The 72,089-nt window shown below is 41.3% G+C and overlaps 2 protein-coding genes across 5 annotated transcripts in view; one reads left to right on the top strand and one right to left on the bottom strand.

Annotated features, from left to right (window-relative positions):
- The window catches only part of acot8 (acyl-CoA thioesterase 8), a 12,988-nt gene extending 128 nt beyond the window's left edge, over nucleotides 1-12,860 (bottom strand). Inside the window, exons 1-8 of one of the 2 annotated variants that reach the window (XM_039611887.1) lie at nucleotides 12,789-12,860; nucleotides 10,229-10,363; nucleotides 7,891-8,114; nucleotides 6,777-6,913; nucleotides 6,311-6,536; nucleotides 1,971-2,128; nucleotides 1,625-1,816; nucleotides 1-156 (exon numbers count right to left, since the gene is read on the bottom strand). The exon at nucleotides 1-156 is cut by the window's left edge and continues 128 nt beyond it. In XM_039611887.1, the coding sequence (XP_039467821.1) occupies nucleotides 38-156; nucleotides 1,625-1,816; nucleotides 1,971-2,128; nucleotides 6,311-6,536; nucleotides 6,777-6,913; nucleotides 7,891-8,114; nucleotides 10,229-10,363; nucleotides 12,789-12,830 (1,233 nt within the window). In that variant the 5' untranslated portion in view covers nucleotides 12,831-12,860 and the 3' untranslated portion in view covers nucleotides 1-37. Of the gene's footprint in view, nucleotides 157-1,624; nucleotides 1,817-1,970; nucleotides 2,129-6,310; nucleotides 6,537-6,776; nucleotides 6,914-7,890; nucleotides 8,115-8,201; nucleotides 8,329-10,228; nucleotides 10,364-12,788 lie in introns of those variants that run through there. The other variant, XM_031748456.2, reaches the window with a different exon arrangement.
- A 21,039-nt stretch (nucleotides 12,861-33,899) lies between these two features.
- On the top strand, nucleotides 33,900-70,692 carry phactr3b (phosphatase and actin regulator 3b). Of its 3 annotated transcripts, none has more exons than XM_039611790.1 (13): nucleotides 33,900-34,184; nucleotides 39,280-39,438; nucleotides 39,573-39,644; nucleotides 39,784-39,924; nucleotides 40,738-41,031; nucleotides 41,105-41,312; nucleotides 42,572-42,762; nucleotides 43,860-44,013; nucleotides 67,361-67,416; nucleotides 68,524-68,585; nucleotides 68,733-68,873; nucleotides 69,625-69,701; nucleotides 70,111-70,692. In XM_039611790.1, exons 2-13 carry the CDS (start codon nucleotides 39,285-39,287, stop codon nucleotides 70,124-70,126), a joined length of 1,566 nt encoding a protein of 521 aa, XP_039467724.1. In that variant the 5' UTR covers nucleotides 33,900-34,184; nucleotides 39,280-39,284; the 3' UTR covers nucleotides 70,127-70,692. The 3 variants fall into 3 exon arrangements, with proteins under 3 accessions (XP_039467724.1, XP_039467725.1, XP_039467723.1); XM_039611791.1 differs by having other exon boundaries at nucleotides 39,570-39,644; nucleotides 40,801-41,031; XM_039611789.1 differs by having other exon boundaries at nucleotides 39,570-39,644.
- The last annotated feature ends 1,397 nt before the right edge of the window (nucleotides 70,693-72,089 follow it).

Genomic DNA, 72,089 nt, shown 5'->3' with positions numbered 1-72,089 from the left:
TAAATTAGGGTTTCAAAAGCAAACACATAAAGTATCTCTATAATTTGCTGGGCTCAGTGACTGGTTTCACTCTCAGGACACCCTCCTGGGAACACGAGGCAGCCAGCACCCCATCTCTTCTCCACATTCGGCCCTGCACCAGTCCCCTGCTGCTCCCTGTAGGGCACAAAACAGAAAGTCATTTCAGGAATGGACAAAAGGACAAGCAAAGCATAAATAAATACAAAGTCTTTGAAAGTTAGAACCAAATACACAACAATCATCATCACTGATGATGGTACCCATAAATACTACTGTTACATTAATACTACTTAAGATATGATAAGACTTTATTGATCCCACGACGGGGAAATTTTTACGTTACCTCAGCTCAGGTACAGATATCAGAAGGAAAATACAAAAAATACAAATAAAATAGAAACAAATATAAAATAAGTAAGATAATACACAATATACAACAGTACACAGTATGTGATTATGGATATGGTTGTGGAAATATGCAAGACATAAACTATATAGCTTAACATAACTATTCTACCACTACTATTCCTATGTAAGTAATAGATATCTATAAGTATAGATATCAGACATCAGAGAAACACTTTTTAAATTTTTTACACAGTATTAGTATTATCAATGGTATGCACAGTTATTAGTTTTGGTAGTTATCAACATAATTAGACTAAAAGACTTGAAACAAACACAGGCCCATGATGGATTATAAACACTGTAATGAGGATGGGAACAGATAACTCATGTGGCATAACAATAATCATGCACTGATGAACTGTGAGATTTAAAAAATGAAAGTCAACTTGGTGGAATCAGTTTGCAGTGCCTGCTTGTTTTAATAATAAGACTCATGTTAGTCTACTTTGCATTAGTTTTCACATCAGGAGGTGATATTATATACAGATAGAACTGTATGTGCATGTGTGTAGCAATCATTTGTTAAGCCTTTTTTGCTGCAGGTAATTTTTAATCAGCTGTTTCTGCTGTACTTAAATGTCTAAAATTACATACTAAATTAATGAAATCAAACTAAACTAAAAACAAGAGGGAAACAAACCCCAAAATCCTGAAACAAAATAGAACTGAAATAAATGCATGAAGTGATTTTGGTCCAAATGACCAGCACAACCAGTCTGAGTAGGTACTGGTGTATATGACTTTTAGACTGTACCTGACTGTGTATCTTGTGTTTTTATTGTTACATTCTATTGTTATATTGTTCTCAGCTTCTTAAATCTTACCTTTGAGATCTCTATATCTACATCTATATATCTAGATATATCTCTATCTATCTATAATAACCCATTACAACAAATTATAACAAAGAAAAGCTAAAAACAACATTTAATCTAATAAAGATGAAACACATACCATGTGTTCTCGGGGACAGAAAAACAAAGACTGCTTTTCAAACTACTAAAAGCTGCTAGTTTGAATAATGCAGGACATACACTTAGGTAAGCACTTTGTTTCAAAATAAAAACAAAGTGCTTACCTAAGAAAACAGTGAAGCTGGAAACATGACCGTTATTTTACGGTCATATTCTGATGTTAAAAACATATGCTTTACTGTGTTCTGCATTCGTTCTTGAGATGTGATCAACATACTGACCTGCCCATGGGCTCTCACACTCGTACAGCATCCACTCATCACTGCGGAACGTGCTGTGGAACCACATGGAGTGGTCGAGCGAGGCGGCGAACTTGGCCCTGTACTCTGGGTAAGGCAGCAGCGCTGTGCCCAGCAGAGCATAGTCTGACACATAAGCAGCAACGCAGCAGTGCAGCTTCATGTTACCTTCCCCTACGCAAACACACAACAAAAACAGCTTAGCATGTACCATACGTCTTACTCTGATCTCAAGCACGAGGCTCGATATCTTTGTTTATGGATCGATCTGGTATTACAAATGGCATTTTGGATATGTATGCAGGGCAGGATGACAATGATATTTTACCAATATGTCCTCGTGCTCGCCCCCAAAACAGCCTTCTTGGTTGCTCTGGACCCAGTCTGTAAAAGTGTGCTGGGTTGACTGGTTTTATCTCAATGGGGACTTCATTAGCCAGCAGTTTTTTCAGGCCTTTCTTTGCCTCCTCTGCCAGGTCAGGTTTACTGCAAAACAACCCAGAGACAGAGAGAAAACCCAGTTATATGTTTGTTTTATTTATTCTAACTGCAGTTCTTTAGTAACGCATAATAGCAGTGTTAGCAAAACTGTTGTTTTAAACAATAATAATAAGTTTTACATTTTATGATGTCTATGAACTTCTATGGAACGCCAGGACTGCCATAATGAATTACTTAAATACACCATTAAATAATTAATTAAATGTGGCAATAATTAATTAAAATTGGAATTAATTAATTAAATACATAGTTATGACACATGTAATTAATTAATTATTGCCACATTTAATTAATTATTTATGTATTTCACATTTTAATTAATTATTGACACATTTAATTAATTATTTAATGATATATTTATTTATTTCATTTTGGCAGTCCTGGCGCCTGGCTCTCACCATGAATTAATTTTATCTGTCAGCCTCACCCATCAAACCCAGGGGCGGGGTTAACGCTGCCCATGCAGCTTCTCTAACATTTGATTGGTTGCCGTGCAAAGTAAGTCAAAACAGGTCGATCCTAGATAATCGATTGCTTCTGTAGACTTGAGGCAGTCAGGTGTCCCAGAATGCATTTCAAATCACAGGCAGCAATGGTGGTGGTGTAGTTTTAAAATACCCGTTTTCTGTCACCAACTACACGCGAATGTCGCTACCGTAATCTTCACATGTCTGGTCAGGTTGTCAACATAGAACATGTTTGCAAAAGTGCTCAGATGTTTTCAGAGATTTCACTGCTCTGCTAACAGTCAGCATGCAGAGTGCACCGAGGGGTTACGTCAACCGGTTTGTTTACATATTCCACTTCCCGTGTTCCACATGTTGCATTCAAGATATTCTCATTTTCACCGAACGATCGTCTCTTTCCGCCTGGTCTTGTGTCTCTGTGCTTCTGTAACATAAAGAACGAGCTGACATTTTTCTCACGAAACCAGCGATCAGCTCAGCAGGCCCTCAGTTTACCTGCATGCGTCCTCCTCACCTGTCAGCTGTTTAACACCTGCTGCTAATTCAAGAAACACGCCCACGTTACCTGGTGATCGTCACAGTTTAACTGGGCAGTCGGTGCTCGATATAACGCAATGTCAGCGCATTTTTCTGCACAAGATAAGTAAAGTATAGTATTTTCCCGAGCACAGAGCTGCTGGAGCTATAGGCTGTTTATAGGCAAACCCACTTTATCGGGCGCTGATGTCCAATCACCGCACACAGCTTTGAAACCTCACCTGAGTTTTAGCTCTCAGTGGTTAAACGCTGGACTTAATTCACTCAGGTTTTGTCTGTCGGGTCACGTTTACTTCGCTGTTTTATTTACAACTGAGCAAATCGGTTTGGCTGAGTTCACAACTGCATAGTTTTACAGACCTTTAATGGTTCACTGGCACATGTGTTAGACTGAACTATTCGCTTTTCTTTATCTGGTGTGTTTTGGATTTAACAGTGAATTTTGAGATTAAACTGACTTTTAAAATGTTTTTATACAAAGAGGAAAGAGAAGGTGCATTTCCACCGAGAGGAGCAGAGTTTGCAACAGCATGTTCATCATGAAGACTGCAACCTGGACAGAAATATTATATCATCTGTTTTTTAATAGTTATTCAACTGTATTCTAAGCACCAGCTATCTGCTAGAATTTTTAGAGTTTACTTAACTAAAAATAAATGAGGTTAACAATATTTGTGTAATATTTGTGTGATTTCTCTCTCTCTCTCTCTCTCTCGCTCTCTCTCTCTCTTTTCTTTTTCGGTCATGTTATGTTTAACTGTAAAAGGTTTGTTACAAACTATGAAACACATCGTGCAGACTTCTGGATGTTAGAAGAAAACTAATACTGCTCATGAATGAGACTAAAGGCAGGAAGGTGTCCTTTAAAACTAAACATGTTAACAGGACCTCCCTATTTATATCATAGTGTATGATATAGCACGTGTATTTCAGTAATAGCCTACTGATTTCAGTGCAGTGGTGAACAGTCACACAGCTCACATGGGCGTTATCTGTGATACTCCTTAACTATAATTTATCCAAGTTAACTTCAGTTAACCATTCAGACAGTTCTTTTGCAATGAAAAACATAAACACCTATGCTGCGTACATTATAGCTGCTTATGCAGTAACCATGGTAACCACGGACTCTGGATCGACGGAGGTCAGACAACAATTTTACATGTATGATCTTAAAACAGGACATAGCCACTATCCGTCCTGGCCTCATATCAAATGTGACCGCAGACTGAGTCTATGTTTGACGTTTGCTTTATATCTAATCTTCCTCTCAAACATTTAAACAGCAGCGAGTCTGCAGCTGAGGGAATACAAACTCAAATTGTCGGAACAGGTTCGATCGTGGATTCATTTGGTAATTTATTAAATGTATAACTGTTATTCTAATCTGCTGCTGAGTCTCTTACACTGATGAAAATGCAGATAACACAGATCACGAACACCTGTTCAACCAATCACTTTCATTCCACTTTGATCTGCGACAAACTGACGGTTCATCTCTGTTACAGTGTTGCGTTAGACTGCTATATTTTTGTGTTCTTTATGCTGTAGATTTCCACGTCTCTGGAATAGTTGGCAGTAATAAGGATGATTTTCTGTAAAATCATATTGATATGACCCGTGACATATTCGTAGATGACAGTTTGATAGTCAGCTGTGAAACTCTGGGTTAACTCAGAGAGCTGAAGATATCGTGGAGAGATGCTGACCTCGCTCCGTGGTGTACAGGGCCGTTTACCCTCATGATTAATATTCACGATAAAAATATTAGCCGAACATCATTAAGTCTGTATGTGTTTCATAGTGTCGAACAACCTTTGTACAGTTAAAGTCAGCAGTTACTACATGACGGAAACACCAACGTTTTCTCTTTTATACGTTTATACACAGGTCACGCTGATTACTGAACAAAAACCCAAAGATCAGTTGTTAATCGAATTTATTTGCTCTCTCTCCTCCTTAAACATGTTTTTAATGTTAGTTATAATTCAGAATTGGCGACTGAAACACGAGGACATATCGAACATCAGGAAATAACACCCCGATAAATATAACCTCAGTAAAAGAAGTCAGTGTCAGCGGGGGTTATTACAGCAGTGTACCGGGGCCTGCGCTTTGTCGGCGGTAACAACAGCTCGATTGCTTGCGAGGCAAGCGGGTCTATCCCACGCTTTGCCGTGAGACTGGGCAGACATCTCCGAAATCATCGAAGCACTTTTGCAAAGAGGCTGTATCTTGACAAACCGACCAGACATATGAAGATTAAACCACTACATTCTCGGCTAAAAAAATATTAAAACTGTATTTGGTGACACACAAACAGGGTTTTTCAAAGTTCAGTTCTGCCGGTTGTTGTGGGCTATAAACAATGGCCACCAGGCCAAAGCAATGGTTTTGAGTCGATCAGCGTTAACCCCACCCTCTGAGTTTGATGGGTGAAGCTGACAGATAAAATTAATTCATGGTGAGAGCCAGGCGCCAGGACTGCCAAAATGAAATAAATAAATATATCATTAAATAATTAATTAAATGTGTCAATAATTAATTAAAATGTGAAATACATAAATAATTAATTAAATGTGTCAATAATTAATTAATTAAATGTGTCAATAATTAATTAAAATGTGAAATACATAAATAATTAATTAAATGTGTCAATAATTAATTAATTACATGTGTCATAACTATTTATTTAATTAATTAATTCCAATTTTAATAAATTATTGCCACATTTAATTAATTATTTAATGGTGTATTTAAGTAATTCATTATGGCAGTCCTGGCGTTCCATAAACTTCAAGATTTTTGACTTAAAAAATAAAATGCTAGTGTGGTCTCTGAATCTGGCCTGATTAATGATCCTAATCCTGAAGTTTGCATGATAAATAAAGTGAACTTTTATATGATTATAACTAGAGTGAATACAAAAAAAACAGTACAGGGTACCAGACTTACAAAACTAGACAGATGGATAATGACAAATTTAGCAGACTTTATAGCGTACAGAGTGACTTTAGAGGCCATTCTGCCTCAGGAAGCCTCTAAGGTGCCTAAAATTTACAGAAAACGGTGACTTGGAATGTTATGTTATATAACTTTAAGCACAATGTGGATTAGACGAAGGCATAGTCTAATCCACAATAATAAATAAAGTCAATGCTACCTGAGATAATGGTGAATAAGTTCCTCCACGGTGAGGAGGTCTTCAGGCGGAGGGACCACTGGCATGGGGAACTGGTGCTGCAGGGGGCTGGGCTGCAGTGTTTGGAAGGAGGCTTGGCAGATTAGTATGGGCTGTCCATGCTGGATGGCTTTCACAGAGCGCACGGTGAAGCTGCGGCCGTCTCGTGTGCGGTCCACCTGGTAAAGCACCGGAACCTTCGGATCACCTGGAAAACACCGAGAACAGTAAAGTGCTATCATAATTGACTGAAAATGAAAACAGGTGCACATTTGCTTGTACAGGAAAAGAAGAGGAGATGAAGCTATTTAAGCCAATCTGTATGTTGTCTCTCTCTCTCCATCTCCACTCACTTCCAAATGGATTCTTTGTAATGTTATTCTTTTTACCGGAGCTTCTACTGCTTTCAAATTTCAAATCATCACCGAGGAAGTTCAGCTCATCTTACCTGCTCGCACAAAGTAGCAGTGCAGAGAGTGGGCATACAGGCTGTCGCTGACAGACTTGGCTGCAGCCACCAGGGCCTGGCCAACTATCTGACCTCCAAACAGACGCTGAGTGCGGGGCACCCAGTGGTGGGTCCCCCTGTGGGAACAGAGGATATGCTGCTGAAAGGTAATCAGGGAAATGCTTATAAAAGGTGAACTGAACTTATCACAGAAAGTAAAGGAAATTTGTGTTTGGTGGATTATTTTATTTGTATAAGATTGGAAAGCCTGTTTATTTCCCCTTAAATGGTGCCACATTTGTATCTCTCATCTTTCACCTCCGTTGATGACAAGCCTTGTTTTTCCAGTGAGGGAGATGCCGCCCCACACCATCACACCGCCTCCACCAAAAGCCGATACCCTATTGGTGCAGCAATCAGTGTAGTGTTCTCTGCAGCTTCTCTACACTTTGACCCTATGATCCCATTGCTGTCGCAGAATATGAACTCATTGCTGAACATAACTTTCCTCCCAACACGTTCTCATCCCAATGCCTGCAATGCCACATACCGACGCAATGTGCCAAATCGTCGGTATGTTACGAGGCATGAGAGCCATATATTCCATATTACAGCGAGCGCATCCCCTGTTATATGGAATTTGGCCTTAAATTTGGACTGGGTACTAGCTCAATACAGCTAATGCGGCAGCTTGGTTTTGTGGAAAACAGGCTTGAAGTTGCCCTGTGGGACAGGCCCTATCCATAATTTGCATAAAGTCCATAATTTCGTTGTACATGTACAATGACAACAAAGGGCTATTCCACTGATTCCTGATCAGTCAAACGTGGCATGCTTAGAGCAGAGACCTGCTGACCGCTGTAGGAGGGTCCACGCTCACAGGTGCTGCTTGCTAATCAGGAGCCAATCGGGTTCCTGGTTGTCAACACCCGTGGTACCAGAAGCTCAATAAGAGTCAGCAGCAGAATAAGGTGTCCGGCACTGACAGAGACGGTTTGGGAGGTCGCTGCCTACAATGACGTGTTTTTAAGTATTACCTTCCTGTTGTTTACCGAGCGGGCATCAATGGTTTTCAAACCTGCACATCAAACAGCGAGCTGCAGTGGAAACTTACCGGTACAGGTCGACATCCAGCTTCTCCAGGTTTAAAACGCTGGTGACGAGGACGCTTTTCAGGTCCTGCTGATACTGAGAGTTACGGCTCTGCGAAACTTCATCTTGTTCTGATTTCAGTGCCTCCTTAGCTTCCAAAATATTGTTTTTAGCGATTAAACCGCTACTTTCATGACTTCCGCCGAGTTCTTTCTCCGCCATGTTTGTTTGGAAACGTCTTCTACACTGTAAAAGGAAAAAATGGTGAAATGTTCATAACTGCCACCTAGCGTTGGGACAAAATACAGACATTTACTACTACCATTAAAGTACCAAAGTAAAGTTTCTCAACACTTCAATTAGATCCATTTATTTTGCACTTTTGCAAACACACGGATCAGGTATAACATTATGAACGCCTGACTAATATTGTGTTGGTTCCCTTTTTGCTGTCAAAACAGCCCTGACTCATCGAGGCATGGACTCCTCTAGACCCTTGAAGGTGTGCTGTGGTATCAACACTAAGGTGTCAGCAACAGATCCTTTAAGTCCTGAAAGGTGCGAGGAGGGGCCTCCATGGGCTTGCTTGTCCAGCACATCCCACAGATGTTCGATCAGATTGAAATCTGGGGAATTTGGAAGCCAAGTCAACATGTCAAACTCATTGTTGTGCTCCTCAAACATTTCCTGAACTGTTTTTGCTTTGTGGCAGGGAGCATTATCCTGCTCAAAGAGACCACAGCCACCAGGTAATAGTCTTTTCTACACATAAACATGTTCACTAAAATCTTGACAATGTAAATATGTTTTCAAAATATGTTTTAATTGCTAGTTGTCTTTTGGTTCTGCTTATACATATCAGTAAAACGTTGAGGTTGAGATGGAGATAAAACCTAGACCTTTAATCAGCTGATTTCTATGGGGCAAGGTTTAGTGAGTGTCTATTTAAAGATAATGTGATTGACCGAGCAGCGAGGGAAACTCAGGCACAGGTTAAAGTCCAAAAAAAAGTTGTTCTTTTTTTAAATTTAACCTAACAACATAGTTGGTTAAACCATACAAAAAATCAAAATCTTGGGGCCATAAAAGAGGTCAAAATGACAGAACTCTACTCAAAGTTAACAACAAACAATACTGATAACTCAAACAAACTGACCTAACTAAACGAGACAAAAAACACAAAGAGGGGTAAGACACACAAAACCGAAACCGAAAACTGAAACTAACATAATGAACTCCAGCTTGTTTTGTGATATTAATGAACTAGTGTTTTGACTGAAGTCTTAATCTTGATACTTTGTGCATAAGTAAAAACACATGTGCATGTGTTTCCAGTGTATTTTGCTAATGCCATGTGAAAAAGTTACAAAGTAATAATATATGATAAACAACTGTGTGTTGTAGTAGTCCTGTTTACAAGTCTGATTTAAACAAATGTAATACTTTGTGTTTTTGATGATGTGCCAATATGAAATCTGAAAAGGTAAAAAGTAATAAAGTCTAAGTACATTTGAAGTGGAACCAAAAGACTGCAGTCATGAAACTGCATTTCAAGCATGACAGCTTTTCCTCATTTTTCTAACCTTTGTAATTTTTGCTGATACAGCTCAAGTCAAAAACAAGAGGCCAGCTCATGGTTTTACATCAGAATGCACATGAAGGTGCAGGATCAGGGGAGTTAAGTACCAGAGTAAAAAAACTAAAGACTGTGTGTATGGAAAAACATGACACACAGACTGACTCACAGCCACTGATAATGAATGGGCAAGCAATAAAGTGGACTTGTAAGGAAGAGTTTACCATTGGACGTGGAACAGTTCAACTGTTGAACAACAAAGTTTAAAAAACTGAGAGTTTGGTTGAAACTGGTGAAAATATCCTGATCAGATACACTTAGATACATGCATAGAAAACATACTACTGCTCAAAGGGTTGGCTCATTCTCTGTAATAGAAAACTGCCATATGCTTTAGTATACTGTTACATTAGGTTTGGGTGAAATTTGGCAGATGGACAGCCTCTCTACTTTAAAGATCAGATTCAAAACTTTACTTTTTGATAAAGCATATTGCTGGGGCTGAATCAGGTGACCCTGAGGTAGCCCTTTGTTATGATGCCATAGGATATGACTGCTGAGCAACTTCCCATGATACACTGAGCACTTGTCTTTTACTCCCAATCTGTTGATACACAACCAGTCCTACATGTTATTACTTGACTGGTGCTATAAAAATGAAAATGAATTGAATGAAACTGAATTGAACTGAAATTTAATATAACTCCTAAACAAACTTGAAGTCATTTCACACAATTTGGACATCCAGCGCAATAAAATATACTAAAATCAACCTAAAACTGACCTGGTTATTTAGAGACATCACCAGCAGCTTCTTCTTGAGGTCCTTCTCACCTCTAAAAATCACCAGAGAAGTCTCTGTTCCACATCCAGCAGACCAGCAGCTGTTACATTTAATATTTAATTTAATCATTCTAACCTGTTTAAAAATAAATGAACAAACAAAAAAGATTATTGCTTCATTTTACAATTCAGCCTTTATTTATGTAAGTCCTTAAAGCACACATATGAATTACTCTAGTCATGATATTAGCAGCCAGAGAACCTGGACTTTCATCTGGAGAAAGATTCTACTTAACAAAATGATCATATTTTTTATACAATGTCGACTTTATTGCTTTATGCTGTAAAATTCAGAGTATCTGCTTTATAATAACGAATGGCTTTTTGTTCAAAGATCAAATGTAGTTTTTTTACATTATGAAGATACCTGCATTGTGCAGTCTGGTGTGAAGTAAAAAAATAATACTTCGGTGAATATCTGAATAAGTGCATTTTTCATTTTTACATTAAAGAAGTTCCTCTATAATAACCTCTATATCCTAACCATACAGGTCATAAATGTCTTTGTTACCACAAAATGATATGATGTTCTCCAGAATTCGAATGATTAAAAATGCTGTGTGTTTTCTGAGAGAAGAAATTAAGTAGACAACACCACAGTCAGTAAGAACTTCAGTGCAAATTCACTCAATTTATCATTACTAACTAACTCCCTGCATTACAGAGAGTGAAAGTCAGGATATTGACAGCACAGACATTGATTGTTCTCTCTAAAGTTAGATTTCACACACTCTGGTATACCTCTGCTGTGCCATGCAGCTTGCAGTCTCCTGTCTCTTTCACCCTTGTAATGTCCTCGGGATTCCCATACACTTGTTTGCCATACACCTGCGGTCATTTTTGACCCAAGGACAACACAAGGGTTCAAATTGCACCTTCTGCAAAAGATGTAGTCCACCTGTGTATACCTTCCTCCACTCTTACATGCCACCCTGTGTTCTTCCCTCTTTTTCAAGTACTGTGGTGTACAGAATTGTGGTCGCATCATGCCTCATTCCTGCCACAGTCTTCTTGACATCCAGGTTTTGGAGCGCACACACAGACAAGATTCAACATCAATACTTCAATTTATAGCTTTAAATTTATGATCTAGAGTGACACCTCTTCTGATGTACAACACTATTCACATAGTGTTCCTTCGAGATTACTCCTACTCCAATTCTGTTCTTATCTAAACCGGGAGAACAGTTTGATCCCACCTCCAGGCCTCTTGGCCTTGCTTACCTTTCACCTGATCTCCTACATCTACCTTCCTTCTCTCCATCATATCAGCCAGCTCTCTCCCTTTTCTGGTCATAGTCCCTACATTCAAAGTCCCTACTCAGACCTCAACACTCCTGCTTTTCCTTCTCTCTTACTGCCTCTGTAAAATGGTAAATGGTAAATGGCCTGTATTTGTATAGCGCTTTACTTAGTGCTTAAGGACCCCAAAGCGCTTTACACTACATTCAGTCATCCACCCATTCACACACACATTAACACACTGGTGATGGCAAGCGACATTGTAACCACAGCTGCCCTGGGGCGCACTGACAGAGGCGAGGCTGCCGGACACTGGCGCCACCGGGCCCTCTGACCACCACCAGTACATGCGTAACCCCTTTCCTCTTCCTTTGGCTTCAGCCAACACGGACACCCTGTTGACCAACAGCACCAGAGGCAGTCATTGTTAACCTGGTCCCCAACTGATCCAGTATGGAAGTCACATGCTTGATGCTGGATGGTTGATTTGGCCAAGATTTTAAACCAAATTCTCTTCCTGACGCAAGCCTCCTCATTTGTCCAGGTTTGTAACCAACATCAAGATCTCTCAACTCACTCATTTGAATTTTGTTAAGACTTAAAGTTAAGGGGCACGGGAACACTGTCCTCTAAATGAGATCTATACTAATTTGAACTCGACCTCTGAACCATGTTTGTAGTCAACAGTTTGTGCTATCTGCAGGATTTTCTTTTTGCAGTTTTCTGAGAAACAATGTCACAAAACTGCCTCAGGACTGTTGTGTGGCTAGGCTGATGTCACGGTAATTATGTCCATATTTTCTATATATGGTCTGTAGGCAGAGCTGAGCACACAGCCCTGAGGGACTCCAGTGTTCAGTGTGGTGGTGTTGGCGATACTGTTACCGATCCAGACTGTCTGAGGTCTCGCCGTCAAAAAGTCCAGGATCAGTTGCAGAGGGAGGTGTTCAGGCCCAGCAGGCTCAGTTTTCCAACTTCGGACGTTTTTAGTTTGTTTTTTGTCTGTTTTGGAGCTGACGCAGTGTCTATGGGGGTTGGGGATTTGGGGGGGGGTTAATAAATTTGGCAAAATTTCTAGAAATGAGAGCTGCTCCATCCAAAGTGGGATTGATGCCGTCTCTCCTAACAAGAGCAGGTTTCCTCCAGAAAGTTTCCCAATTATCTATAAAGCCCACATCATTTTACCAAGCATGTTTTATTTCATGCTGGCCATTATTATAAACTTGATGCTATAATGGTGAAAGACACGCATCACTTACCCAGATCATGGCAGAAACCTGCAATTTGCACACAAACGACATCTCGTTCACTGATGTCGAGGTTTGGCTACTTCAACTTCAAAGCTTTTGCAAGTTCTCCTGCTAAAGGCGCCACCCTGTATTACCAAAAACCACACACACACACACACACACACACACACACACACACACACACACACACACACACACACACACACACACACACACACACACACACACACACACACAGTTCATCATGCAGCACTGAAAGAAAAATATTATTAGTGTATCTGTCTGTAAACAAGTGGACGTACCCCTCCATACTGAGTGTTCAAAGCGGTTGTGCAATGCTCTTGGGAAAACAAAATAACCGCCCCGAGGCTGCTTGATGTCTTGTAGTCATAGACACATCAGAGGTGTGTCTATGATCTTGACAAGTAGTGGATGTAACTCAATGTGGCCATGGATGTGATCATTAAACACCTGTGTGGAGAGAAAAGAACAAAAATAGACAAACTAAGAGGGTAATCACTGTGCCTCATACTAGGTAAAATTTCCTGTCACCTTGCCTTTGACCAAGGCACTGGCAACTGGCCAGTTTACTGACGTTATGTATCAGATGAGTTTAATATAAAGAATGGATTTCCCTAAAAAGATCATCAAATGATGTCTTACATTGATAAGACTGTTGATAATAATGTGGACTCTATTATTAAATGAAAAGAACACTTCTATGAAACCTGCTTCTGCTGTTTTTATTTAAAGTTTCCATGTTCACAGGCTGTGAAGTGCTCTGTAAGTGCAATGGATCTAAAACAGTTTAAATCTTCAGTTTTATATCATTCTCAGTCTCCTGTTAAAATCTCAAAGGACAACATTACAGTTTTAGACATTTCTGATATTAACAGTAACTCTGGGCCTCTGTGGGGTGTGCAGCTGATGTCATCTCTGTCTAAAAATGGATAACAAAAAATAGGGAGTGCTAAATCATTCAAATATACAGACTATTGGGTGTTTTGAAACATCTGCATTCTGGATGCTAGACAGAGTGAAACATCTGTTTCGAGCATCCCATCCTATCATTTTGGTATTTTATGCACATTCATGATTTGGATGGAGGTTGTTTAATGAACAGACTGCTATGTAGCTTTAGGTCTCATTGCACCTTATGCGCTTTGTGTTGTATTAGCACCTCAGAGATGCATCTATATTGTGATTAGATAATTAACCATCTGACTGGTTTAATGCATATATGGGCAGCATTTATATGGTAGGTCTTCCTTTACATTGTTTATGTTGTAGTGTGTTATCATTGTTATATGGCAAAATATGTAAATGAGTGTCCGAGAACAACATGTTTATTGATTTATTTGAGTTTTGCTCTTTCATCATTTTGAAGGGAACGTCATGGACAGTTTAAAGTATTTACAATTGGTTTACCATTTTCATTTATAAATTTGGTAAGCAGTCACAAGGTAGTAGGTTTTAGTATACATTCTCAAACAGTTTCCAGACCTTTACAGACTGTTGTTAAAGAAAATTAGACTGCTGTTACATGAGAGAATACACAGTGTTACCCTCTCTAGAGGTTTTTGAGACTGCCATCAAATTCCAAATAGTCTTTAAAAAAAATTATTTAAACACTTGACATACTTTGCATTGTGAATAAAATATGAGTTTATGAGATTTACAAATTATTGCATTGTTTTTATTTACATTTTACAGTGTGCAGTGTCTTTGTACTTTTCATCAGTTCAATAAATCCAACTATCAGCTTTTTAATAAAATTTGTGGTCAATGTTAAATTAAAATTCAATTAGTTAAATTTTAGTTTAGAAATTTAGGGAAACCCAGGCAAAAGAAAAATAGCAGTATATCACGTTATAACGTGAAAAGTTTATTGTTCTAACAATATACTTCACGTTTGAACAACATAATATCACGATAATTATGTATATTGTAATAACGTGATATTATGTTGTTCAAACGTGAAAAGTATATTGTTAGAACAATAAACTTTTCACGTTATAACGTGATATACTTCTATTTTTCTTTTGCCTGGGTGGCAGCTCTACGCTTCCGTAGAAGTTCCATACAACTGTCATTATCAATTAAATATCTTATATACAGAAACAGAGCAGCAGGGCAGAGAAGACTATCAGGAAATGTGCATCTTCTGGGTTGGGTCAGCTACATGTATCCACAACTCTTCAAAAGCTGTACCAAAAGAACAATTTTCTATGTGTGTGCAATTAACCTGATATTTAATCTTTTCATTTTTCAAAAACGATTTGTAAAAAAAATAAATAAAAATAAATAAACAATCATGTTCTTGCTAAATGTGAAGACTTTGTGCACTGTTGCACTCTTGAGTTGAAATAGAATTTTTTTTCTATGTTTCTGTTGACTTTGACTTTACAGTGACTGATTGTTTAAAGTTGACTGTTGATTTTGTTTTTGTTGACAAAATGATGATTTGTTCACTGCAGGAACCATGACTGAGTCATAGAAGTCTATAGACTACACAGTCTTCAGTGCGTCTTATTTTCGTTACTCTACTCTTTAAAAAAAAAATCAGAATAAAATACATAAAATATAAAAATTAATAAAATAACAAACAAACAAAGCAAAGCTGCAGATAACAACAAAATGAAATAGTAACGTTAAGAGAGAAACATTTTCCCAAATGTGCGCTTGACATGTTTTTTTTTTTAACTTTCTGCTTTGTTAATGAAAATGTATTGATAACATGTTATATTCATAAGACCAACCTTTTTAATACATAATCACTGGTGATAACTGCCATTTCAAATCCAAAACTGAAGTATCTTATATGTAATAGTGTTACCTCCGTGTTAATGACTTTGGTCATGGCAGTGAACTGAAAAATGTCAAATTCTGCTATGCACTTCAACCTCCTCTCCTCCTTATGTTCAGATGTATTTGGCGTTTAAAGTGATTCAAGCGTTGATCTGAAGTATTATAAGGAGAGAACAGCTCAGCAGACTTCAGAGGGAGTGAGCAGCACAAACTCCAGATTTAACCAACATTGACATGGGTTTGCATGAACCGGACAGAAGGCTGAAACCAAAGCATGGATTCAGAGGAAGATTCCATTAAGACGCTGCCCATTTTCAGCTAATACCAAGCAGGCGATGACTCTGGTGTTGCCTTCAGAGGCTGTAGGATCTATTGCTTTCAAATGTGGCCTGATATTTAAGATATTAAAGGGCAAAGAAAAAACACTAAAAGGCACATGCCTTTCTTACCAAATTGCACAAACTGGGACTGCAATAGAGGACAGATTTAAATGTAGTTTTTTAATATATGAATTTGAATCAATATAGCGCTTTCCTAGTTTTATTTACCTCTAAAATTCACTTACTACCTGTTAACGTTGCTGATTTTGCGAGCAACACCTGAAGGCGCCATGATGCTGCGCGCGTAATGGATTTCCCCAGCGCTGCTGCTTTTCGGGGACCAGGAGCTGCAGCTGCAGCACTCCGACCACATTTAATCCGCACCACCACTTGATGCCGGTGACCTTGGCTGACGGAGATCGCCCCTTTCAGTCTCGCGTCGCCGTCTTCTTTTCACCATGGCATCATCGGATGGGCTGGAGGAGGACTGTGTGTTGCAGCGGGGAAGATCTCAGAGTGACCCGAGCAGCATCACCGAGGTCCGCCTGGGTGAAGCGCACAGAGCAGGTAAGAGGAGGTGGGGCGGTAATCCGACTGCTTGTTGGACATCTGTCATCTGTCTCATTTACTGCTGCTTCACTGGGTAGGCGTGACATCACGGAGTCCGGGCTCGCCCGCATCCAGTCACGCAGACTGCACCCGTGGTGGTCCCACTTCATTCGTGTGCAGGAAACGTAGACTGTGTTGTAAACGTGCGTCATTTACTACCCAGTGCTCGCTCTGGCTGTGAGAAGTAGGCCTTCTGTGTGGCTGCCTTTAAAATATCAAACACACCGTAATGAATCAGGCTATGATGGGTTTTCCCTACTAGTGTCATGCAGGTTATATGTAGAGTCCCCCCTTTTTAAGCATTGCACTGATTTTATCCCAATAATGGCATCCAGACTTGTAACATCAGCTCCTCATTGCCTCATTGCTCCTTCACATCATCAAGCTGTGACATCTTTGAATAAACACGATGTCATGATGTAGAACTGGGTGTTCTCTCTCTCTCCTCCCCCTCTCTATTCTCGCTCTCTTATTTCTGCATTTGTGAACGAGGTGTGTGCTTGCAGCATGGGGACACACACGTTGCTATCACACATGGACTGCAGTGTGTTGAGCCGAAGCTGATGAGAGTGCTGGTTGTGTATTTGGCTGTTTCCATGGTGATCTAAATGGCAGAAGGCAGTTTTTGGCTCTCCAACTGTGAGACGACATGGTGTTTGTCTGTCTGCTACACACTGGTGATGTACAGCAGCCAGCAATTCAAAGCGAAATGCCACTTAGGCCGTGAGTTGTGCTTATTCGTGAGGTGGGATTCACAGTTCCACCGGGAGTCTGTGGGAAGGCGTTCACTGTTGCTGTGTAGATGTGAAGCAGGAGTCATAAAAATGTTCTGCTTGCAAAGGTACTGAACGACAGACTCATGTGAAAGTGTGTTGGATGATTATTTGCAGGCTGGAAGCACAATGCTGTTTGTTTGGCAGCTGTACATTCAACTGGTTTCAGGTAAGCGGCAACCTCCAGGTCTGAAAACTGAAGCCAACACGGAAGTGCCAAACACCACACTTCCTCTAATGGCCACTAGAGGCTAACTTCTGGACTGAGTCAATCCTCAGATAGATGGTAAAATGTCCAACTTTACATGTTTACAGCCTCACACATAAAAGCTTTTGGCCATTATGGGTAATTTCCCCTTTGTAACAGCTGTGTGGAGGGTGATTTTTAATAATAATAATAAAAAAAGAGTCATCTAACTCAATACTGTTAATGCTTAGAGTGAAGGGTGTGGCTATTTTGATTGCTTGCTAACATAGGCAGCTATAGCCGATTACTGAAATGAACCTCTTGGCCATGTTTATGGTGGTGCCTTGCCCCTAACCCCTCCACCACTCCACAGTTATTATGCAAAGAGGTTTAAACCATTTTTTTCTGCACCAGGCCATGAACATGGCTGTTAATGCTGTGAAGTTGGGCATTTCAATAAGGGAGCCCTTGGGGTTTGACTTGCTTTTGGAGTCAGCATCAAGTTGCCATTAGTGGAAATGCTGTCTTTGTATGTTCTGCATTGGCTTCATTCCAGAGGCTGTTGCTCAGTGGCTCCAAAAATCCAGAAATATTGCATGGCATCAGTCAAAATGGCAATGCTGGGACTTGGAAATACAAATTCCAAAAGCAATGCGTGCCTGCATACACCCATCTTTTATATATGGTCCATGGTTTCACAGCCAAAGTGATGAGTGCAGACATTGATGCTGCTGTATCTCTATAAATAAGAGGCTCAGTTACTGAATCACAAGTGTGGGGGTTGCAGTATAATGCACATGACAGGATTCATTCATCTTGTGGCATGCATGCCACACTTTCATTTTCACCAGTGTGTGATGTTACAGTCTGTTTGAACATTGGAGTCCTTCGGCTGGCTGTCTTTAGAGAAAGAGAGGCACAGCAATGCTGCAGAAGAGGATGTTCAAGTTCTCTCGCTGGCGGTGAATACCGTTATGTTCATGCCTTCGGTTTCTACTGCTTGTCACGTTGTTGTGGTTGTTATAGTTATGTAACAGCGTTGGTGGATATGTAAAACCTTAAAGGCATCACTGGCAGGGTTGTCCTGTCATATGCCACTTATTACCATTTTTATCTAAATGTCAAATACGCTCAGATCTCATTTCATCTCATCTCTGAAGCACTGTGGCAGATTTCTCCCCAAAAGCTGGAGGTTTCCGGTGCAGCATCAGACAGACAGAGCTCGGGCAATGCAGCAAGTGCAAACCTGCCTGTCCTCTCCCACTTCTCCATCCCCTCAGATCGGTGCTAACTCTTTCCGAGCCCCCTACTGCGGCTTTGATCCTTCTACTTGAAGAATCCTATCCATTAGAGGGGAGGAAAAGGGGAGTGACAGATCTCTGATGGTGGTATTATCACAGCACCCAGCTGGGCAATGTCAAATTGAATCAGCTGCACAATCGACTGGACTTAATACAAATGACTTCTTACAATGTAAACATTTCCTCTGTATTACAAGGTTGTAACCAGAAATGGAAAATCACGTGCCATTTGTCCTGAGTCCTCACTCAGTGCTTTTAGCATCTGTGAAGCACTGAAGACTGATTTAACACAAATACTTGTTACCCTGAAATTTAAAGGTTGTCAGACAGGTCTTTGCTTTACCAGCTAGTCAGCAGGCTGAGAACAGAACAGCATGCCATGTATTAAAATCTCTCCCCATGGACTTCTCTAAGCGGTGATAAGCAGCCGCCTTGATCAGTTCATACAGGTTAGACCATTATCTCTGCCAGAGATGGTGCAGAACAATATGTGCAGCCAAAACATTGTAGCCCAAAGGTGGATTCAAATTCAAATTTTGGCATTTACACTACCAGTCAAAAGTTTGGACATGCCTTCTCATTTAATGTTTTTCTTTATTTCATATTGTAGATTTTCACTGAAGGCATCAAAACTATGAATGAACAAATATGGAATTATGTAGTAAAACAGCCACCCTTAGCTTTGATTCCTGCTTTGCAGACTCTTGGCATTTTCTCGATGAACTTCATGAGGTCGTCATCTGAAATGGTTTTCCAACAGGCTTGAAGGAGTTCACAGAGATGCTGAGCACTTGTTGGTCCTTTTGCTTTCACTCTTCGGTCCCTCTCATCCAACCATCTCAATTGGGTTTAGGTCAGGTGATTGTGAAGGCCAGGCCATCTGGTGCAACACTCCATCACTCTCCTTCTTGGTAAAATAGCCCTTACACAGCCTGGAGGTGTGTTTGGGGTCATTGTCCTGTTGAAAAATAAATGATGGTCCAACTAAACGCAAACCAGATGGGATGGCATGTTGTTGCAGGATGCTGTGGTAGCCATGCTGTTTCAGTGTGCCTAGTTTAAGAATAAATCCCCAACAGTGTCACCAGCAAAGCACCCCCACACATCACACCTCCTCCTCCATGCATGTGGAGACCATCCGTTCACCTTTTCTGCATCACACAAAGACACGGCAGGTGGAACCAAAGATCTCAAATTTGGACTCATCAGACCATAGCACAGATTTCCACCGGTCTAATGTCCTTTTCTTGTGTTTCTTGACCCAAACAAATTTCTTCTGCTTGTGGTTTTCCTTAGTTGTGGTTTCTTAGCAGCTGTTTAACCATAAAGGCCTGATTCACAGTCTCCTCTGAACACATGATGTAGAGATGTGTCTGCTACTGGAACTCAGTGTGGTATTTATCTGGGCTCTAATCTGAGATGCGGTTAACTTGCGATTCCTGAGGCTGGTGTGTGGCGGGGTGTGGTTTGTGGCTCGGCTGCAGGGGAGGTGTGGAGCAGTGGGGTCACAGTGTGGTGTCAGGGGAGGCTGACTCGCACACCTGACCTCCATCATCGAATCATGACTCCTCTTTAAAGGATGTTGCCGGACAGGTGAGGAGAGCGGTGTGGCAGCTGGAAAGCTGCTCAGACAGAAAGTGTCTAAACATATACTCAAGAAAACGCATAGCAACGTGCAACGCTGTGTGTGTGGGTTCTCATTCGTGCCTCATGATGACTCGGAAGAATTTATCCTCAGCAGCAGAGCTGACTCTTGGTCTTCCTTTCCTGGGGCGGTCCTCATGTGAGCCAGTTTCATCATAGCGTTTGGTGGTTTTTGCGACTGCACTTGGGGACACATTCAAAGTTTTAGCAATTCTCAGTTTCCCTTTAGCTCTACATTTTCATTTTACAGTTTATAATGCTTTTAACTAATCTTGCTAACCGACTAGCTCACGAAATGTTGTATATTTCAAAAGGTAGTCAGTAAAATAAAATAAAATAATGCAGAGTTAACATACAATAGGCTATGGAAATACAAAACTAAAATAGTTTAGTTTAGTGAGACAAAACTTGTAATTTGTATAGATAAGAAAAGGTTTGCTAGCTGCCTAGCTTAAAGCAGGTAGCATTGTTCAAAATGCAGGCTGAAAAACAATAAATAATAAAATAATACAGAGTGTTTTCATATAGTTTTCCAATGCTGTGATAAATTGTCAGCAGTGCTTTACAGTTTATGCCAGATGGATAATTACAACCTGTAGTCTAACAGCTGAAGCTTTTTGCTCAACAGGGTTTATTTTTGTAATATTATGAAGCAAGCTGCAAGCAAGTACACACACATAATGTCAACATTGATAATGATAATATATATGCTACAGTATTATCATTAAATTTTAGAATAGAACATATCTTATTAACTGTATTAAGACAGAAAATTCTTTAAGTTAAATGATGTATTCACGTATGCCAAATGTACTGTTGCTTGTGCACTAAAGATGTGAAGCTTCCTGACACTGTAACATTGCCCTGTCCCTCCCTGCTGTTGCCTTTAGCCTGCAGGAGCCTCTTCCCTTGCTCCCCTCATCTCCCTATTTGAGTCACTGCTGTTGTACTAATCTGACATGCTGCTCTGACATCAAAGGCTTTCTCCCTGGACTCCTCTGCCGTCCTCGTACACTGCACCCCACCACCATCACACCGCCGCAACCCTCAGTTACTGATGGGCCTCAGTTTAGTCCTCGCATTCAGTCAGAGGCGATGGCGGCAGCCTGATGAGAAGATTAGGATTCCTTTTATTTGAATTCCTCATGTTTTATTAATCAGGAAGCCTTTACGTAAGCTGGTTTGTCTCATTCCATATTCACTGCTGTGATTGAGAGGACAGAATAGCAAGCCTGGCACCTGGCAGCTCACTCCTACATGCATGTTGAGCTCAGCGAGGAACGAGTGCTAAATGTCTCCACATGAGTCACTGCACAGCAGCTGCAGTTGGAGATGAGACAGAATAAAAGGTGTGCATAGCTGGAAATAGAAAACAATAAAGCAATGTCACTTCCACTGTCCTCATGTGTCTATGTGGAAATGTCAGCTGTAACAGCATTTGGCAAGAGCCTTGTCATAAAGTTTTTGTGTTTCTGAAATCCACGTTGTGAACCTGGAAGATGTTTTCTTGTCTTCACTGCATACTTAAATTTCCCCTCTCACAGTCTGTGTGAATTAACCATGGGTATGCGGCTTAGATTTTAACATGAGATACAGAGAAGCATGCAGCTGCAGACTGTTTACCCTAGGTCTATCAGCTAGTTAAAGGATACTTAGATTCTCAGTATCTTACCTTATGTTATTTCACTATAATGATTCTAATATGATATATGAATGAAACTTTGTCACACACACAGCGATTATTAACATCTAGTTGTTTTTAAAAAAGGATTTATTATAAATCACAATTCACGTGTAATGTTCAGTGGATATTAGGCTTAGTGGTCACCAAAATTTGTATCCCCAACTCACCACAAAATATGGAAGGAAAAATATGAAAAAGTGCTGCAGGCTAGCAGATTAATAGATGGACATAGCTACCACCTAATAACACGTTTGTAAAGTGCTGATGTATTGACTATTATCATGTTGGGTTTTTTCTCTCTTTTGCTTTAAACTAGTACTGATTGCATTGGGTTTAGAGGTTGGTGTGCTAAGTTAAGAGTTAATGCTGGTAAGCTTAGCTGGAAAGATGCACTGAGCAGAAATCAGTACCTTCCTTCCATCTAATTAGTAATAATCATAGGTTACAAATAAAATGCTGGTAACACCACAAACATGATTGAAAGGTCCAGTTCAGTGAATTAGTGGACGCAAACAGACAGCTGGTGGCTTAGCTGGCAATGCAGTATATTTTTATGGCGTAAACCTCATTTTCAGAGCGTCTAATATCTGCTATTATTTTTTTATAGTGCTGAATTTTGACTGCTTCTTGATTTTGATTGTTTTGTGAGAAGATACGGTGACATTTGGTGTTTCAAACGTTGCACTAGAAAAGAAATTGGCTGTAGAGACTAAAACGTGCTTATTTCTGTTCTAGCTGTGGACATTTTAACACGAGTCTGTGGGGACTGACTCTCTCATATAATAACCCTCAAGTGGCTTCACAAGGAACTGCAGTTTTTGGTATTAATAGGATCTTTTCCATTAGTACCTACCCAGGTTAGCTCAGTTCAACTCAACATTAGTTTTATGGCTTTCCAGCAGGTGGTAGTACCTGGTACCAGTACCTTTTTAGTGCCTACTTGGCTGGGGTTTCAGCCGATCTGAGGCAATCCAAAATTGTGACATCAACAGACTGCATTGGCTAGTCAGTTGCATCATTCGATGAGTCATGAGTGTCTCCTTCACGAAAATCTAAACCACCATTTTTGAAATCCAGCAACGAGGGAAATCCATCCATCCATTCATCTTCTTCCACTTATCCAGGGTCGGGTAGCGACCCCTCCCAGATGGCCGAACTTCTCACCCTTCTCACCCAGAGGAGAGGCTGATGGCCTCTCACCCTTCGGAGGAAGCCCATTTCCGCCGCTTGTATCTGCGATCTCTTCTTTCGGTCACTATACAGCTCGTGACCATAGGTGAGGGTAGGGACGTAGATCGACCGGTAAATTGAGAGCTTTGCTTTTAAACTCAGCTCTCTCTTCACCACAACAGACCGGTACAGCGTCCGCATCACTGCAGCCGCAGCACCAATCCGTCTGTCGATCTCTCACTCCCTTCTCCTGTCACTCGTGAACACCGAGATTCTTAAACTCTTCCACTTGGTGCAAGAACTCATCCCTGACCTGGAGTGGACACTCCACCCTACACAAAAAAACACACTGCGTCCCCCAATTCTGACAAAAAGCCTTACGCCAAGCAGCAGGTATACCATCACTTTGACGTCCTCTATTATTGTGGCGTTTGTGTTGCAAATGACATCACCGGACTTTCGGCCACACGCTATAACAATCCCATGCACATTAGGTGGTACTCGATTGTAATGGAAAACATGTGAAATCCAGTTGAGGCGAGTCGAGCTGTGTCAAGTAGGTAGTAGTGGAAAAAGGCTTTAAGTGTTACCTTAATTTTTCAGCCTGAAAGGTTCTACTTTAGGACAGACTACACGGATGCTACTGACTCCTTAAGGCAGTCCTATTACACAATCTATAATCATTTGTTGCATCGTTTTATCAGAAGAAAGTTCCTTTGGTTCATTTGCATGCTAACAGGCAAAAATACTTCCAGGGTTTTATTTGCTTCTTTTAAAATCTAAACTCACTATATAATTAACCAAGGGGTTCCCTAACATGTGCTTAAAAATGCATTTCCACCACTTAAATGTGACATCTGGAGTAGATATGAGATTTGAGAAATTTTGAAAGACTTGTTAATGGGTTCAAGAGCAGTTTAAAGGTGAAACAGCCACAAGAGGGCTCTACTCAGCAGATGGCTTAATGTTGCATAAGTGCAGTGAGCAGTCACTGTCACGGCAAGTCCAGCACTGCAGTCACCAGGTCTCTCTCAAAAAAGAGGGACAGCACATGGTTTGTTCAAGGTCGTGCTGCATACAGTGAGAGCGGACAGACTCCTGCCTAGGATTAATCAGCATTACTCTCCATGTTTTAAGATGAGTCTGAATTGGTATTGAAGTGAGGGACACTTCAACTCAATATTCACTTCATGTCAAAGACTGCAGGGATGAGCGCAGTGCAGGCAGTATTAGAATAAGTTTTGAAATCTTTTGAAATTCAATTAGAGGTGGTTACAACTGCACACGGGAAATGAAACTTTGCTCATCTTCACACCCCTCTATTTCCAGAGCTGATGCAATTTCTCTCAAGCTCTTTTTTGTGATCTCATGTCTGTTTCAAAAGAGGAACATCTTGAAAGCAGTGATGAAGGATTTAACATGGACAGCTTGGCTATGATTAATGCGGAGCATTCCAGAAGTGATGTGACTGTAATGCAGGACTATAAATGAAATGTGGCTTTGCTGAGACAGTAATGGGTTGTTCAGAGTGAATGTTACCCTTGAGTCTTTGGTGCAGCATTGATTCTTTTTTTATTGGTTGGCCAAGGCTCAGTAGTACAGTGGCTAATTCAAAAGCACTTCGCTTTTTTTTTCTCCCTTTTTTTTTTGTGCCAACTCATCTCTCATACCCTTGTGCACTATGCAGAGACATCCCCGGGTTCCACTGACTACAGGGCCCTGGGGAGCAACACAGCAAGCAGGGAAAAACATGACGTCACCGTTGGCCAATGCCATGAGAGGACATAAACACTGTTATGCAGAATGCTGTAGCTAGGTCATTAGAAAAACTGAAGTCACCAGTCCAAAATAATATAAAGGAAGTGATCAATTTGGTTGAACTTAAAATCAGAAAACGGTAATCCTCTATATAAAGGGAAGTTCTAAAATATATATATATATATATATATATATATATATATATATATATATATATATATATATATATATATATATATATATATATATAGAAATTCCTATATATATATATATATAGATATATATATAAACATCAAGGTCTTGCTGAGCATGTACTTTGAAGAATCAGACCCAACTGATTTAGAAATCAGTTGGGTCTGATTTGGGTCTGATTTAGAAAAATCAGTTGGGTCTGAAGGCTGCAAGTTGAAATTTTAAAAAAGAGGTGTATGGTATCCTGGGTAATTCAAGTCATCTTAGCATAACACAGCGGTGTTAAACTGTTGGGGGCTATAAAATTTGTACATTGCGTAATGGGTGATGTAGGCACTTGGGTTTGTCAACGTAAACAAATAAGACAAGGTCTCTGGTTCTGGTTTTGAGCAACAACCTTGCGGCCTGAATATTAAAGCCAATGGGAGAAGCACCAAAATCTGCAGTTCCTTGGGTCGCGACTTGAGTCAGTCTTCACAGACTCACATAAATAAACATGTTTAGAGTCTGTACAAGGAGCAGTTTTGGGCACTATAACTATTTACCATTATATATATTTTCATTTATAGCTCACATGTTTAGCTTTTGTTTAGGCTCAAGCTTAAGGTTCAAGGTAGCCAGCAGCTGTCGCCTCAGTTTTATCCCCCAGACCTGGCCCTCTGCTGTTAAGTGAGTGGACCAGTTCCTTCTGTAATGTACTGTATATATTGCTGATAGATAACACCGCATTGCATTCATTTGTTTACCCAAACACTGATTTTTTTTGTAATATTAGTTACAAAATATCAAAATTAGGCATTACAAAACATAAAATAAGCAATATGAGTAAATAAAAGAAGTGTTACTGGAGCCTCTCAAACACCACCAGTTCTCATGGTTTGAAATGATTGGAAAAAAATAGAGAAATCGAAATATTGTACTTATAATATTATAAGTTCAGGCACTTGGGTAGGTTTAGAAAAAAATACATCAATGCATATTGCTAATGTCTTCAAAATAAAATCCTCTGATTACTTTTTCAAACCTATCTAAAGTGCCTGGACTTGGATTTCTTGTGCGATTTTTTGGAGCATAATGTTTTACACAATATGCAATGTGGACTTAAACAGTAAAAGGTAAACCGCTTAAATTCTCAGAAATGTGAATTATGCTCTCTGTACTATCATCACGTACAAAGTACTTAGGGCCTATTTGATTATGAATGGCAAGGAAGGACTGCAGAGCTGGTGATAATTCTAGGTTTTGTCCTCACAATTTGCTATTTTTAAACTTCAGGGCAGAAACATAATTTCCTAATCAGAGTGGTTAAGGTTAAAAAGCTTTAGCAAACACAGTGGAGTGGTAAGGCTTCTGACTTTGAAACTGAAACCCGAGAAACTTCCCGAGCAATTTGACCATCTCGGCGAATGAAGAGGGAACTGTCTGACATAAGGATGTAATTAACATCAAAGCAATAACATGTGATGATGTGCTAATTCTTTTTCAAGGCAGGTTTTTCCTCTCTCATAGAAAAGATGAATATAAATAGGCTGATAGTCTTTGTCTCTTTGTCTCCGAGTACACACTTGATTGAACGGCAGCACAAACACGACTGGTATGGATGTACCATCCCCTCCCCGCTGCACGCACACACACGCTACTGTCTCCCCTCCCCCCAGCTACAAAACAAAATCTCTACAAAAACAAGGATGTCTCACGTACACTGGGACTTTAACATGCTTCTCTGGTGCGTTTGAGTCCTCGACAGTATCTGCAAAATTAAAAACAGAGTGGCGGTGAAGCCGTGCCCAGAGAGATGAATGGCTTGTGGCTTGTATTTATTGCTCTGCATGCTGCCCACAGTAAGCTTAATGTTTTCACACCAAAAAGAGCTTCGCTTTTGTGCCTTACTGTGATCTCTCTGCCTCTGATCTGCACTGCAATGGAGCAACCCTGGCTTTACTGCGTGTTTGTAGTAATAGTTTATGCATCTCGTGTCTTAATGTGAGCTTTAAGAGAGATACCGTTTGCTATATGTGTAACGGAGACAGCGATGTACCCTGCGACTGGGCCAGACATGCTGGGGGAAGCTATTTGAGTTAAGCTGTCAGCCATTTACACATAATGTATCTTTTATGAATGTTTCATGTGCTGACCTAATTCCTTTCAGAACCGAGTAAAAGCAATATGTTGCACATGAGAAGACACCAGAGCATCCAGCTGATCCTTTTGACATCCTCGGCCCACGACGAGGGGATAGGAAGGGTCGGCCAAATGGAAACAGAGCTGCGATGTGAAAGTCGAGAATAGAGGCTGTAGACCGCCCCGGCAGAGTTATTTTCAGCCATTTGTTTCTACAAAATCTACACTGCATCCCACAGAGATGGGGAATAAAACAGACACACAAGCAGATACTGTACTTTGCTCTCCGCCGTACGTGTAATTAAACCGCGTGCTTAAGCCTAGAGTTAAGAGACTGATCACTCTGACAGACTTGAATGTTTCAGCAGTGTTAAACAAGGACGAGGATCAGGAAGAGGAGGGGAGGAGGAGGGGAGGAGGAGGAGGTGCTGCAGCTGCAAAAATCAGTGAGTGTGGGTGCTGTTGCTGAACTCCATCTAGAATTAAGTAAAATCAAACTGCTGTTCCAATGTGACGAGAGCTAACCCAAAGAAATTCATGCAGGGAAAAAGTGTGGCTGCTCAGAGTCGGCTCAAAACACAGATGTGTCACGTTATCTGATTACAGTGACAAACCTGTTTGATTTCATGAGCTTGCCAGACTACTGCGAGAGCAATTAGTCGCATCACTGATGGACACGATACTGGAGGCTGTCTTCACAAGTAAATGAGCAAATTCAGTTTGTGTTAACGTTCATCTAACTGGAAGCAGACATCACATTTATGATCCTTGTAGTAAGAAATGTGAAGGCCTTGTAGGGAGGATGTCATGTTTGATGGAAGGGTCAACAAAGCATGTGAGCTTCGTTTTGGTTTCACCAAACCAAAAGCAGGAGGCACTGAGGACCACTGCAAAACCTTCAGCTGTACGACTGAGGAAGCTTCAGACGGTAGTCCGTTAGATGTTCAGGTTTGTTTAGGATCATTCTTCTGATGTAGTGGCCATCTCTCTTCTAACAATATGGTAGTAAAAAAACCCTTACTGGAAGGATGTGAGGTTTGATAGAAGGGCCAACAAAGGATGTTAGCTTTTGGTTGACCATAATTATAAGCTCTTTTGTCTTACCCTTGTATGCAGAAGCTCGGGCTGCTGTGAAAGGCTTCGTAAAAGATGAACTGATCTCCAAAAGGTGTATAATATAGGCATTTTCATTTTAAACAAGTATAAAGCCAAAATGACACTAATATTGTCTTTTAAAAACATGCAGATTTACTGAACTGGCCAAAATAGCGTGTGACCCCGATGGTATAACATGTAAGTAAATCTGGACGCTGGGGTGAAATATTTGAACTTTTAATTTTAAAATCTACTTTACACTTATACAAACAGGCTTGTGGATCTAATTTAATTTAATCGTTTGGTTGCATAACAATATTAAGTAATAATTGAAGATGGCACTGATTAATGGCCTCCTGGCATAGAGCTCTCTAACTGGAAAAAAAAACCCCAAACCAGTAATTTGAAGACATCAGCAAGTGTTCTGGGAAGACAATTTAAACCAATAAATTAAAATAAAATTGAAAAAATTGAAAAAGTACGCTCTTGCTCTGCCCAGGCAGCAAACAGGCCTCCTCCAAACCTTCAAACCTCCCCTTCAGAGGAATCCCAGAGACTATTTTGTTTGCAGCTCACACACTCTACGCACTCAAGACTGTGTCTTCCCCACTGCTACAGTCCCCCCATCTGTCACTGTGACACTGCACTGGCTCCAAGGCTACGCAGGCTGTGGTTGTACCTGATGAATGATTCAGCAGATTTAAAGGGGACCGGGGGCAGAAGTGGAGCAGCAGCAGAGGCCTTTAGGAGTGATGTGGCCGCACTGCCACGGTGCAAAGCCTGCTTTGGAGTGAAATGCCACAGAGTCAGTCTCCTACTGCCTGTGGAGCTGCTTCCAGCCTGACATGACATTCCAGAGTCTGCCTCGTGAATTGCTGCCTTAAATTTGAGTTTGTAAGTAGTTCATGTACCGTTTGTGTCTTTGTGAGCACATATTTGAATGATATGCAGCTTTAAATTTTTTTTAAAAAGTGTAGTTAAATGTGTAATTTAAATAGAAATAAAAAATCTGCATATGAATATCAGGCTAATTTGATTGTTCAACGTTACTTTTCGTTAACCCTCACCTGCCTTCTGATTTGGTTACTTTGTGGCTTATTTCTGATGCTCAGAAGCTCTCACTCCAAAGAGAATGTGACCATGCTGCTGCTGAGGCTTGCAATCAATTTTAAAGTGCTTTGGTGCAAATTGCTCCACAAATGGACAGTCCATAACTGCAGGTTTGAGCATTTATACTGCTGATATACAGCACGTTTCTCCATCTCCCTCATCCCCCCGTGACTGCACCACAGTTAAATTCACCCTACAGATACACACAAACATAAAAAAGTGCGTACATTTACATGTCGTTGCCAATGATCATTTACAGTCATCACCAGTAAAAATGCAAAAGTGCCCTAATGATGTGACATCTTATTTTATGCAGTTTAACATCACCAGCAGCAGTAGCATTGGTTGTGCAAGGGAACCTCAACACGTGTTGGTGCTGTGCCTTTATCATGATATGATGCCAGTATCATTGCAGAGCCGAGCATACATTTAACTGAACAGTAAAATGACACCATTAAAAAAATGGAGAATTATTAGAAATATTTGCTCCTCCTGTTTGCGACCCGTGGCTGCACAGACAACTGACACAGGCTCACTTTGGCACTGAGGGAAAGTTTAAATATCATGAACGATCAGGTAAGTACCTGAGTTAAAACTGACATCTGTGATTTTAAAGCTGAACTTTACATGGAGCAGCTTGCATACATGCGATTCATGCATTGTCTCACTCTTATTTCAAATTGTGTTACCTAATTAGCAAATTCATCTTCGTGATATCCCAGTGTGAAACTTCCTTCAAGAAGTTTGAAATGAATGAACAAAGTAATTATAGGTGTTTTTCCTTTGGGCATCTGCAGTTCAGGGCCCATGGTACAGATATTTTAAGGCGGATGTTAACTCTCTTGTCTATTCCTAGATGGGTAGACCCACTGTTGACCTTGTAGTCACACAATTTAAAATGCTTAATTTAGTTTATCTGAAGTGATTCATTAAAAATCATTACAGTTGAAATCAGAAACACAGCAGCCGTGTTTAGCACCCTTTCCTTTCACTAGAATTAATTCAACTGTGTTGATATTGGATTTAATGTTGCTTTAACTGCCAGTGATAGCTGCTCTGCAGCCGTGTTACCAGCAGTCTGTTGAAACCTCTGGGAGGTGCCGCAGCTATTACAGCAGAGGTATCCCTCATAACTATGATTTGGGAAAGAGGGCTGGTGTTTATGAATACTAGAGAAGCAGACATACAAATGACTTTGTTTCCACTGAAGGGCGGTTACTATCAGGCTTTCTATCATCATGAAACAGGAAGTATATGCATATGTCCATGCAAAGTAGGTTTTAATGTTCTCCATGTTGCCTGTTTCAGCCTCTACTACAAAGTACACACTGCATTTCTTTGCATTCCTTTCTTTGTGTAGGTTTGACTTCCCCTTTTCAACTAAGGGACTAACACAACCCTGACAGATGTGCAATTCTGAAAATAACTGTACTTTTCACAACACATAAAGCCTATTAAATTAAAATTAACTATTGGTAATTCTGTCAAAGATATGACTCATTTCATCACCTCACACGACTGCATGGGCCCCTGAATATAGTAACAAGCTGTAGACTCCAAAAATACAAAGCATTACTGTGACGTCTTGCAGTATAATCTACAATATATTACTGTACACAGGATGTACAGTAATATATTACGCCCTTTTTCCAGCTGTGACAACAAGCTATTTGCTTAATATGAATGCTAAAAATGGTCTTTAATAATAATAATAATAATAATGATCTTTAGCTGTAACTACTGAAGCACTGCCTTTAATATTTCTACATTTCAGCTTACATAATGGGTTATAGTCTTGTTTTTCATCCCCAGGTTAGCCAGCTTGAGGTCATGTGTCAGTTCCTTATTAACTGGTCAAAATGTGCTGGCGCAACCTTTTGGCCCGCCTCCGTCCTCGGCCATATTAAATGAAGCCTTGTAAATATTGAATGAGAGCGCTATTCGGTGAGTAGCCTACATCCTTGTTTATATTCTTTGCTGACTGCTAGTGTGTCCCTAAGGAGATATCCAGCCACGGACTTTTATCATCTCTGATGTAACTCGGCTCTTCCTGCTGTTAATGTATGAGGGGCCCTCTGAAGGATCGATGAGAAACCACAAAAGACTTTGTTTACACATAAGTGATGTTGTTTGATAAATTATTAAATCATCTGTGTTTCAAGCAGACCTTATGGAAGTCGAGGAAACGTATCTTTAAAAATAGATCTAACAAGAAAGGTTGCCTATTTAAAAATATGCACCTAACAGGACAAATTTAAAGTGGTAACCCTGTGTTCTTGCAGTGACAGCTGTACTGTCTGAACAAGAGGCTTGCAGTTACTACAGTGTGGACATATTTATCTCTTTATCACCAGTCATATTTCCTGTGGTATAAATATCTGTCCTCAAGTAGGTGCCTGATCTTTTTATATTTATTCTATTGTCTGTTTGACTAAAGGACAAACTTGTGAACCAGTGATTTTTTTTCCTCTAGCCCAAACACCAGGCTGACTTTGAGGGCTTTGAGTGACGTGGCTTAACTTTTTTGACACATGTTCACATTAGGTTGAACTTTGTTGACTTCTTGATTCTTTGTCTAGCATCATTGTGGCCATTTAACAAATTGTGTAATTTATGGCCATTAAGCATTAAAGAACCTCTTTAAACGTAACTGAGCACTTAAACATTTGGTGATGAGAATTTTTACTATTTTTATACATCATATAGACTTTGTGGTTAATGAAACTGAGACATTAGCTTTCATGATAATCATAATAGTTGAAACAAAGCACCAACTTCAAGAACTGAAAGATCAAACAAATATGAAAGTGATTTTAAAAAATTGCAGTTCCTCAAATAGCCTCTTGAGGCTGCCTCCAATGGTGAGTCAGTCCATGTAAACGTGCCCATTTTAATTCTTTTAACAAGCATTTTTGCAGCATTGTACAAGATAGTTTGGGCGTCTGTGGTTACTTAAACATAAGTGTCCCCTTATAATGATAAACAAGTTTTAAAAGGGGAAAAAAACTAGTTTACATGGATACTGGTGAGGTTCAAAGTGGTGTGGTTGTTTGGCTTGACAGGTTTGCTTACCCAGACAGCTGTTGCCCATTACTGTCTGCTAGGCCTCAATTATTACACCTCACCTCTTTTTGGAGTATTTTAATGGGTTTAAGAGTATGGCTTGCTCTTTGGTTCCAAGAACGCCCCCTCTAAGAGGTTTGTGCTTCATTTTGGGTGAATTAAATTCTAAAATTTTATCAGTCTGTTAATTAATTAATTAGCAGAGGTGTATTCTTTGGATCCCTACATGAAAGATAGAAGTAGCTACTGTGACATCCCATTTTGAAGCCTTGGAATTAGTGTTTCCAGTCTTTGTTTTGAAACATAGTAAAGGTTTAAGGCAGAGGTGTCCTGCAGGTTTTAGATGTGTCCTTGATCCAGTGCAGCTTATTTAAATGGTTAAATTAATTCCTCAACATGTCTTGAAGTTCTCCAGAGGCCTGGTAACGAACTAATCATTTGGTTCAGGTGTGTTGACCCAGGGTGATATCTAAAACCTGCAGGACACCGGCCCCTGAGGCCTGGAGTTAGACACCCCTGGTTTAAGGCATTTCCATTGGCTTCTTTTTTTTGTGAGAAGGACTCAGAAGTTCATGTTAGTGTCTAAGCTGTGGATGCAGCTTGCTCAGTACTTCAGCTTCTTGTCTGCTAAAAAAGACACTAAGCTAACACTGCTTCTATAGAGTTCAACACCAATAAGTGATATCATGGTGGCTTTGTCCATCTTTTATATGCAGTCTTTATATGTGGTCTTTATCTACAGTCTGTTTTCAATTAATTTTTAAATCCCCAAGAGCAAATTTAAACCCATACAGTTTAATCCCATTCATTTAAAGCAAGTGTAATCTATGGGTTATTGATCAAATAACAGGAGGTGTTTTTAACGTTATATCCTCCTGAGAACCAGCCTATTCATTTATGTCCTCTCTAATGGACATTTGTTTTTGGTCTATATCTTTTGACTTATTTGAGCTAGTCCAGATGTACTTAATAGAGGACATCCTGGACTTTCCATTGATATCTCATGTGTTTGGGCGGGCTATTAAAGGCTATTTTAGGATACAAATAAAAAAAAAAGTCCAAAAAGCATTAAAATCCCTTTACATTCATTAATATATATAGTAATGTATATATGATGTATATTATACATTAAACCCTGTTAATGTTAAACCTGTAGTCGCGGCTAAGCAGCTGTTAACAGCGTGTATGTAGGCTACTGTACTACATGCTGGCAGTACAGTGTGTCAGAGTGTATTGGTGTATTTGCCCTCCTCCTCCCGGCGGAGGGGCGGGGTCCATATGATTGCACATCAACACTCACGGCTAGCTGCAGATACAACTCGGTCGCTCACACTTTCTCCACTTTCAGCTCACTCCCGGCGTTCCCGTCGCTGTTTAAACAGCGTTTCCGCAACTTTTAGGAAGAGGAAATTTGAACATAAAGTATTTTTAATATTGTTATCATTGTGTGGTAATTTAAGAAAGAAAAAGAAGAGGGAGAGAAACCATCAGTTCAGCCGCTCGGCTCTTTGGGAAGATATGATGTGAGCACCGAAGCTGCAGGAGGACTGGATAACCGCGCATCCTTTAAGTAAGTGCTTCACGCCTCACCGGCGCGGATTTATGGCTCGTGGAGATTAGAAACCCTTAACATAATGCTGCTCTTTTACCTTTTTTTTTTTTGGGGGGTCATATGCTGCTTGCCTACCGTGGATATCATTTTCCTCTGATAATCTTATTGTGACCCGCAGCGTTCAGCAGCTAGCCTGTACTTAATATTGTTGTTCTTTCACTGCCATGACTCTACAGATGAACGACTCTTTGGGGACGTTAGGTGTAACATTATTGAAAATGACCTCTCCCTGCTGACTGACTGTTTTTATGTTATCTGCAGCACTAAACTCATGACAGATCATTTGTAATGTAAGTGATGAGGCTGCTGTAACATTTCCAGGAGCTCTGTGTTTCCCATCCTCAGCAGCCTCATTATGTGCACAGCTTTTCTCTAGGTTACTGTGCACACACTACAGAATCTGACTTTCACCACTTGTTTTTTTTTTCTTTGCTCAACCCCCCCCCCCCCCAGAAAAGTGTCCTGCATTTGCAGAAAGCCATGCTGACGCCCTTACCACTTCAATAAATATTTCAGCATTAGTTGTACAAATGAAACATGCAGTATCTCCCTGACTTACATTATGCACACTTGCACGCTGAGATGCGATTGGCTGCAGCTCAGCGTCTCTCCGTGTGGCAACAAGCCTTCCCCATCCACCCAGCAACTCCCTATTCCTCATGCTGTGGTGAGTCTCTTTGCCTCTGAGGGCCCTTTCTGCAGCATCCAACGTGGTAACCATGGCAACGGAGCCTGACCCTGGGCATGCTTACTACAGGCTTGACCTGGATTTCTCTCTACATGCCAGGAAGGGGCGCATGACTTGGGCAACTGACCTGCTTCTCACATTGATTGGCTGTCGAGCAGTGAGATCAGAGGCGACGATACGCTGCTTGTTCAACGAATCAATAAACTCACTTGTGATTGGCTTTGTGTCACTGGGTGTCTGAGTAATGTGTTTGTAATGTTAACACATTTGGTAATGGTGTTCTGGGAGACGAGACGGGTGCTCTGCCAGTTTTTCTAGGATGAAGACTGGCTTTTCTTTCTTTTCTTTTTTTTAATCAATCTAATGTGCCAGTAGGTTTAATCGTTTTGGATTGTGCACTAATGCTTGGGGAAAAAAGACATCTGAAGATGATTTCTAATCCGTGTAAGTTAAGATGACATCTCTGGCTTCTAGTTGCATGGTTTTGTAGGATTTGAGCTTAATAATGAATTATTTTTAATTACATATTTAAAAATTTTCTAAAATTAATTTTTGTTTAGCACTTTTGTGTCACAGTCTTGGTTTCAAATCCACCACCTGGCCAGTTTCTGTGTGGAGTTTGCACGTTCTTCCCGTGTTTGCGTGGGTTCTCTCCAGGTACTCCAGCTTCCTCCCACAGTCCAGAGACATGCAGTTAGTGGGGTTAGGTTAATGGATGATTCTAAATGCTAAATTCCCTGTATTGCAAATTTTGAGTGTAAATGGTTGTTTGTCTCTCTGTGTAAACCCTGTGACAGGGGGCAGCCTGTCACCCCGGCAACCCTGAATTGGATAAGTGGAAGAGAGATAAATTAATTTATTATGAAATTCTGTCCTTTTTTTTTAACTTTTAACTATTTACTTCTGTCTTCATTCCAAGGAAACAAAGCAATCTTTGTCAAAAAATGACCGATCTGTGTAAAGGTACTTTTTGTAAAAACCTTCTGTAAACTACAGTTAAAACTTTCACTACAAGATGGCAGTGTTTTAATTGAAAATGTTAGTGTAGTTGTCTACTGCACCAGAATTAAATGATTAAATGCACAGTACTGTGCAAAAGTCGTGAGCCACCCCTCATTTGATCATATTTTGCTAGGAAATGGGACATAGGTGCATTGATTTATTGAAATATGCAAGTACAGAAAATAAGACAAAAACTGAGTTTATTCAATTCTAACAAGCTTGAAAGTCAATATTTGGTACGAGCACCTTTGTTCTTCAACACAGCTTGAAGTCTCTTGGGCATCTTTCTTATCCTTTCTTCAAGTTGTCTTAAGGAATGGTTCTCCAGGCTTCTTGAAGGACATTGAACGCTCTTCTTTGGACATGATCTCCTCTGCTTCTGTAATGTTGAGCTTCGTGCTTTGGGGAGGCCAATCCATGACTGATAGTGATCCACTCTGTGTTTTTTCTATCCAGGCATACTTTTACTGTACTGTCAGTGTGTTTGGGAGCCGTTGCCAATGAGATGCTTTCCAGATTCTTCTGATTACTCTTTTGTGTTTATAATTCTATAATTTTAGACAACAATATGGCTGAATTAGAGCAGCGAACCATGACTGAGCTTACACCATGTTTTAGAGACAGTAGGCACTCACAGTTCTACCCCTCTCCTGATTTCCTCCATAGTGTTTATTGATTTAACCACAATTTTCAAATTTGGATTCATCACTTCATAAGACCTGTTGCCACTAACTTTCAGGTCTTGTGTAATTTGGCACACCTCGGTTTCATCCCTTGAGTTTCGTGCCTTTTTTCTACTTGAACGATTCACGGGTCAGTGTTAAGTAGCAAGGACTGGACTGAAAATGAGTGAAGAATCAGCCAATTTCTAAAGAAGAACTTTAGCAACATTGTTCCATTGGATATGTTCCTGATAGGTATGCACCTGTTTGACGGATACATTTTTTTTCCCTGCTTTTTAAATTGAGTTTTTTAGTATTTATTTTCCTCTTTGTTCCAGAGAAATACAGAATTCCTGATAAGCAAAGTGACCACACAGTGTTTAACATCTAGCTAGCTCAAAACTGCAGCTAAATATCGGCTACAGATATCTGTATTAAAATGTCACTGTGTTTGCTCACACTGATGTCACTGGGACCGACTGCTGATATTCAGTCGACCAGCTGATTTTTGACCTTTTTGTGTTACATTGTAAACATGCTTCACATTTGCTTGCCTTGCCTCCACACAGACACACACCCACCCACCTGTGGAATTTCCCTGTATAAATAGCGGTACATTCAATGTCTTCTTCTTACTGTGTAATTCGGGTGTATATATAATTCATTTCTGGAGGGATAAGTGAGCAGATGTTGTGGATTTAGTCGCCTTTGACAGAAAATGGAAGTGTTCATAGATCCATCCCTGCGCAGCCCACGGCTCAGCTGTAAGCTCCCCGAGGTGTCAGCTTGTTGTCGGAGCCAGACTGTGTAGGAGTGCCTATTTCTGTCCTTTCTCCAAGGAACCTCTCTCTCTCTCTGTGTCTCTCTCTGCCACTCGGTGCATCATAACTGAAGTCAGCGCGGTTAGCCTCTTTGCTTCTCTGCCTGTCAATGTGATCCCTCGTATGCAGCTTAGCGTGCAGACTTAAGAGCACTCGAAGGAGTCAGAGTACCTGCTAAGAGGGAGAGCCACTGATTGAGTTTGTCTGTGGTGAGAGATCAAGCTTCAGTGCAAAATTAGTCTATATGCAAAATGTGAATCTGCAGCTGTTTAGATTGTTGCTCTGAAGCAGTGAAATGTTTTTAATTTGCAGCTTTGCAGATGTGAAGATTTCCTTGCCCTCAGTGACGACTAGACGCCACTAATACAAGTGATTAGTCATCACGCAGCGATGATATTAATTAGGTTATTTTTAAAAAGTAATATAATATAATAACTCTCTGATATTCCTCATTAATTGTGAGTGGTGTTAATCCAAAGTGGACACATTTAGGAACCGCAGGAACAGAAAAACCACATCGGCTCATAAGGATTCCTTACAAACACAAGTTTGTCCAGGATTTACAGTACTGTGATTTTTCTCCAGGCTTTCTGAAGCTCTTTCAAAATTTTTCTCTGGTTGCTTTATCACTCATTTTCAATCCAGCCCTCGTACCTGTCCAATATCAGAGGATTTTCTTTTTGTTTGTTGAGCCACTTAACTCTGGTGGCAGTTAATGCAAATAAATAATAAATAAATGAAAATACTGACAATAAATTAGTTTAAATGAAAAAACCCCCACTGGTCTTACTTTTCTTGACAGAGTACATAATTGCGAACTTGAGCATCTTCACAGACTGATAACTTTAGCATACTGGATAAAATAAAAATGTCAAAGCTGAACTTTGGGGAGATCATCTGCAGCTGAAGGTAATGAGGTTGCAATACTCAGCTTATTGCGATTTTTAACATTTTGCAATAATATCGTATCGTGAGTGAAATACGGTAATGATATCGTATACCACTGGTAGACATATCTTTATAGTGTGTTATCAAGGTTTCTTGTTTTTAACCGTGTCAGCTTGAGCTCTGGGAAATCTTGGTCAGCATTTAAACTATTTTCTGTTTTTTTTATTGAGGGGAAAAAAGGAAATAATATGCAGTGTTTCCTTGCAGTCTTGCATTAATAGAGTAATTACTCCACCCCTGACAGAACATGAATTGTAAAAACTAGAACTACCTCTTTGCAAAAGCAGGCCTTGCAACTCACGCTCATGAGTATCCAAAAATAAAAACAAACGCCGGACTAAAAAGGACAACAAAAATAAACAGTCGGGGCTCGGAGGCAGGCAGGAGATTCTAAAGGGGCGTCAGTAGCTGCATGCAGCATTTGTACGACTCTGTCACTAATGCAGGATGTTTCGCACGCTGATGTTTACTTCACCGAGAGAAGAGTGCAGGCTGAAATGGTGTAACATCAGTGTGGAGTCAGGCTGCAGATGTCTGCTCCGATGACCTAAGGAGAGGCATTTGAGCTGAAGCTGATTTTATTTATTCCCTGCATGTGTTTCAAGACGTCTTTTAAAAGCCTTCCATTGTGTGCGTGTTTTGGGGCCGGCGAGGTCTGGCTGCCGTCGAACCATGTGAGTCACACGGCAACAATGCGATTCTCTGTCCTCTCCCCTCAGCACCGCTTCTCCTCAGAAATGAGGCTGGAATCAATAAGGTGTTTGCAGCCAGTGACCCACATTTACTGCTCTCAGATGATGAGAGGTTATCGGTAAACGAGGAATTCAAGAAATTCCTCCAGTCCTCACCGTGTTCGTGACGGATGTCGTGAACGCCTGGGTGGATTTTGTTTTCTCAGCCCGTGTTAAAGGCAGCTGTGTTCTGTGTTGCAGATGTGATGGACCAGCAGAGGGCTCTGCATTCAGGTTGCCTGGTCTCAGGGGTCCGTACGCCTCCCGTTCGCCGCAACAGCAAGCTGGCCAGCCTGGGACGCATCTTCAAGCCCTGGAAGTGGAGGAAAAAGAAAAATGAGAAGCTGAAGCCCACAGGAGGTGAGTGTGACGCCGTGCGCTTCCATGGGTGGCGTTAAACGCTGAAAGCCGTAACATGCAAATAGTCCCACGTGCTCTCATTTCCTTATGTAGTCTGAGGACCGGTTTGATTAATGTTTGTGTTCATGTAGCAGTGGAGAAGAAGGCAGCTGTACGGCAGAAGAGGGATGACCTCGTCAGGAGGAACCCCGGGGAGACCGAGACAGGTGCAGAACCACAGATGAACACACGTTAGCGCACTAGCACACATATGACTCCAGGCTTTGCACGGTTCACTTGCTCAGCCGCATGAGGCCTAAACTGCCACGCAGACTCACTCCTGTCATCTCCGTGTGCTGTGTGCAGAGTCAGATCTTGCTTGTGGGGGTAACAGTGAGGACCTGGACACCCCGCCTCACTCTGACGGTGAGGACAGAGACGAGGAGCCGGTGGCACCGCTGGCCAACACTAATGAAGACCTGGGCAGTGATTTAGAAAGCTCAACAGGTACAGCCATGGGTTCTGTAGGTTGAAGGCTCAGGCTTTGTGTTCACCTTGTTGCTAGAACTGTTTTCTTTTTATACATGTCCTGTAACGGCCTCACAAAAGTGCTGCTTTATTGCATCAGTTGTTCAACTGCTAAACATATTCGTCACATCTCTAAGAAACCTCAGGAAAACTGTTTTAGCATCTTAGAATTTCCCAAAACAGTTGGTTTATAACAAATATAGAAAATACAGGAGAGTAAATAAAGGTCACGACTCGACCAGAAGTATGGCTCTTAGCTCTTAGCTAATACTGGCCCCACCAGTATCTCAGTCAGCTATATTTGCCATTATTTTGGTATATATATTAAAATTAACTGGAAATTCAAAAGAAAGGAAGAGATGAAAAACATTTCAAATATGTTATAAAAGTTTCTGCAACTTCTGTGTTGACATGTGTTCAGAAAACAAAACAAAACAAAGAAAACAAAACAACCACCTGATGCGAGTCAGAGTATAAACGAATAATCCGTGACTTGTTGTAACAGTGCAACAATTATTTTAAGCTGCGTGCTCATATTATCTTAGTAAGGGCTCATAAATAACAACACACAACAAATGTCAGAGAAATCTGTTTGTGTTTCACGTGTCTGAAAGAAAATGTAAAAACATCGGTCAATGTTTAAATCACCAAATATGGATACAGACTCTTCCTTACTTTAGTTTCTATTTTCATCACCCGATTTAAAATAAGTGATATTGATTATAAAATGGGTTTTCCGAGTGCAGTTGAAGAAGCAGCAGCTTCTGAGCTATGTCTCTGATTGTCCACTAGGTGGAGCCAGAGGCTTCAGAAACTCACTAAACCTTTCGGCTTACCTTCGCTGTGTGCTTTCAGTACAAGATGTGACTGAAGTGGCAAAGACAGCAGGTGATCAGAGTCAGAGTGAAGATGGAGAAGATGAAAGCACCTCAATCAGTGACCCCAGCGAAGAGCAGATGCAGGGCGAAGCGGAGGGTATCGAGGGGAAGCAGGAGGCGGCGGCGACCAAGCCTCAGAGACGAGCCAGCACCCCTCCTCCACCCAGCCTGCCTGTCAAACTGCTCACCAGACTGGGCAGCTTAGAAGGTGCGTCCAGCAGGACTCACACTGATGTAAAATCAGCGTTCGGTATCTGACTCGGTGTGTTTCGCTTCTCCAGGTGCTCCTCCAGTGCCAGTGAAGAAGTCCCCGGCCACCTTACCCAGGAACTTCACTCTGCCCAAAGACCCTCATGGCTCTCTGTTGAGAGGCAGGATCTCCACACCCACCGGGTCCCCTCACCTCGGGGCATTGCACCCACAGCTGCCCCCCAGCTGCATCATTGAGGAGCTGCACCGTGCCCTGGCTACCAAACACAGACAGGACAGGTCAGGCTTGATGTGCAGCATTTCCACCACGTCTCTGTTTGTGTAGTTGCCAAAGAACACAAACAGCACTATGGTCAGTGAATGGATTTGCATTAGTCCTGTTAGACAGAAACTCCCACACCAAAAATGTAACCAATGTGGAGCAAAAAAAAAAAAGACCACAGGCGTCGTGTAAAAAGAGGAAAAGTATTTCTAAATATATTTCACGTATGGATTTTAAAGACCTGTTTTAAATGATGACCCCTTCAGAACAGAATCCAACTTATAATCAGCTTAATCTCACCAGGATCTTGTTGGGACAGTGTCTTTTTAACAAGGAGCAGCCATGTCTGACCCCCTCTGACCTTTAGGGGCACCTGTGCTGTGTGATGATATGCTTCACGCTCGTCCTTCAGGGCACAGTGGAAGGGTTGGAGTCATATGTGAGCGTTACTCACAGACTGCAGCTGCAGGCCAACAGGCTGTTGATTAGATTTAAAGAAGCAGCCTTCTATTTGAGTTTCCCTCCCGTTAATGCTGACCCAGACAGTGTGTGCGCGTGTACAAAGATGCTAATCTTCAAGTGCTAAAAATGAATGAAATGAGGATAAAATTTGAACTTTTCTTTTATTCTAGTGCAGAAACCACCAAAATGTGAACAAGTGTTTAAAAAAACGACTGAATGGACGATTGATCGTGTTTAGTTTTCTTTAGATTTGCTTTGATGTTGGAGCTTGAACAAGGACGTGCAAGTAAATGCTTCGCAGACCTATAGTAGTATTGGTATTTTGAGTGTTTTTCAGATTGTGTTTATACTTGTGGATGTTTCATTTGCGAGTGTTGTTTTTTTTTTTTTTTAGATCTGTAAACCTGTTAGTGAAGCACAAAGAAACAGTGAGGGACTCCTGGTGTATTCAGAGCTTTTCACCTCTTATTTTGCCTTAGGGACCCAAACTGAAGTTTTGTGCAGTATATAATGTCTGTTTAGTGCTCTATTTTATAGTTTACAGTCACCTCATGAAGATAAATCAGTCTGTTGTTCCAGTCTCAGGATTGTAACATTGTGATGCTTTAGTTATGCGATTTCTGCCTGGGCTGTGCTACAAGCAGACACAACCTGAACTCTTTAATCACTTCAGTGACTGCTGCTCGACCACGTTCGGTGGTAAACTAACATTTCAGCTGCTCTCTGAAAGATGAGCCGTGCAGCATCTCGTCGCTCAAACACAACAATTCACAACAGCTGTAACTGACAGACATCTCACGACATGTGACCTCAGTTTCCAGATGAAGGAGGCGCGCTCGTCTCCGAAACGCCGTCCGGAGGGCCGCCTGTCTCGCACGTCCAGCACAGAGAAGGACCCGGCCGGAGAGTCCGAGAGCAAGAAGGAGTCTGACGAGAACAAGGAGAACTGGCGTCTGGATGAATACTTGAGCGACCAGGACAGCTGGAACGAGTCTGTGATCTCCGGTATGTGTGCCGACAGCCGACTTGTGGTATGATGTTTGCTTTACTGTTATCTCCCACGTTCTGTACAGAGCCCAAATCTGGGCACCCTGTCAGTGGATAATGAAGCTGCATAATCTGTGGTGATGTTTGTTTATACTCGCAGCCTGACGGAGATTTACATGGATGATGAATGGCATACTTGCTGATGTTAAGTTTCAGCGGCCTGTCAACATCTGCTCTGGTGGCCTAATTCTTAGCTGTTCATTTGGGTCAGTGGTGCTCGGACTCCGTTAGCATGTCTGCGACTCTGGGGGAAAAAATGTTAAAATGGTGAACTGTGGAGCTCACTGGAAACTTAAATAGCACTGCCACAAAGGTTTACTCTTACCCAGAAAGGTTTAGTCGCGGAGTTAGTGATGCTAATGGGTGGTGAAGGAGATGCTGACAGAATGAAAGCAGGAAAAAAACCCCAATGAATTAAAGAGAGTCACAGCTCAGATTTAAGAATGGCAGCAGTGCACAAATCAGATATTTTTGGATACTATGAATGCCTTTTAATTGGCTGTTTTGTCAAGCAGAAACCTGTGATGTTAAAACTTAGAGCCCAAAAACTGCAGTTCTTTCAGTGGACACGTGAGGCACAATTATAATTTGAATATTTTTGATGCCTAAAGTTAGGTTGAGTTGACACTCCTCCGCATCAAAAGGAGCCATTTGAGGCCCAGGATGCCTCCTGGGCATCTTGGCTGGCTTGGGAACATCTTGGTGTCTCCTCAGAAGTGTTGGAGGAGGTGGTCAGGGGAGAGGGAAGATCTGAAACGGCAGAAAATATGCTGGGATGGACATTTGCTTTTACCAATGATTCCAGACACAAACTTGGCCTCAGGAGGTCACAAGCTAGATGAATGGGGGTTCAGGGTGAGGGTGAGGGTTCAGACGTATCCACACAGACTCGGGCTCTAATCAAATGTGTGGCTGTTGTGAGGAATGTGTGAAAGTTCAAAGGCTAATGCCTAGATGATTAGAATCAGTTTAGCAGGTTAAGCTGGAAAACTATGTGCAGCAGCTAGAAAGCCACTGTGCAGCCACTGACGTTAACTTGTGTTCAACGACGACAGGGACCCTCCCACGCAGGATGAAGAAGGAGCTGCTGGCTGTGAAGCTTCGGAACAGGCCCAGCAAGCAGGAGCTGGAGGACCGCAACATCTTCCCCGTCCGCAGCGATCAGGAGCGGCAAGAAATCCGCCAACAGATAGAGATGAAGCTGGCCAAGTGAGTCGCTGTGTGTGGAGCCAGACCAGCATCCCATCCCACCCCTGTCTGACCCCCACCCCCTCATCGTGCTCTGTCTCATGTATGTCCGTTTCATCTCTCATCATCACTGTTGACTTCACTTTGCCTGCTTGTCTGTTTCCCATATGTAAATAATAATTATAATGATTATAATAATATGAATGATAGAGGTCCTTGAACACAACACAGAGGCTTTTAATGTACATTCAGTTTGTGCCCTCTACCTGAGATGTGTAAATCTCTGCACAGTGTAAACCGCTAACAAGTACAGCAGAATATTGTTTTTACACACAACACTTTAATCACATCCGATGCAGTAAATGAGACAGAAACCATTTACAGACAAGCAGATCCACTTCCTGTGACTGTGCACAGAAAGTTCACCGTGAGGCCAAATGGTCGTCAATGAAAGGAGGGAATGGAGCTAAAATAATTATTCATACCTGCTCCAAGACAAAAAGCAAACAAATCAACTTTGTTTTTGCAAATATTTCATTGAATACAATATTTCCATTTATCAGAGCTGAAGTATAACAACATTAATCTTACATTGCTGTTAATACAAGGACGCTGGTTTTTCCCATAATTACTAGAATCCTGCTAATATATGCTCGATTGTTTGGATGAAACAGAAACAGCATCAGGCTGAGGTGGCTGTTGTCAAGCAGATCCTGCTAGAAATTCTCTGCTACTGTTCACAAATACTGTAACTACCTGTGTCAAAACTGAGCCTCTTCTATAGGGAGCTTAATGAAATGTTCCAGACATCCCAGGAATGTTAATTCTGTGGGTTACAGTTCAGCCCCTTGTGAAACTTTCCAGGAAAGGTAGTTTTCCCTCTGAAATACACCTGGTATCTCTGATGTAGCTTCACTCTGTCCTTCACACATTTTCCCATCAGGACATATAATCCAGAGGGAGACTTTTATTATGAAAATCATCCCATTCTATGTCTGTGCCTTCTTCAGTGTGTTTATCAGAGCATGTCAGTGAAACGTTCACTGACATTTGCTGGTGCTGGTGAGAACAGTTGGTGACAGTGAACCTAGATTGTGTTTAAAAGATGGATTTAGCCACTGTGATGTCACCTTTTATATATATATTTATTTATTTCTTCATTCAAATTTTATTCAAATGTAGCCCTTTGGCTGCTGCCATGTTGTGTTTTTTCTGGCCCATAAATAACCATATTTATACAAGAGGTTGGAGTGCTGAGTTATCAGCTAACATGTGCAGGCTTGATTAGCATTTTTCAACCCCAGTATTTGCTGCTGGAACCAGACAGTCACCTAACACACTACAAGTCAACCTAACACTTTTATTTTCAGGTGTCAACAGCCTTAAACAACGAGGTGGAACCTGTTCAGTTACTCTTTTTCAGACAAATCACAGCCATTTGATCCATTGGTAGTATGGATCAAAGTAGTAGGTTGGTTGCTATTTATTCTATTTATCCCTATGATATATTTTGTTTGTGTGTGTGTGTGTGTGTGTGTATGTATCTATAGTGCCAGCACAGAGGCACTAATCATGGCAGCACAAGAACAAGCTCTGAGTACAAGATCCATAGAGGCTGGGGTCTATCACACCAGGCAAGACCCCAGGTGCAGGCTGTGTAAAGATGCCCCTGAGACAATCCAGCACATAACAGCAGGGTGCAAGATGCTAGCAGGCAAGGCATACATGGAACGCCATAACCAAGTGGCCGGCATAGTGTACAGGAACATCTGTGCCGAGTATAACCTGGAAGTCCCGAGGTCAAAATGGGAGATGCCCCCAAGGGTGATGGAGAATGACCGAGCTAAGATCCTGTGGGACTTCCAGATGCAGACGGACAAAATGGTGGTGGCTAACCAACCGGACATAGTGGTGGTAGACAAACAGAAGAAGACGGCTGTAGTGATCGATGTAGCGGTTCCGAATGACAGCAATATCAGGAAGAAGGAACACGAGAAGCTGGAGAAATACCAAGGGCTCAGAGAAGAGCTCAAGAGGATGTGGAGGGTGAAGGTAACGGTGGTCCCCGTGGTAATCAGAGCACTAGGTGCGGTGACTCCCAAGCTAGGCGAGTGGCTCCAGCAGATCCCGGGAAGAACATCGGAGATCTCTGTCCAGAAGAGCGCAGTCCTGGGAACAGCTAAGATACTGCGCAGGACCCTCAAGCTCCCAGGCCTCTGGTAGAGGACCCGAGCTTGAAGGACAAACCGCCCGTGGGGCGTGCTGCGTGTTTTTATATATATATATATATATATATATATATATATATATATATATATATATATATATATATTATATATATATATATATATATGCTTATGTTCGTACTCTCTTATTCCCCTTTATTTGGTATTCCAACTCTGTAACATGCAACTTCTGTCAGTGCTGTGCTACTGGAAACTGAATTTCCCTGGAGGAACCCACCCGAGGGATTAATGTTTTATCTAATCTAATCTAGTACTAAACTTTCATGTCATCTTTTAGTGATTACCAGTTTTATTGATTTTTTTTTTTTATTATGCAAAATATAAAACATCTCTCCCCTTTTAAACACCCCTAACAAGTCATCATCGTCATAAAAGCGCCATCACTCTTAATACACCTAAAAATTAAAAATCAGCCATGATAATTGATTGAACCTAACATTGAATGTGTTTGTTGCCACTTGTCTCCTAAAACAATCAATCTGAGCTAAATGGCACTGGGATCTAGAATTTTATGAGTCTTTTCCCAACATTCCTGCACCTCTGTACATGAACCTTCTCCTCATTTTATACATCTGTGATGATCTTGGATCACTTTGACATATATCACGCCAAGTGTACCAGCCATCCACATCATGCAGATACAGTCGCCTAAAGAAATGGTGTAATGCCTCCATAACCATGCTCACAACAGCTCATCAGCGCAGCGTTGTCCTAGTACACTATGTTGCGTGTAGTTCCATGTAAATAGTGCAGTCGATTTTAACAGCCCTGCCATGAGTCCTATCTTTATAAAGCTCATTCATTTTTGTTGTAATGAATTTTATGCAATGGAAATATATTTTGTATTATGTAGGAAAAAGAAAAGAAAAAAAGACAGATTTCAATGAGAGTATACGTGAGCAGGCAGAACGAATGCCAGGTTATTTGAGAGTTTCTGTGCTAACGTGGGTTTTGGTTCTTATAGTGCTTTTCTAATGAGTATTGAGCAATAAGTGATTTTTGCTACAAGCCCCATTCACTCAGTCATAGACCCACATTCATACAAGCACTTTTTTCCTATACCTAAGCAAACACTAACACTCCGGTGGATGCATCGGGGTTCAGTAGAGTGGACTAGCTGGGGAATCGATCGACCAACCTTCTCCTTGATAGGACTTCCTCCTGACCCAGAGCCGCCCCAGCTGTTTTCCACATCAGCTGTGTGTATGTTGAAATAGGAGAGATTGTTGTTGCTCACCTTTGCTTGGATGTGGCTTTCTGGAATGTGGAACAGGATTTTCTGAAAGGCAGAGCAGAAAGGCCATGCAGATCATAATAGTATTTGTCATGTTATATAAAAGGCTGTTACTACGGTGGCTTTAATAGGATTATAGTAACAATCAAATTAGATTTTCTTTTTTTTTTGTGTGAATAATACAGCGACGGTGTTCTGGTAGGCTTATGCAGCGTACAAAATTGCTCCGAATTGAGAAGGAAAGTTCATATTTCTCAGAGTCCCCAAAATAAATGAGTTCTTTGGAACACTTTCATACCACGGTGAGATCAAGTGTGGGCGTTGGACAGTAACAGAGGCTCTCTCCATAGTGAGCGACTCCGACTTTGAGGTCTCACACAGAGTCGATGCTGATTTTAGAGCTGTTTGCACTTTTCTCTCAGAGGACTATTAACACATTGAGTTGTTTTTCATACCTTTGTTGATACGGGCAGCTGTGATAATAGCCTGTTAGCAAAGTGTTCACACCTCACTTGTGCTTCCGAAGCTGCTAAGTGCTTTAATTCAACGTTGACCTGCTTTCAGCGAGCTGAAATAGAAGCTATTGTTCTCAGAGAGTGACAAACAAGTGCAAGTTTCTAATTAGCTTTTTCAAATGCATCGCTACGGCTCTCAGCTCAGAAGACTGAATTACAGTAAACGTGTTTTCTCAGCTGAACAGCTTCAAATCATGTTGCAGTGCAGAATACTGTGACATTTTCTTCAGTGATAGCTTATTATATGTGCATATGAAAGCCTCTAAATAATGCAATAGTTAATAAAGCACCTGCGTTATACTGTAATGCTGTTTGCTTTTGTTGAACAGGTTCCTTTAAGAGGAGTCTACTGCTGTAATCAGTCAGTTTGTAGTAACCATGGGTTGGACCTCTGTGTGTAATGTGTAATATGCATTGTGATGACGATGATGCAGAGAATCCTGCCGCCTTACAGGTCCTCTCAGCTCTATGGAGAGTTTCAGCTTCTTTGAGGTCTTTGTTTTGATTTTATGCATATTTCTCAGCAGAACAAAGAAACCGCTGAAAGGAGGCTTTAATTGTACTTCAGATAAATGCCTCTGCTGTTCTGTGCTTGCTGCATACAGTGGCTTAGCTGTGTTTCATAACGAGGTTGTTGTATGTTCCTCTATGAGATGATCGGGAATCTTTGTGGTTGCAGTTTCACTTGATTTGTAATGCTACAATCCAACAAATTTCTCTTAAAAGCACTTGTTTACTTTACTGTGCTGTTATAGACTGACTATAAGGACTGTTCAGTTCCCATGCCACATTCTTGGCTTTCTATGAGAAAGACTAAGACTAAATCACTGGAGGTTCATCTCTGGAGGATATGAGAGACACTGTGGTGATTCTCACTGTGGAGTCTGCCCGTGAACCAAACCACAGACAATAAATGGGAAGTTAAGCGGCGGATACCAATGTGACTCTAGTGTGTCCAAAGTGTTGTTGGAGCTATTTTTTTAACAGAGTCAGGTGGTTTCCTTCATTGGGTCGTTCATGTTCACACAGATGGTTTTTTAATCTCAGGTTAAATAAGGATCACGATTGGATTAAAATGTTGAATAAGCAGTAAAATGTTGTTTGTCATACATGAGGGGCATTTCAAGTCTTATACAATAAAGATGCTTTCTAAATATGAATACTTCATACTTTAAACCAGTGTTTCCCAACTACTGTGCCGCAGCCCATAGGTGTGCCGTGAGAAATGATCAGTTGTGCCGTGGAAGATTACCTGGTTCCACCTGATTAGTACTCTAAGTGATCGGCGTGAGTAACGCGCAGAACAATTACATACCTGCTCTAATTAAATGGGTTGTCAACTGCCAGTAAAACAGAAGAAGACGAAGAAGAACTTGCATAATAGTCATGCTGTGAGACGACGCAGCGTATAACAGCAATAGATAAATATTCTAAAAGAAAAAGTAGTCAGTCTGACCTGGGTCTTGGAGAAAATTCAGACCCAGATGAAGGCCCTAGCATGAGTAGTGGTCAGAAGGAAGCAAAAAAGGTGTACCGGGGTCAGACGAGCCAATTCCGCTATGCCTGGTGCGTGGGAACATTTTTGTTTGGTGTTGTGCCGTGTGACTTTTCTAATGTGAAATATGTGCCGTGCCTCTAAAAGGTTGGGAAACACAGCTGTAAAGTATGATCTGGATGTGTTGCATTATATCCCATTGTATAATATAATGTGTTTAGGGGCTTAAAGGTGGTCTGTTGGATTGACGTCTGGTGACTGTGGAGGGTATTTGAGTACAGAGAACTCACTGTCATGTCAAGAGATAGCTGCACTGTGGTCATAAAGGGATGGATGGCAACAATACTGTGTGGAGCTTAATGTGGAGAAGATATCCCCTACACCATTACACAATCACCAACCATGAACCATTGATACAGGGCAGGATGGATCCATCCTGTCATGTTTTTTGTGCCAAGTTCTGACCCAGCCATCTGAATGTTTCTCTAGAAATGGTCATTAGACTAACAGTCAAGTGGCTTTTGCAACTGAAACGTCACATGGAGTCAGTGAACTCTCTTGATGTCCTGGATGTAATTTCCTTCGGTATCCAAACACATCAGAGGTCAGAGCAGTTAATGAGAGAGATGAAGAGTCTGAGCTGAGAGAGAGGTGCTTTCCATTCCCGTCTCAGTGTGGTGAGACGGGAAACAAGGCGCTGAGTGTTTGATGAAGCCTAATTAATTTACAGCTAAGCCTTTTGCTCCCTGCTTTGTAACTTAACTGTGAGAGATGAGTAAAGCAGGGAGACATTCAGACAGGCTAAATAATGCTTCTCATTAGCTCCTTTGAACCTGGCATCAGGCTTTTTCCATGTGCCTTTTCCCTGCGCTTTCACCAGAGGCATTTCACAGCTGCGTGCTAGTCTGGATAGGCACCGTTCCTATGCCTGCATGCAGTATACGTGACATTATCACAAACCCAGACTAGTTCCAAGCACGCCTCCTTCCATGTGCACAGACACATTTCAGCAAGTAACTGCAAAATAGAAAAAAAAAAAAGGCTTCATGGACTTTTTGCCCCTAAACTTTCTGTGGTCTTTATTCTGCAGGGGGCAGTACAGTGAGACCCAGCTTGACCCCAAGCAACACTTATATAAAGTCAACTCCTGATCACTCTTGCATAATGAAAACAGAAAGCGATCAATTGTGTGTCATAAGTGCACAGTGTAACAGTGGGGCTCTGGGTATGAACAGTGTGTGCACTGTGTTAGGTAAGGACAGAGGTCAGCTGCTCTGTTGTGAGCCAAGTTCCCTGCTGATAAAACCCAGTTCACTGTGTGCTACATTACTGCAGCGATTAGTTTTGTGACTGCAGCTCTATACAGCATAAAAACATCCACATACACCAAAGGTACTAAATTATGTTTCTGAACCAAGCAGCAACCTGTAGCCAAGTTCAGTTCATCCAGAAGTGAGTCGTTTCCTTAGACTGTCATGTTAAAATGCTTCTCTTTATAGTAGGAATAGGCTGTTTACACTCTTAATTCCTAATAATTTCTCATTGGTACATTTTATTGTAACTAACCTGTTGTACTTGTATTAGGGCTTAAGTTACGCATGACTGTGGAGTGGGGAAATTTATGCCGTAGTGGTGTCTGAAACCCCAAACTGTAACCTACAGCTGAACCCTCGAAGTGTAACTACACCTCAGTCGACGCCGCACGCATCTGCTGTGATTCGCCTGTTCAGCGCCCTCGATTCCTCCTGCGCAGATACTTTTTCACCATCTTTTTTAATTTATCAGTATAACAATCGTCCTGTCAGCATAAGGAATAATAACCGATAAAATGTTAATATGAGCACCTTGAGGCAACTGTTGTTGTGAGTTGTGATGTAAATAAAATTGAATTGAATTGAATTGAATTGAAAGGAAACACAAATATAACAGTTGGAGTAGACGTGAGGGGAATATACGAAAAACTAACCCCGAGAAAGAGCGGGGAAAAACCTCCCAGCATTTTATTAATTTCTATCATGGCTGGCATAGCTATAAACACTCAGAGCAGCCACATAGTAATTAACACATAATGAACCGGCAGTGCCTTAAATGACGTCACCACTTATGTAGGTTACATCAGCAGGCCCTACAAAGCTTCCCTGCAGAAGTCAGGCCTTAATAGAAGCATACCCTGATAGCTGATAACTTAGCAGTTCAAACCCTCATCTATCTCAACTAGTTCTGGCTGAGCAAAACTAACAAGTTGATGACCATGAAAATGAAATTGCACCTTTAATTTGCAATGTGCAAAAACCAGTGGGTGACATCACAATTGGCTACATCCATCTTTTATATACAGTTTATGATTCAAACGAGACATTGAGCCAAAAGCAGGCATAGTAAAGTACATTGTGTCATTTCATACAAAGAGCCAACTGGGTGTAAAGCCTTCTTTTTCAGATGTGCAAAAGTTATCTGCTTGTAAAAATCTGCAGTTGAATTATACTGACATGAAGATCAGAGAGCTGGCTGTGACCTCAAAACAGATCATCCATAAAAAAAAGAGTCAAAGCGCAGGAAGTGCACGTATCGAGAAGGAAGGGGAATCCACTGGTGGACTTGGAAAAATAAATAGAGCACAAGACGATGACAGAAAAATCCTTTGAGCTGTGAAGACAGACACCAAAACAGTGACTTCACTGCCAGTCTGTAGAGCTGTTGTGGTATGTGTCACAGTTCACAGGTTTTAGAAGACTTAAGCAGCAAAATTTCAGAAAATATCAAAAGATGTGCAGCTCGAGGTCGAGCAGAGCGAGTCCAACTCACAACGCAGAATTTGCCGAACATTAGAGGAAAGCTTTATGTAGGTGCCGTCATCCAGAGTCCATCAGATATACATGTTATTTTGCTGCTTTTGGGACTAGCTGTCTGAGCCTAACGGCAGCATTTAGAGGCATACTCATGTATTGTGTCTGCTTATGTACAGAGGATTTCTCTGATCTCAGTGGCTGACCTCTGATTTACAGCCAGACAGTGATTTAACACATACCAATGCAACCTCAGCTTTTATCAGTGACAAACCCTGGAAGGTCTTACACAACTGCAGTAACAACAGCCAATAAAGGAAGCTGCTTTAAGGTAAAAAGAGAAGCACTTTCCCCAAAGATGATACTGCTTGCTTAAGCAGTGTCATATTCATGGTCGAGTGCGCTCTGCATGCCCGTCTGCCTGCAGAGAGCTCTGTTGTCCGATGGAGGCAGTGTAGAAAGTAGCCGGACTGTAGGCCATGCTCGCTTGTGCTGTTGTTCTGTCATCCAGCCGCACAGGAGAGCAAAGTTATAACATTCAAATAGCTAAAGTGAGACTTGAGTGTTAAAAACAGTGGAAGCACTGTCTGCACCCTGGCTGAAATGTCCCTTTATCATGACTTGATTGAGGTAATCTTCAATTTCAGATGGACTGTTCTGTGCAACAAGTGTCCCATCCAAGCCATAAAGTGCCTGCAGAGTTTTGTGTTTGCAGGCTTTCTCACAGGCGCTGCCTCACTCAGCTCTGACCCACCCTGGCTGGTCAGCAAGACTCATCCACATGAACTGAGTCAGGTCTGCGGACAGCTGAGGCGTGCCATTGTTTAGGTTAACAGAACCTTATGTTTGTCTGCGAGCGTCTCCGTCCTGCTGACCACGGGCTTCTGGCACAGGACGTGATGAGTCTCTCCCTCCCAGCAGCGGTAAACAAACGCTGATTCGGCCTCTCCCGTGCCTGCTCTCGAAACACCCATCCTGCACCGGTGATTGTGTCCGCGATGAGTGAATCACACTTAATGTGTCGCATTGAGTGATTCGTGCTGAATCAAACAGATCTGTGTTTGTGGAGGTGGCTGAGCACTGTGTGTCCTGGTTGAAGCTGTGAAGGGCCTTGGGAGGCACAGCTGTTTGTGCAACATCAGGAACAGAACAGCCTTCATTAGGGACAGAGAACAATCAGTTGTTCTCACCTTGAGTCATCTGCAGGGCAGCAGCACACATGACAGACAGCTGCACGTTACCCTGAGCTGATCCAGTCAACATTTTAAAGTGGCTTTGTCCTGAATTTAAATGTGATTTTTAGATATTTTTTTTCAAATTGTTTTTATAAAGTAGGTTTTGTTTGTGTAAAAAGGGACGTATCCTAGAAGTCGACACTGCATTTTCAGAAATACAATACAGTACGGAGTAAGGAGGTGCTGGGGAACTGCCCCACACGTTGACAGGTTTGAGAAGCACATTATTTAGAATAATAATATAGATGAAGCCGAGGTGATAGCAACGTGCTAAGCTGTTTGCAGAGAGAGTTTAATGGTTTCATCAGTATTTACAACAGAGACAGAAGTTTGAATTATCTGCAATCCTGCAGTTTTGGCATGTTTATGGTCTAAATACTAGAGGCTCAGCCAGGACGGCAATGTAGCCTTAAAACTACGTCACGATATTTCATGGAAATTTGTGATAACAGTATTTCACACGATATTAAAAATAAATCTGGAACATTTTATCATGATTGCAGCGTGCAAGCAGCAGCATTTAATAGTGCTAACAGTGAAAAATGAAACAACATAAAAGATCTTTTGATTCAACTTTTCAGTCAGCTGCATGTGACAGACTACTTGATGAACGTGACTCTTTAGAAACAAGGTTCCAGCAGCATCGTTGTAGTGTAATAGCAGGGACACAGCATTATATAGTGACACTGCAAAGGTCAAACGTTAGTAAAAAAGGAGCCTAGTTAGTGTTTTCCCTGGAAATAGTTTTATTTTAACCACAGTAAAGTAACCATGGATTTCTTTTTACCTGGAATGCTGCGTCTTGGATCGAGCTTTCTAATCAGTCGATCGAAGCCCTACTTTTCTGCTGTTACGTACAGGCCAAACAATATGTCCTGATATATGAAGTGAAAATGGCGAGTGCTCCAGCGAGGACTACTTGCCATTTTCACTCCACAAATAGTGACGAAGTTTAACTGCAAAATGACTTAGGCACTCGCCAGCTTTGCTTTAATATAGGAATATATCTAGAATGCAGTCAGTTAGCAACCAGCTGAGTTGAGGCCCCTGCTGCAAACAGTTGCAGACCAGTTGCACTTATTGGCGCAGACTGACTCAGATTGGCTGTGATTTGTTGGCAGGCTGTGTTTACAAATGAAACTGCAAGTATTTGCAAACCTTTACCACTCTGTCTGATAGTGATTGCCTTCAGATTGTAATTGTTTGGAGACGGGTTGCTTCATTGGTCTCTTTGCGATCAAAAGTGGTCACCCAGAAGTTGGAGTTGAAGGCAGCTGCTTGCTGTCAGTTACTGAATGCAATCACCAGGCAACCGTTGAGGTTTTTGGGGTTTTTTTTCCCCATAGCTGTTCTATTTTTACTCTAGTGTGATAGAACCATGAATTGCCATTGGAGGCTGACACACTGCTCTAAGACTTGTTTGGGTTTGTGTTGTTGTTGTGTGTGCTAGGAAATGTAAATGCATGATGTAGCTATAGCAGTCGTATTGTGACACTTTTTTTATCCCTTAAAAATTTCCACCCTAGTGAAGAAATTCAGAGCGCTTTGGCAAAACCAGACTGATTCCTCGTGTCAGATTCTTTAGGAAACACTGTGCACGCTGTTATTGGGAAGTATTCAGGTTGGATTAATGTGTCTAGATATCAGAAACCTATCTGTAGCCATTGCTGTGTTAAAAATATAGTTTTCATCAACTACACATCTGCCCAGGTGTGCTGGTGACAACACCAGGTTCCGTAGTTTATCAGGGTTTGTCCTACATGCAAACAATTCAAGATTTCCCCACAGATGTTGGTGCCTTGCCCCCCCAAAAAAGTTTTGTACTCCCATTGCATTTGTGTTTAATTGTGTATTACCCGTTCTTTTGCTAGTCCACTACCTTGCAGTGTAGTGCAGATTCTTCTTTGTGTGTACTCACAGTTGATTTTAGCATTTGTCCACACACTGCTGTTCTCTGTGTCGCCCTCCTTAGGCTTTACTTGCAGCACTTTGGATTCTCCTGCTCTGATTGTGACGCTGTTGCTGAATTTTGCTTGGCAACCGATGCAAAAGACACGCGCAAATCTGATTTGAGTAGCATGAGCATCAGGGCTGAAATGCAGTGTAATCTAACTGGAGTCGCATTAAACCACCTCAAGATGTTAATATTTTTTAAAATATAAATTTTATAGCTACTTTGTACATATATACATTGACAAATGCTGTAAGATTAAACAAATAGCAGGCTGCAGAACTTATGTCAGTAATCTAACTTGGTGTTTGAATGTTTCCTACCAAAATGCAAGTCATCACTGATATATTGTTTTCACACCAGCTTCGTAAACAGGCAGAGTGTAAAGCAGATCCAAGCAGTAGAAATGGTGCAACTTTGAGTCACCTATCTGTGGGAGAAAACGGATAGACCCGGGGATTCCCGAAATAGTTCCTCCCACTTCACAGCTCTGTTCCTTTACACATATGCTTTTTGGAGGAATGCATTAACTACATTATGGACGTTTCAATCCAGTTAAGAAACTTTGCATTGCTGTTAAGCATCATAGTAATTACCAGGAGGCTCATTAAGTCACAAAACAGTGTCAGACTGACAACCCTGAATCAGGATTGTTGTCTTTAAAGACAGTCAGCACATAATGTGTGAGAGCATTGTTGTATTTTCATGTTTTCTGTGATGCAACACATGCACTGATATTCACCGAAGCGCACAGACCATGTTGCATTGATTTGCATTACTTAAGCACGGCGCTCTGCAGCAGAATGCAGAGAAGCAGGCTGGCCCAGGATAGCAGAAGGGAACCCTCTCTTTCTAAATTTAGCTCTCAGTGGCGAAATGGTGCAGCGGCACCCATAATCAATGGCCTGTCTACGTCAGAGCCCAGCTTCCCTTTCCTTTAACCCGGGCCCCGCAGATAAATAGATTGTGCTTTCTCTGCTGGTCATTTCTCTCTGATCAAACTGACACCGTTGCCCTCTGTGTTGTTCTATTTTTGGAGAGCAGACCACAGTTTACTGCATGACCTGCACCTCTGTCCTGTGTCCTGTGCAGGCTTTTATGCGGGCACCCTCAGCCTGTGCCCTCAGCTGAGGACATCATTGCTTACATAAATGTGACGCTGTAAACACTTCTTTTATCATACTGCTGAGATTGTGCTGCAGCCCTTCTGCAGACCGTGTAAGGTCATGAGAGGGTAGTGATCATGCATCTGATGACTTAATAAAAAGTGCCTGAAGCGTCAGTGACCTGAATTCCCTGCGGAAGTGTTTTGCTGCTTTTAGTTTTGCTACTTAGAGTTTTTACATCCATTGTTTGTTTGTGTGTACCTGTGATGTGACTGGAACTGGAGCTGACCATGCAGGAAAAGGCAGTAATGTATATGTGCACAATAATGTTCATGGGGGGTGAACAGATGGACTCCGTTCATCTGCCTAATCCAGATGTGAAAACAGAGGGGTGGATCTCACTGAGAACCACTGCACAGATGCACAGATATGTTAGTAACTTACCCATCACAGGTTCCTACCTTTAAACCATACTCTGCTTTATTTACTCTGTGGAGCTTTGATCCGGCTCCTCCAATACAATCCAGATATTAGAACCATTTTTCTTATTCATTCAATATATTGATTAGACTTGTACTTTGATTATATTTTTTTATTTTTAATAAAGATGATTTACTATTAGCAAAAACACGTATTTAGCACTCTGTATCACTCTAAACATAAAAGGCTGGAAGTTCTTTTACCCTCTGTGTGGGATTGCAGGTCTAATAATCAGAAGGTTGGTGGTTTGATACAAAGTTGCTGTGAATGTGTGTGTGTGTGTGTGTGAATGTTAAATAGCACTTAGTTAGGCATAGAAAAAAAATTGTGTGAATTTGTACAGTAAAGCGGCATGTGTGTGTATCTTTAAGCAGGTTGTGGTCTGATGTTGTCTGATGCGTTAAAGCTGGTGGTAGATTTGTAGCACTTGCCTGTTGATTTGTTTTTTTTCATTAGCTAGACAGCTAAGTGTTTGAAAACTATCCGTCTGTAATTAATAGCACTGCTACTTTCGGTTGCTCCCTTGTCACAAGGGGTTGCCACAGCGGCATGTTTGATTTGTCACAGTTTTACACCGGATGCAACCTCAGAGGGGATTTGTGTCTCCAGCTGGAATCGATAAGAAAATGCCTTCCTGCTGCAATGAGTTCGAACACATGTCATTTACTGTGTTGAGATCCAAAGGTCAAAGAAGACAAACCACTATCTGAAACAACAGACTGACCCCATCACTGTTGGATGCTCTCGCCTTCCTGACTTCCAGGGTTCAGTATAGACATGTACAACTAGTTAAACTATCAAGATGAGCTGACATAACAAGATTATATCAATGAATGTGACTGCTTCTTATAAAAACATTTCTTGTCTTTGCAATTCAAATTTGTGCTGAAGTAATTTAGCACAGCAGTATTAACCTCCTCAGCCATGCTCATTAGCTCAGCTAACAGGATTATTTCTGCTGCGGGGTCATCCTCAGTGAAAATGTCTGTGGAGATAAAACTCCACTCAGCACGCCTGCTCTCTTTGGGGTATTTCAAATTAAGAGTTATGCTAAAGGAAGAGGAAGGCAGAAGGAAGGAAGACACAGCAGTAGCAGTGATGGTGATGGTGACAGGAGCCCACTCAGTATTTGCCTCCTTCTGCAGAGCCACAGAGGAACCAATAATTGGGTATTTGTGGCACAGAGACCAATATCTGCTGACACCACATCTCACTGTGTGAAGTAGGATGGAGTGACTAAGCACAGCTGCTGTGCGGAACTGCTATAAATAACTCAGAGCTGCACTGGCCACACAGCAGCTGACTGCAAGACAACAGTGTTATCATTCAGGAATCCCAGTGCTGGGAGTTTCAAGTACACCTCATTTCCACAGTGTATTTATTATCTATCTGTGATCACTTTAGTGGGCAATCATTACACTCGGACAGAGCTACAGTCCACAAAGTGAAGAAAGACAAGCGTTCGAGTGCCAGAGCTAAGAGAGCTGGGCTTAATTTAATCATTCCACTGACATAAAAGGATTTCCTTTCAAATTATATCACCATGTGCTGCATTTGACACAATAGCAGTTTCCAGGCAACCAAGCCTGTCAGATGGCAGCAGGCTGCTCTTCCTTGGAGCTGAGAATACTTTCAGCTTTATAATCTGTTTCAGCCGACATGAAATATTAATGATTGCTTTCTTTGGGTTTCCCCCTCACTCCTTTTCTTCTTTTTTTTTCTGCCCTGCAGGCAAGAAAAGAAAGTTTGCTTGGCAAAAAGATTACTTTCATAGATACAGAAGTGTGTGAGTCTTGAGGACTTTCACAGCAGAGAAGAGTGCAGTCGACAAAAGCAAGGCCTGCTGCTTTGTTGTGCAGTGTACGTGATGCAAAAAAATTTCCAGCAGTTCCAAATGTCCAAACCTCAGGAGAGAAAAATAACATGAGAATCTCATGCAACATAATAACTGCTAATAATAAGTGTGACCAATCACTCTTCTTTTATCTGCTCTTATCTTGTTTGGGACTGTTTGACCTGCAAAAGATAAGATGTTTTATTCACTGGAGCGAATTTTCTGCTGAACTGTGCAGGCAATGTCATCAAGTGTCCTTTGTCCTCCAGAACTGTCCTTGTTCGTGTATAGAAATCACATGATGCTATAGTTGTTTTTGTAACAAGCTGTTTCATATTTAAACAGCAAGCTGTTTTTATGTCATGACATGAATTTCTTGTTAATATTATCATAACACAAAACTGCATGTATGATTGAAGTAAGTGAGGATTCAGTCAAAGCCTAAATAGAGGAGGGCACCAAAGAGGTGTAAAGACTGTGAATTACAATAATACCTTTTAAAAAGTGTCTAACATTAGCTAGCCACATGTTGTCGTCATAATAGTAAAGCATACAAAGGTGTAGAAGCAAAATGAAGGGAGCGAAAATGTTATAGCAAAAACTTTAAAGTTTGCAAAACAGCTTCTTAAAAAAAAGTGAATTTGCATAGAATTCAGACTCTGCAGCAACATGTGGACGTTGGGCCAAAATAGACGTTGCATTCTTGAGTCACTCGATTGATTCAATGACTCTACGTCTCTTTGTTTGGCAGAAGTCTGTAAGTTTTGGATATTGGCTACAACCTGTTATGGCGGAGTTCCAGAAATTCCTCTATGCAGGAATAACCCTGACTGTTTCATCAGTTGTGTGTGCAGAGAATATTGTAGCAGGTGTTATGGTGCCCATGCGTCCAGTCAGCACAGAGCACTCAAGGAATTTAGACAACAAACAGCCTTATTTCTACACTGCACAGAGAAATGACAAACTAAACAAGAACCCGTGTGATCTACCGGAGGCTGGCCTGCGTGGTGAAGCACACTCTGCACAGAAACTCAGGGTTTCCTGATGATAATAATAATAACTTTATTTGTGTAGCAGTTTTTAAAGCACACAGTTATCAAGTGCTTCACAGTTCAGATGAAAACATACATGGCGTGTACCTTACATTTGTTTCTACGTGCATACTTCCATACATACATTAAATGTGAACTCTAGCCAGCAAATAATGTGGGAAACATGAAGGAAAAATGACCTGTTTAAAGAAAGCACTGAGGAAGGCTGTTCTAAAATATAGATGCAACAGCCTCACGGTGTAGAACAATCAAAAGACTCAGATCTGATGGTTGGAGATAAATAAGGTGTAGAATAAGATCTCAGCGGGAGCCTGGATTCATAGCAGATGAATTTATCTTGATGGCAAGGAGTCTGATGTAATAACTGACCTCTGTAGACACGACAGCAGGAGTAAACACAAGATCCTTTTTACAGCATCCAATTAGTAATAGCAATAAAGCATTCACTAAGGTAGGAGAGGCTGCTCAGGGTTGTTAGGCCTAACAGACAAATAGAGCTGTGTATCCTCAGCATAGCAATGGTGGGAGATGCTTTCGAAGCTCTTAATTCAATTCAATTCAATTTTATTTATATAGCGCCAAATCAAAACAGTGGTTGCCTCAAGGCGCTTTATATTGTAAGGGCCCTCCAGTTATACAAATAATATGAATAAATACACAAGACAGCAGTAATACATAAAATGAAAAAAGCAGTGGTCCAAAGAGTGACCCATGAGGGACCCCATATACAAGAGGAGCAGAAGAAGACATATTTATTAATATGGCTTTTGAATGTCAGAGTAAAAACCATTTGAGAGCAGTGACAGAGATGCCAACCCGGTGATGGAATCGGTCAATCCGATCTTTAAGTGATGATGTATGAACCCTGCTTCCGGGTCCAAACTACTCTGCATTTATTAAGGCTGTTGTGTTTTTAGCATGTTTTAATGCTTTGTGTCATGTTCTATTTAATCTGAACAAGCACCTAAAAATAAATAAATGAATAAATAAATAAATTTAAAAAAAAAAAAAAGCAGTGATCACTGTCAGACTCTCTCGGTTTTTATTATCACTATTCATTTTAGAGCTTAGTTTTTAAAACCTTACGATGTAACTACAGCCCAGCCCATGCAGCAGTAAATTAGTGACTAACCTCTTATTGTGGATGGATTATTTCAGTTGTTCTCCTGACTGAAGTTTGGTCCGTTTATAGCATCGGGAACCCTCACATTAACTTTTATCGAGTGGAAAAAGGTTAGCATTCATCCTTCAGCTTCACTGTGTTTATGTTATGCTAACATAGCTGTGTAGCTAGCCACCACGTAGCACATCATTATAAACCAGCTAGCCCAACTCCAGTAACCCTACAAACATCACTGTTGTTCAGTTTTCTGTCTTTATTTATGTAGGAAGTGATAGCAGAGCTGTACGTTTTAATTTTTTCAGAAAGAACATGATATATTATGTTTATATATCATTAGCGAGCTAACTTCCTGCTAACTCCTAACTCCGTTAAATTTCATAAATTCTGTTTTCATGGATGCCTGGTTGTTAAACTTAATTGTTACACCAGGTAGAGCTGCCAGACTGATCTTTTTATTAAAGATTTAGACAGTTTTTAACTCTCAGGGATGCCGCAGTATTCTTTGGACTTTGGGACCTGAAGCGGAGTTTGGACCCGGAAACGGCTAATAACGTCAGACCTAAAGACCGGATAAGAATGGCATAACCACAAGTGTCAAAGGCTACAGAACTAAAATGAAATCTTCACCTTCATCAGGACTTATGAATAATGCTTTTTCAGTGCTGTGGAAAATATGGAAAATTTGGAGGAGGTTGATTTGTGAATTGGCATCGCCAGTGATAATTAACACTTCCTGCCATCGCTCCCATAATCAGACTACTTGACCTCTCCTCAAACTCCAGAAATCAGACCCCATTACCACATTACATCACAGTGTACGGCTTTTAGAGAGAAAATTGAAAATAAAGAACCCTGGTCAACTTTACAGAGTCAAAAACCAGCTGACCCACCCTCCTTGAGCCATTGCTTTAGTTTTGTAGTCAGCTGAGGTGTTAAAAAAATGAAGCCAGTGTGTAGTTCTCGTTTTTGTGGTTTCACACGAGGGACTCTTTTCTCAGAATGTGCCCCTCCGGTTTCTATTTGTGTCTTTATAGTGAGCTGCATCACAACCGGGCATCACTCCAGTTACAGGGCTGGAGTTGGCAGATACTGTAAAACAGTTGGGTAGACGTAAGCACCGGATGACACAACCTGCACATATATGGCATAAAGCGAAATCCTCAAATTACATGTTGTCACCACTATGGACCATCCCTGTCCCACAAGCAGTAATTAACGTCATACAATGGCTTTTTTCCCCCCTAGAGTTCTAGCTGTGAGAACCCTCTCATTGAAATGCCAAAAGTCTGAAAGCCTTTGCACCCACTCTGAACACTGGTTGATTTTCTTTTCTTTCCAGCCTCACGCCAAATTAGGGTTAGATCGCTGACGATCAAAGATGTGACATATACGGCTATTTTTATTTGCCCGTCACCCACAGCCTTTGTACATGCAGTATCTAGGACTGATTGTGGTCCTCAAGTTGACCGTTAGAATGGTCATTATGCAAACAGAGTCAGAAATAGATTTTTACATCTGCTATGTTGGCTAATGGATATCCATTGTTAAAGAAAATCAGATAAAGAATTTTAACCATGCTTGTGGTTAAGATGTTGCTGTGCTAGTTTGTCTAACACCACTCGTCTCGATGTTTTTGTGTTCCTTTACACTTATTTCATGGCTTGCTATGGCTGTGTTAGTATTTGTCTCATGGACGGTGAAAACTTGGCAAAGACATTTATATTGTCTAAACTGTGATGTTTAAATGTTTCTTTTTGAGTTGGTTAAGTGTGTTTGGCTCATTTAACTTTTCATCTAGCACCACATTCATGTCAATATTTTACTTTGTCTTTGATTGGCTGGACTTTGGTTTAAGACCAGATATCTGCAAAATCACATTCAAATCAGCTTCACCTGTGTTTTTCACTAATTAGCAAAGTTTAGCATGCTAAAATGAACAAAGTAAACATTAAACATGCTTTGTGAGCATGTTCACTTGCCAACATTAACTGTATTAACTTTTGATAACATGTGGACTTTGCAGGCTTTAAGAAGGTCATATGTCAGCTAGTGTATTCTTTCTTTCAACTGGTAATCACTTCAGTCACTTAGTTTAACCCTCATTTCTTTGCCCTTTTACATAACGTCTACATTAAACTGACCATATATAGTAAAGTGTATCTGTTGTGCCAACACCAGGTCACAGAATGCCACCAAAAAAAGCTTATGTTTTTATTGTCATGGCAGCTTCCTGCATTTACCACGAGTTGTTTATTGCAAACAGACTACAATAATTTAAACAAGTGAAGGCTATCTGCTGACACATATTCATATGTGTTTTGTGTCAAATCAGGATGCAACACTGCATCCTGCAGGATGATTAGTCATTTTACAGGAAATGATAAGCTCTAAAATATCATCAAGAACACCTACAGAACTTGTTGTGTACCTGTCACCATCAGTTTTGGTATCAACATGGAAGCTTTGCTACAAGGATCAGTTTGTCCTGTGTGAATCATAAGGCTCTTTGTTTTCATATTTACACACCCGGGACCTGATCTGGGATAGTGAAATGATTGAGAATGAATTTAGTTTGGAAGGGTTTGGTTGAGTTCATGCTGTCTTGCCTTCATTGTGAAAAGTGTATAGCCAATGTACAGTAACCTGTAGAGAGACTGAGCTATTATAAAATGGCTTCTTGCACACTGTGCTCCCAGCGGGTTGTTCAAAAGCGAGAAATCATCCTCCACTTGATCTGTGGACCTGAAGAAAAGGGCAAAGCCTTGGAGATCAACAACTGTCTAGATAAAGAATTGATTCTTGGTCTCATGTCTGAGTGTTTGAATGCCTCCCATTCATAGATCATCAATAGCACAGCAAGGCTTTGAGGAGAAAAATAACTTTACAAGGTAGTTGGTAGATGTTTGAATTATTTACTGGAGCTTTGCTCTAACTTGAATTAAGAGGTTATAGAGTTTCAGTTTGAAGTGATCTCAGTAATGGAATATACTGCTGCGCAAACCAGGACTGACCTCAAAGTCGTTCATATTTGATGGACCTAGCAACAGAGCGAGATATCCAGGTCAACATTTAAACACAACAGAGTCCTCCACAACCACGTTACATAAATATTGAGCTTCTGGTACAAAGAAGGTTTCTTTAGCAACAAGCCCCCACCCCCACCTCCTCGGTCCCCAGGGCCATCCTGGGCTCACTCAGACTCCACATCCGAGCGTGGCACTGCTGTCCTCGGGCTCTCTCACTGAGGGGAAGGAGCGAGGGATTAGGACACACCTCAGTGGGCAGTAGCAGGCCGCCGCCTGGCCCGTGGCGCCTGACTCATCCCATTCTCCTCCACTTTTTATGGGCTGACATTCCCATCAGCCCCTGCTCTTACAGGCGGCTCATCGCTTTGACATGCTTGTGAGTTCTTCAACAAACAAGGAACTTTTACCTCTGCCCAAACAGAGTGGGCGAGCACTTGTGAAGTGCACATCGCTGCAGGAGGCTGTGACTAAAAGCCCATTAGGATTTTTTGGCAAAATACAAAAACAGGCTGACTCACTCGTGCTTTTATGCGACTCGCAATAAGTATTTGATTTTAATCCACTGCACCTAAATTTTCTAACACGAAACACATCTGATATGCCTTCGCCTGCTGCAGCTCATATGACTTGCTCCGCGAACCAAGGGAAGTGCTGCTGACCTGAGCGGTTTTGTGCTGCACGCCACACATCCGAGTACAGCTCCGCTCCATTTAGCACGCTGACTCCTTGCAGGCTTCCAGTGCCGCCGCGTCTGTGGTCCTGTATTGCTAGTCCTCAGAGGTCCCAGTCACAGCTGACGCCATCACAGGACAGGCTTATTTTAGGCCTGCGCAACAAATGCTGCAGCTTGTGAAATGTTTCTGTTATTTGCTCTGTGCATTTTTTGTCCTCCGCTTTTCCAGTTTCCTCACATTTTTTTAAGGACGCAATGCACACCATGCTAAGATATACCAAGTTTTCAGCTAATATGTCATTGGGTTAAAAAAAATACTAGTTTATGCCTGTCAAACTGTGTTATCTTTGGCATTTTCCATAGATTCAGGTACACAAATACAGAATGAATGATGTGTTTTTGAGACAGACTGCTGGTTGCAAAGTGTCTAAAGATGCTGTTTAAAACTGATTCTTTGCTAAGTTGTCTGTTATGTGTAGACACAACATCAATTCATTCCTTGAGTCTGATGCCTTTTTTATGGTTGAATGACTCATAGGTCAGTGTTAAGTTGGTAAACAAACAAAACCTCTGAAAATGGTCAAGTACAAGGACTTTTGCACAGTACTACTCTGATACATACATGATGCATTTACCATGATACAGTCACAGCTGCCCAATGCACTCAAAACACAATTTCGAAGTAATCGCTGATTCATGTTCATGCCAGAGATCCCCGGTATTTACCGAACTTTGACTTAAGTTGGCTGCTTTTAATCATTAATATGATATGAATGACAGTTGAACCTGATTAAGGAGATGTGAAAACTGACTGCATCAGCTAGATATCGATGTGTCTGTTGGAGGTGATAGGAGTACAGTATGTAAATGCTTGCTATGACCGTGCCACATGGTGAATTACCTTCCCTCACAGACAATCTTTGGTCAGCAATGTGCTATTTTGTGCACAGGGTGGGACAGCAGAGTTTAACCTTTTGCTCACTGAGGGAAGGTGCTTTTTTTCCATGCAGTGTTCAGGATCACTTTTCATCACATTAGTGGCTGTAACTGCAGTTACATCTGGGGTTTTTTCCCTCTGAGCAGCTGGACAGTCTGTTAATGCTGTCCTACATATGCAAAGAGCAGTAGAAGCCAACAAGGATTTCTTTTTAATACCTTGAGCCTATTTTGAAAGAACTAAATGTAAACAGAATCAGAAAAAAATAAACATTTTCTATGAATCTGTATATGTATTGGTAGCAGGGCGGAAATGTACGATAGAAGGGAATCATAAACATCAGATGATGGTGAATGGTGTAGAAATCTGAGCCTGTCAAACCGCTCAAAAGCTGCAAGGAATTAACACATGAGTACAACTTGTATGTAGGGCTGAGCATCTGCCCACATGACTGCATTGTTAGTGCTGGACTGATTAAGCCAGTCAATAGCAGAACAGTTACTTATTTAAGGAATTTATCAAGAAAAAAATGCCAAAGAATGTATTGCTTGGAGGTTGTCAACAGTGGGGATGTTTCATTTGTCTTACATTTCTTTGCTGAAAATAAAAAAGTCTTAAGAAGTGGGCAGAACGCACAATTTTAAGATTTCAAATGGGGTTAAGCTTTCACCGTTTTCTGAAATTCCTGCGCTAAATAAATCTTTCTGGCCTGTCCCGCGCTCCCAACCGCTCTCTGAATTTGGTTCTGGAAGTTTCTTCCTGCTAAAAGGGAGGTTTTACTTTCCATTGTCGCCAAGTGATTGCTCACGGGGATTTTCTCTGTATGACTGTAGCATCTTTACCTTACAAAATGAAACAGTTAATCAAAATAAACTAACAGATCTGCATTTTTTAGCTTTTTTGTCGTTAAAATATCGTTACTAACGCGTATTTAGTGAGGCGCAAAGTCTGTCCATAAATGAAAAAAACCCCGCATTATTAGTTGCTAAATTGTCCACTAAACTTTAGGTAGTTCGTTTCCCTTTTGTTATATATTTCTTCTAATCCCCCCTCTTTCGTTGGTGCTCCTCTATCACCCCATGTTAAATTCCTGGAATTGCCCCTGATCCTGTAAACGTGTTTCAATACTAAACAGCTCGCTTCGTCGCAGCCGTCTGTGTGTGTGCGTGTTGCGTGTGAGTGGGTACACAGGGAATCTCCTCCTCAGTCCCACCCCTTCACATTAGTAGTGAGCTAAAAAGGAGGCAGGCGGTGCTGCACCACTCTGTCCACTCAGCGCGCATCGCAGAGCCCTCCTCATTCTCCGAACGTCCGCAGGGACTCCACCGAGCAGCCAACCAGCGCTCCTCGCTCACTGAACTCACCGTCTGCTCGAGCAGCATCCAAACGGAGCAGCTTTGTCAGGGACAATCTCCCATTATTTCCTTTCCACGGAGCTGCGAAACACGGGGCCTGACTTTGAGTTCCCGATGTGGAGTTGTAACACTTCAAAGACCAAAACGAGCAGCGCGTCGGACTCGAGGTGGAACGCGTTTTGGATGCGCGGATCTCGGCGCTCTGCGCACCGGCACAAGCGCGCCAAGTGCTAGTAGCAGTGAAAGGACTGAAAAGACTATTGACTGGTGCTGTGGGAGGAAAACATGGTCCAGAACGTAATTCTGGTGTTTTTCCGCAGGAGACTGAGCCAGAGGCCGGCAGTGGAGGAGCTGGAGAGCCGGAACATTTTGAAGCGTAAGTAAAGCGAGCATCCACGGAGCTTTCCACTCCCACATCCTGGCAGGCCTGCATCTTAAAAAACGAAGTTTCTGATCCCGATTGTAATATTACAGTCAGATGCTCCTGGAGTTTACATTGACTTAATGGTCCACTTCTTATTTATTTCATATTTTCGTCCTTTCATATATGTTTAATACTACTTTAATAGCTTACTTTGGACTCTCATGCCACATTGAAAAACAGATTACACTTTGAACAATATTATCATATTTTTAAATAAGTGGATAAATACGGAAAACTTCATAATCGGTCATTGAGAATGGCAGCTCTGCTTTTTGATTGTAGGAGGCTGTAGTTATTATGGACAAATTCTCTTTTTTCAGCAGATAACAGTCCCCCTCTGATTACACAGGGTCAACGTATTATGTGGAAATTGTTCCCGTGCAGTCCCAGTAATAAGAACATATTTTACTGTGGTTCTAACTGCATTTCTGCAGCAAGAAATTGTTTGATTGTAGCGCTCCAAGCAGTGGAATTAGTCCTGCTGCCCTGAAAGAACAGAACGCTTACGAAAGAGTGTGTGAGGAGACCTAGATTTTGTACATCTGTGTGTCTCTGAGCCACCTGTGAGCCCTCAACAGCTGCCCCTTTCTCTCTCCACACAGGAGCATGTGTTTAAGCCAAACAGCTACCCCTTTGGCATGAGGACACGCACCGTCTAGCACAGAACATTCAAAAAATTTAATATTTGAAATCGTGTTTTCCTTTTGCATGAAAAAGAAAGAAATGCACTCAGGTGCCAGCCCCGCTTTAAGCTGCCAGACTAGTCCACCAAAATTTCTAATGAAACAAGAGATTAAAAATAAATGAAGTGACATCGAGGGATCTCTGGGCTGTATAATAAAGATGAATCCTATTAGAGGCCTAATCTGCTCCAGTCTCTCTCTGACTGACTTGCATTCCTTCTTGTCCTGAGCGCTGCTGCACGCTGGCTCACTAGGGGATATTGATTGCGAGGAGGATCAGACACACTGGCTCTGTTAATCACAGACAGATTACCTGAGCTTCTATCATTTTGCCTCATTTTTCACATCTAATGTTTGTCCTTTCATGTGTCAACAGAGAGAAATGACCAGACTGAGCAGGAGGAGAGGAGGGAGATCAAACAGCGGCTGAACAGAAAGGTAAGAATTTCCCATGTTTGGGTTCACCACAGGAACCCCAACACCACACTCACTGTTGCTTTATAAAAAATATTTAGCTTCTATCACCATCCATTGATTGCATCGATAAACTGAAACCATTTGGTTGTTTTTTTGTTTTTTTTCCAGTTGAACCAGCGGCCGACGGTAGATGAGTTGCGGGACAGAAAGATCCTAATTCGTTTTAGCGACTATGTGGAAGTGGCCAAAGCTCAGGACTATGACAGGAGAGCCGACAAGCCCTGGACCAGACTGTCAGCTGCTGACAAGGTAGCTGAAACCTCTTCACTGTTGTTGTTTTTTTTAAAGCACAGAGTCTTTAAACGTCTACCCTTTTTTTCGTTTTTTGTTTTTTTTTGTTTGTTTGTTTGTTTGTTTAATTGTTGTGTTGTCACCTTGTTGGAGGGTATTTATAAGTCTTAAAAAGATGATTTAGCATCCGGTATTTGATTGTTGGATGATTGCCAATCATTAGATCCTATTGGACAGTGTTTCTTCCTGACCCAATAAATATTCATAAATGTATCATTTGCAATTGGTTAATCCATCACATAATTCAGATCAATTCAAATTATTTATATGGCACCAAATCACAACAACAGTTGCCTCAAGGTGCTTTATATTGTAAAATAATAACAGAGAGAACGCCAACAGTCAGAACTATAAGTTGGCTCTTGGCAACAACGGGAAGGAAAAACTCCCTTTTAACAGGAAGAAACCTCCAGGAGTGCCATGCTCAGGGAGGGTCACCCAACTGTTGTGACTGGTAGGGGTGAGAGGAGGAAGATGGTTATATTGTTGCTCCTGGTTTCCCATTAATAGGCATTAATCCTCATTCCGTTTGGGCCACTTTCACTTTTTTTTTTTTTTCACTTCCTAAAAACCTATCTAAGCTTACATAATCTGAACCCAAACACAGATGTTCCCCCCTAATTTGAGCTCCACCACCTGAGCGACCGCTTTTGGGTTTCGAGGGAGGGCACACCTGGGCTCAGGCTTCATGTTGCTTTTGTTTTCGCAGGCAGCGATACGGAAGGAGCTGAACGAGTTCAAAAGCAACGAGATGGAAGTTCATTCTTCGAGCAAGCATCTGACAAGGTCAGTGTGTGAGCACGGCGTCACTGGCGCTTCCTTTCTTTATATTTCTGCTAGCTTTACTGTTAGCGGACGGGGTTCGGTGTGACATTGTGCAAAGAATGGAAAGTGCATTATTCAACATCAATGAGTGCACACCCTGCAGAGTAGATCTTAAATTTAGCTGCACCCGGGGCCTTTGAGATGGGGGGGAAAAAAAAGTTGCACCACCTCTCGGCTATAATGAATGTCCGCACATATTCAGCTTACGTTTTGCTTCTGTCAGGACTGTCTGTAGCTAAAAAAAAAAGAATTAGCTGGGGTTGTGCTTACGCAAGACCCCATTTTTTTAAGTGCCCTGTCCATTTGGTAATAATAGAACTGCTGATTGATGAAACCATGCTCACTCTTTCCCCTCTTTTGTGCCTCGCAGGTTCCACCGGCCTTAGCAAGGTTTCTTCTGTGAAGAGTTGCTTAAATCTGGTTCCGTCAGTGAAGACCTTGCACAAAGTCTTCCATTGGCCTGCAGCCACTGGGTGTCCTGATATTTGGGTCCATTGAACCTTTGGAGGCTATGTCTCTAGAAATGGATCTGCCAGCAGAAGGACGGGGGGGTGCCCCCAGCAAGCTCCACTTCTGCTCAGAAGACCATCTCCTTAACCCTCACTTCACCTTGTCAGCGGAGCAGGAAGAGCTGAGGTTGTGCATTCGCCATAATAAACAAAGCAGAGACTTCTTTTTGTTTTTGTAAACGGACTCTTTTAAAAGACGCTCTTTTTTGACACGGGGGAGGGGGGGGCACGTGCATGTGACCGAGTCGACCAATCCCACTCCAGTATCAGTAGTCACATCCCCGAGCTGTGTCGGAGTCTCGCTGATTCAGTTGATGATGATTTTCATATCGGCAGTGTACATGTTCTTAAACAGAAACCTTGTCTGTGTACAAGATGAAAATCCCTTTGTAAGCACTATTTATTGTCTGCACAATACAGGCTTTCAAATTTGTAAAAACAAACTCTCCTGGTCTTGTGTGTACAGTGTTCTTCAGATCATATTTTAATATCAAAAAGCACAAGAGATATGTGGGATATTTTAGAAATGTGATTCAAAGTCTTTTTTTCCTCAGAGAGGTCAGAATTAGGGTGACGGATGATAGCTGGCTACGGCTGATGAATGGGTTGTAATCCCCTAGATTTATGTCAGTTTTAGTGAGTAGATGATAACATTTGAGTGAAGTTCACCTCGTCACATCAGATGAAGCAGCAATTAGTTGGCAGAATGCAGGCAGTGACCTGTTTCTTATCCTCACGCTCTGTCATCCTTGCACAAATGGCTCTCTGTGCCGGGGACATCATGTGGGTTTAAACTCCCTCGTGAAAACAAGCTCACCTGACTGCATTTGTCCAATTTGGAGCGAGCTGCTGATCTAATAAGCTTTAATGCCGCCGACACAGGAATGGGAATAAGAACGAGCCGTTGTGTCAAACCTGAATATTATATGACAAACGCATTAAAATGATAGGCGAAGCAGGTGCAAGTGAGGTGAGTGAAAAGCCGCTTTAAGAGATTAGAAGCCTCTTACCTGATATTAAAAAATAATAATAAAAAATAAACTAACCTTCCTAATGTAACATTTCAGTCAAGTGGAAATATCAGAGGCTGAAAAATGAAGCCAGGGTCACTCCACTTCCTGCTGACCCTCTCACTGACTCTCAGGGAATAGAAGTGAACAGAGACAAAAGCTAAATGGCTAAAACAATTATTTATACCTGCGTCTAGATTTTTAGTTTTTCCCAAATACATTATTGCTAATGTGTCCAAAATTTAAATAACACAGATTTCCTGCTGTTTTTCTTGCAATAGCCAATTTTTCCCCATTCTACACTATCATTCTGCAATGCATGCTGATTGCTCAGTTAGGGATTTACTCAAGGACACTGTCCCTTGATGACAACCATTTCCATTTCCAAACTAGATTTTAAAAGCGTTGTTAAACAAAGTATTTATTATTAGGAGCTGGTTGCTGTGGTTGAAAGGGACTATCGGGGGACTTTAATCAAACTGGCAGATGCTGTGGTGAAGCCCCTAATATTTACAGTATGGTATTTTACTACAGTTGAAAAATGGAGCTAGAACTGCCAGAAGAAAGAGGTTTACCCAAACAAATGTTTTTTCTTCATTTAGAACTATCTCACTAACATACTTTATGTAACAGGAGGTTTATAAAGTTCTTAAGTCTTCAGACGACCATGTTCAAAGGCCCATCTTCAGCTATTAAATCACTACCACACAACCTGCTACACAAAATGTCTGGTCTCTGTGGTTAGTTTCCCTCCTTAAGAGGTGGATGGATCACTCCAAAAATCGATAGTATCGAAGCCAACTCTTGTATTTATATTCAATCAATACTAG

Source organism: Oreochromis aureus, linkage group 5 (assembly GCF_013358895.1).
Source record: "Oreochromis aureus strain Israel breed Guangdong linkage group 5, ZZ_aureus, whole genome shotgun sequence".
NCBI lineage: Eukaryota > Metazoa > Chordata > Actinopteri > Cichliformes > Cichlidae > Oreochromis > Oreochromis aureus.
The sequence above is the reverse complement of the archived record's forward strand: the minus strand, read 5'-3'. Positions and strand labels throughout refer to the sequence as shown.

Coding starts and splice junctions, on each gene's coding strand:
- phactr3b (XM_039611789.1), top strand. CDS start 39,285: ATGGACCAGCAGAGGGCTCTGCATTCAGGTTGCCTGGTCTCAGGGGTC. Junction 68,586..68,732: donor AACAGCGGCTGAACAGAAAG/GTAAGAATTTCC, acceptor TTTTTTTTCCAG/TTGAACCAGCGGCCGACGGT. Junction 68,874..69,624: donor GACTGTCAGCTGCTGACAAG/GTAGCTGAAACC, acceptor TTGTTTTCGCAG/GCAGCGATACGGAAGGAGCT.